We start from the raw sequence: 72,089 nt of genomic DNA, 5'->3' as shown, positions 1-72,089 counted from the left end.
ATGTGCTTTCATGGCCTGGTAAGCAAAAGGTAGCTAATGTTTACGTAACTCACTGAAAACCAATGATTAGATATTTCAAAATATCCTAGAAACTTCTTGCTTGGATTGAGATTTGAGTTTGAGTTGTGATAGTTCCAAAAAGTGAAACTTTTGTTTTGGGGAGTACAATTATTTTTCCATATGTGTGTTTATTTTCTGAACAACGACTATAAAAAATTCTGCTGCTATTCTTTCAAGTTTGCTTTTCATTTAGTGTTTTAATTTTTTTGTGTAGGTGATTTAATAAAATAATTTACTAATTATAATCTAAATCCCGTGTTTACAAAGACATATTGAAAAGTTATACTTTAGAGAGTAAATAAAAAAACAAAAATCTAAATATTCATGAAACAAGTAAAATGCAAATATAAAAAAGAATATTCTACATAGTTTGCACACATTTAACAGTGTGACTTAAAAAAGACTTCTCTTATACAGTGATGAGATGACTTTTAAAATACAGTAATGTTTACTTAACACCATTCCAAACTCTTAGACCCCTTAAAAAGCTTAATGAGTAAGTAAATTCAAGCAACAGATGCATACTTTATAGGTTTACTAGTTAGGTTTATCAATGCCATGAGAACATAACTTTAAATTTCTTAACTTGAATCTATAAATATTAAAATATCAATATTTATTTATATCAAAGTTGGATAAAATAATGCAATTATTTAACTACTTTCCAAACACCTAATACATGTGAATAGGTGGGAAATGTTGAATTTGTATGTCCACATAAATAAAAAAAAAACAAAATTTAGCACCAGTTAAAAGAAGTCATAGGACTGATGTTGTAGTGTACCATAGAGTTTTTAGATAACTCAGATTGTAAAAGAAATATATTACTGTATCTATCTCTATATCTCCCTTTCCTTTTAGCTGGTATTTAATTTTTGATATATTGTTTGATACTTTGTTTCTTTTGCATAGATTGGTTATTTAAATCTGAATCACAGAGTATATTTTACTGTAAGAACATTTGAAAGTCTATAGATTAGAAAATCCAATCATTAATACAATTTGATGAATAACCTTGATTAAAAGAAAATGCTGCTGTCAAAATTAATAAGTAATTAGAAGCGTTGTTGATCACTTTTTTTGGCCTTGTAGATGAATTCACAGTAGGAGTATATTTATGTTAAGAAAAAGACAAAAATGCTAGTGCATAGTTTATATTTACAAATAAATTATTATTTCCAGTGTTGTATAATATTTAATAAATAACTTAGTCATCATTTAGAGATTTCCTAGAGTACATATTTGGTAATATTTTTTATTGAAATAGCATAATAATTATAAAAATATTCATAAGCAGTGTTCTCGCTCTGGATTAGCACAGCAATTATTTTGAGATTTTGGTCTCCTGGAAAAACTTCTGTTTACAGATATATGCATATATATCTACACAAGAAAAAAATGTAGAATAAGTTTTTTTTTCCTTCTCTCCCATATTGTTCTTTCTACACAGGTCAACTGATGCACAAAATCAACATTTTCTACCCTCCCAGTCACTACCTGTTTATTTTCTATGGCCATCATTGTTCTGTTCAGTCAAAATTATCACTAACTATATTCTGGGCTCTATGAGGACTTTGAAGGTACAGAATAATCTGATTATGTGATTCTTAAACTAGTTAATTTGTATATTAATTGTGCATTCTAAAAACTGATAAACTGGTACATGTTTAGCAAAAAGTCCCAATCAAATTTATAACCAAATTTTGTAACTTTCTCAAGAATTTGTAAAGCAAATTAATAAAACCTTGATATTGCATTATTTTTTTTCTTGAGTGGAATCCAGTATAAAGTCTTAGAAATCATCCATGAATTATTAACTACTGAAATATCTAAATGGAGTCTCTGCAAACACATTTTTACTGGGGGTATTTTTTTGAGTATTCTTCAAGTAGTTTTATTGAGAGAAGGGTAAGATAATAACATAAATATGTTTTTTCATGAATAGTTTCATGTCTCTGCTTTAGAATTGTTTAATCTGTATATTTTAAAAAATACTTTCATAACAAGATACTGATTTGTGTGTGTGTGTGTTTAGATAATTTCCTTGGGTCATTTTCCAATTGGATGAATTCCCGAACTCTTCCATTTGGCATGCAAACAAACTGAAGTCTGGTGAATTAGATCAATATTGTTTTAATATTTATTCTGAATTATTCAGTCAGATTTGCATACAAGGTTTTCAATAAAATAAAATGTAGTAGATCAAGTCAGTGTCCATGCACATATTGGACTGCATTGGTTAATTTGTCCAAAGATATTTAACATTAAATATAATCACAACACCTGCCTACACAAAGCACCAGATAACAACTGTCAGTAATCAAGTAAAGAATGGGATGTTTAAACTTCATTCACATGAAATATTCTGAGCAGCTTCTGGTTCCAATTAATCGTTGCATAAATGTGCATAATTTTGTAGTCTGATTTGCTAAAAAGAATGTAATAGGAAAACAGCATCGTTTTCAAAAAAATCTTGTAAATTCAGTGATAGTAAGGCCAAAAGTAGGTAAACCATATTGACAAGGGAGTTATGGTATAAGGAGAGCTATGTTAATTTCATCCCTTTTTCTGTCTTGTCTATATCACAAAAAAATAACACAAATGCCTTTTTGAGAAGAACAATGAAACAATAAAAATCCAATGCTAACAGAATCTGTCAATTGTAAAACAATAAAATATTCAGAGCAATGAAAGCAGTTGCCGGCCATTGGTAAGGGATGAAGCAGGGAAATCAATATTTATTTCTCTGAGAGTATGAAACCGGGTTGTGGTACTGATGTTTTCAACAGGATGCAAAATCTTTTCACTGAAAGACTTTCACTTTTTAAATTTCACCTGTGCATTAGGTTGACTATTACATCATGACTATAGCATTTTTATAAAATTTCTTGTGTTTACTCTGGAATGTCTGGATTCTAAGTAGTACTATAATTGGCTATGTTGTGCTATAAAAGATTAATCAATTCCAAATATATACATTTACTCAATACGCAGCTGTACATAAATAGAACTTTTTTCTTCCGTGTGGAGAACAAAAAAGCTTCTAATCCTTAGCTCTCAGCCCAAGATGCTTGCTGATCACAGCACTTGGTAGCACCTTTAACAAATCTCTGTTTTCTGCTTTGGCCTGCCGCCCTTGGAGACACATCTATGGATTAGAGAGACACTGCTGTGGGTGACTTTTGTCTGTTATTTAACTTTGGTTCAGCTGAGACCTCTTTAACTAATGCTAGCTCGCTGACCTTTGGCTCCAAGAGGAAGGTATTCATTTGAAAATGAAATGCTTCTTGGAACATTCCCTAGTGTTAGAACCTTGTTCTAAAAATGAATCGTTTTTTGTTCTCCACTGACCCCTGTTTTCAGTGTACTCATTTAAACAACTATTATTTCCTCTTAAAACAAACTTGTGTTAAAATGAGCAGATGCAGAATACTTGTTTCTTTATTAATTTTATTTGAAATGATTCTGTAATTGACATCAATATAAATGTTCACTTTCTCTAAAATCTTTCAGAGATTTCAGATTTCTTTGAAATCTTTCTAATAACTAACTAGAACCAGCTTCTTATAAGAAGCTGGATACACATTAATTTTCGAATTTTTATTTTACTTTCATTAAATAATAAGTAGATTAGCAGGATAAAGAGATGGTTCGTTAAGGCAAGAAAATAAAATACTTATGTAATATCATAGAAAGAACACAATTATTAATAGATATAGGGAAATGACAGGAAAGTGACCAGATGAATGAAATCTATAGGGTAATATTTCAGCACTTAAGATAAATACAATAACCAAACTTTTACTAATAAATCGCCTATGACTTTAGGTATGTATTGATATATTTTAGTACATATGATGCAATGAATAAAGGCATTCCATGATAAACCTGCCACTTTTGAGAGGATAAATTACTTACCTAACACCACCAATTTGTACAGACATACGTTGCAGTGGTATTGTATCAGTCATTCTCATTCCTGTCTTTTTTTTTTTTTATTATTCCATTAGTTAACAAGCCTCTCCCATAAATATGTTTAAGAGCATTATTCTTTACTGCCTATCAGACCATTGGATCCTTTGGCCACTCTGATTGGCCACAGGCCCCAATAGGGGTAATCCTGAGTCTTCTACTCTTTTAACCATGATTTTAGCCCTATGATGACATAAGCCAGCATCTGATAGACCTGATTCTTCAAGTAATCTCTTTTATTCTCCCTAGAATCCAGGTGAATTAAAATCCCCCATGGCAAGGACTATGCTAAACTTTTAAGCTGTAACATGCTGCTTCTGAATATCTTTGGACATGCTTAAAACACCATCCTGAGCCAGGTGTCAGTTTTAAGATTCAGCCTGGCAAGAAACATTCAGAGACAGAATCATCAACTGGATATAATAATATTTTTAAAAATTATAAGTGCAAACTGGGATGAGAATGTGTTGTTGTTTTTTTGATTTGTTTTTTTTTCTGTTACCGAGGATGCAAGTCTAGACTACTGTTAAATAGAGGACCTAGAAAAAAAATGCATTGATCTGAAGGCCTGGTCTTTTACTAAATATCAATAGCTGTCACAGTAGTATAGGAACAACCCCTCCACTCAAGCAGATGAAGTTTCTAAATTCTGTTGTGGAGTTATGAATGGGACAGAAAAATCCATGTTTATGTTTGGTGTGCCTCGTATACTCAGTGTTTCAGAATATCATTGTATTAAACAAAATGATTTTTATTTGTCATAAAAAGTCATTTTTCAGTTAACAGTTTTCATTTTATATCAGTTTATACTTGGAATAAAATGTATACTAAGGAGTTTGCTGCATTTTCACTCTAAATGAAGTGTTCACTCTGTGTACTAAACCAAAAATAATAGATAGAAAATAATTCTGAGTAATTAAGAAAAATGTATTTGAATTACTAAGTTGCTAATTTAAAAATATATTCATGTGGTATCTATGGATACATAAATCAGTGATACAAGACATTTTATTTTGCAATTAATTTACAATCTGAATATAAGCATGCATTTACATTGAAAAATCTTTAAGATCTGCCTACATTGATGTAATCTGTAAGCAATGTGACATATTATATTTTCAGAAGCTATTGTTTTTAAATATGCAAGTTCTTTTTGTTACAGAAAGTAGTATATGATAAAAATATTTACAGAACTCTGAACCCACAATCCAAACACATCTTATCAATTTCCCTGGATATCTGTAGGACTATAATCCTTCACTGTGCAGTTGGATAGGAAGGATTATAGCATTACCTCTTAACTGTTTTCCTCTTTTGACCCTTACCCCCTTAAATCTATTTTCAGCATAGCACACATAGGATGATACTATTGAAATGTCCATCAGACCATATCAACTCTCTGCACAAAACCCTCCAATGCATTCCTGTCCTGTTAAGAGAAAAGTCAGAGTCAAAAATCTGGTGTAGAAGCCCTGAAGAGCCTGGCTCCATCTTACCTCTCTGCCCCATCTCCTACATCTTCTTCCCTCACTTGGTTTACTACAATCAAGTTACCCTTCTTGTTTCTTACAAAATCATTCCTACTTCAAGGCATGTGCTCTTGATATTCTCTTTAGAATACTCTTTCTCCAGATAACCACATGGCTTACTTACCTAATTCAAGCCTTTATTTAAATATGAACATTTTAGTGAGACTTTTACTGACCTCCTTAATTAAAATTGTATGAATACCATTCTGATGTTGCCTGTCCCATTTTTCAGTTCTAATTTTTTCTATAGCACTTATTACCATCTAATAAACTATTATGTATTTAATGTCTGTCTTATCCTGTCTATCTCAATGAGGGCAGGGATTTTATTAACAGCTGTATTCACAGTCCCTAGAACAATATCTAACACACAGTAAGTACTTAATAAATATTTATTAATAAATTAATGGATGACAGAATAAATGCCATTTTACTTGGATTCTATAATAACTTAGCAACTTTGTCTCACAGGTGTCCCAATACTAATGCTCAAAGTGATGAATATTATCTTTGGTTGATACAATCCAAACTCGGACCTTCAATCTTAGTCATCAAGTTTAGTAAATATTATGCTTCTAAAATATGTGTCAAATGTAGTACAGTATCACAGTGTAATGGTGTAAGAGAAAGGGCAAGAATCAGAAGTGAAAAGATCTTGGTATTAGTTCAGATTAATACCACACAACCGTTTGATCAACTGTTATCAGACTCATATCTTTATCTTTGAAATGAGGACCCCGGATTAGATCAAACTTCAGAGTCTTGGGAATTAGGAGTCATTGGTGAAGTGTAGACGAATTTGTGAAATTATTCTGAGAAGTTAATGCATTTAAGTGTGCACCAAGTATACTTAGTGGATTGAATAATTTTTAGGTCAGTTAGATGTGTGTATTCCTATTTTTTAAGCAAATGTAGATATCATCGTGATGATACCCAACTACAAACATTTTTAAAAAATATAAAACTATATCAAGATAAAAATTTAATGACATCCTAGAATATGTTGGGCACTATGCTAAGTGCTATAAGCAGTTAACAAAAGATATGTGCAAATAATAGTAATTTAGTATTCATCTTTAAATCATAAAATTGGTTTCTGAAACATCAGAAAACAAGAGGACACTTAGAGAAGTAAAATTTATCTCCTAATGAACATTATTTCTTCAATTCACCAGAGTGAGTAAAACATTCTATTTTCAGCTATTCTTATGTTTGTCCTATTTTAGACCTTTATATTTAATTCCATGTGATTTTCCCAAGCCTTTTAGGTATAATCTGAGTCTCACTTTTATATTAAAAAAATCTGATACTAGATTATTTTGGTTTATTAAATCCCATGATCTCAATGTGCTTCTAAATTATGTGCTAGAATTCATTTAATAATGTAAATGTAGGCAAATCATTGGTTAAATTATTAGATATTTCATCATTTTCTTAGTTCGGTAACCTTTCAATCATACATTTGACTGGTTTTCCAAAATACAATCAGCACATACTTGACCTTTCATCTAGGGTGTATCTAGAATTATTGTAGCATATAATTCACAGAAGTCAAGTATGCTTGAATTTCATTTGAGTTAATTGCTGGGCTTGAATGAAAACTAGCTATAATTATAAAAATGTAATGTGTTTATAGCTAATGTTGGATATATTCCCTCGATTTTCATGTGTAGAGACTGCTTCGTAAGGTGTTAATTAAGATCTATATTTTGGAAAGGATATCTTCTTCTAGAAGTTGCTTCATTTTTATTTATAATGTTATTTCATTCTCTTAGGGAGGTGTTACAGTATTTATAGTTCCTTATAATTGAGTGTTTTTTTAATATAGTGTTTATAAAATAAGTAAATTTCAATAACATTCATATCTACAGAATAAACACTGAATTTTGAATGAACTAAAGTGCTCTCAAGTGCTGGTCTTTTTGTTCCTTAGTCTCATCTCCTTAAAGTTTCCAAACACTAAACATTCTAAAGTATTTATTGTCAGAATCACTAACACCTCCATGCCTTTAAACCTACAATTTCTGCTGCTTCAAATGCTCTTCTGATTGATTTTTCCCTTCCTGTCTTTTCTTTCCATGATTCCACTATATATTAGGTACAATCATCTATTACTGAACTCAGCTAGATTAGTTTCTTAAATCAAATAAAAACATATTTTCTTTTACACACTTGTTATAGGCATAGACAAAGACTCTGAATAAATTCAAATAGAAATAGAAATGTAAGGATTCCTATCATATCAGTCACCTATTTACTAGACTCTTCTTATTAAGATGATGCTTATATCTTAAAGAAAGTTCCAGGCTAGTGAGAAGTTTCTGAAACCTTAGAGATGAATAAAATTTGATTGCAGAATAAGGTGAAAATATGTTTAAGAAGTGCAGATTTGTGAAAGCGACAGTGGACAAAGACAGAAAAGTAGCCGAGGCCAGGCTGTGAATAACCTTACATGAAATTCAGCACTGCTGGTATTTTATCCTCTGGGTAAATGATACAACATCACTGAAGATTATCCATGTTGTTGAAGAAACTATTTACATTTAACATGGGGTATAGTGTAAATTGATATATTTAATATTTTACATGGAATGAAATCTACTGAAAATTAATTGATAATACTTATCAGTATGCTTAGTAAATATCTGATGCATTTTTGTCTGCCCAGCATCAATTCCACTTATGCAAACAGAATTCTATTTTTTAAATTGAGTTGACTATTTTCTCACTCATTTCATATGGTTTTCATAGGGCTTACCCAACTCTTAGCTCTATGCATAAGGCCAGACCAGACCTAAAAAATAAGAGCAGCTTGTTACACTGTCTAGAGAGACTAGGTATTCGATGGTCCAATGAGAGGAAGTCTTGCAATTTTCCCTAGAACCATCAAGAAAGTGAGGCTCTGCTTTTCCAGAGTCTTGATAACCTGGGGTATTCAAAAATTTTTCTGTCACTTAATGGGATAGTTTGCCTGAGAATGAAGTTAAAATAAAGGAAACAAAAAAATGAGAGGAGGGATAGCTGAGGCCCATGGTGATGCAATTAAACCTCTGGATAAGTTTTAGCTTAAAGCCACATACCACTCAAAGTTTCATCACTAATAGACTATTTTCATCATGGCTATGCTGGATTTTTTTAAGTTTATAAATGAATAATATACTAAAACATTTGATCAGATTTGAGCTCTTAACATTTTTGAAAGTAACAACAAATTTACAAATAATTTCATAAGGACTAGCATAGTCTAAAAAATATCATCATTGGGTACTTAAGTATTGCAAACATTGCTAAACATTTTAATATGGAATTCCATTACTTGGGTCACTTACCAATCAGTTGATAGCATTACTATGACATGGCTCCAGAAGTCCTACTGAGGAATTCCTAGACATCAGTGGCTCATCTTTTACTCAAACTTACTTAAAATCAAATTATGGAAACTTCCACTTATGGCCAAGATTTAGCACACAACTAGATTTTCCTTCTGTCTTAAAAAACTAGAAAACTATGTATAACACATAAGACAATAACTATTAGTACTAGACAAAAGTAGTTCAAAACCATATTTCCTGAAAACAAGAAAACAAATGAGATGAGCCCTAAAATCGCAATAGCTTATTGACTAGAAGGTCTTTTCTAAGGTACAGTGCAGGGAGGGGAACCCAAACAGAGTTTGAAGGACTTTATGGGTTAAGAAGTCTTAGTCAAACAGTAAGAAAAGTCAAAAGAGCTATTTGTCAGACAGGGTACCAAAGAGAAGGAAGCTGCCTAGAGAGAGGTCTCCAGAAATATGCAGTAAGTCTCATCACTACTGATTTGTACATGTGTGAAAGGAACATAACCCAGTTTAGAGAAAGACTCTCAAAAGGAACGAGAAGAACAATTCTAGGACCTCAAGTAGGGCTGGAGAATGTTCATGTATCCAGCAAGAGTGGAAATACCTTCTAATACATATGTCACTGGGTAGAATCCTAAGATTTCAAGGATGGAAATGTCTTCTTATTCTTATACTTATTCAAGGTAACCTAACTGCAAGAAAGAAATATAATTCAGTACTGTGCAAGGAATACAAAATACAGCACCCAAAAAAGTAAAATTCACAATATATGTAATCCAAAGCAAAATTACCTGGCATGCAACAGAGCAGGAAGTATGGCCCACAGCCAGGAGAAAAATTAGTCAATAGAAACATACCTAGGAATGACAGAAATGATGGAATACCATACAAGGATGTTAAAATAGCTATTATAAATATGTTCCACATGCTCAATAAAGTAGAGGAGAACATAAGTAGGCTAAAGGAAGAAAAGGAAGGTATAGAAGGACACAAATGACATATTCAGAGATAAATATCCAATATAAAAAAAAAGCAGATTAGACAGTGCAGAAAACAAGATTGGCATATTTGAAGATAGAGAAAAAGAAACTTATCAAAATAAAGCACAGAGGGAAAACAAGTTTAAAAATAACAGAGTATCAATGGCCTTTGGGAAAATATCACGTAACTTTAAATATATGTAAATGGTGTTCCAGAAATAGGTAAGGAAGAGGAAAAACAGTATTTGAAGAAATAATAGTCCAAACTATCCATATTTGCTGAAAACTAGAGCCACAACTTTTTGAAACTAAATGAACCACAAGCAGAAGAAAAATGGTAAAAAATAAAAAAGCCCAAGGTTCATCGCAATCAAATTGCTGTAAACCAGTCAGTTGAAAAGAAATTCTTAAAAGCAGTAAAGGAAAACTAATATTATGTTCAGAGGAAAAAGAATACTATTAATAAATTATGCAAGCCAAACTTTCTCTGACAAAACAGAAAAAAAAAATAACCCATCCAAAATGGTAAATTGCACTTCATAAAACAATATTCTTCTAAAAACACTATTGTTGAAATAAACTGTCAAGCCACTTGCTGTGAGGAAAATATTTGCAAAACATATATCAGATAATGGGTTTTATTCAGAATACATAAAGAACTCGTACAAACAAAAAGAACTCACAATTCAATAAAAAGAAAACAACTTGACTCCTCCTTCCAAAAAATATGGACAAAGAATTTGAATAAACACTTCACTGAAGAAGATGAATGGTAGGCTACTAAGTATATAAAATGAGGCAAATTAAAACCACAGAAGTATGGCTATGCAACACCTAGAAAAGCTAAAATTTAAAAGGCTGACAATAAATAATATTGGTAAGGACTGGAAGCAACTGGTATATATATATAATATATATATATATATATATACACACACACATATAAATGTGTATATATATATATATATATATGTATATTTCTGGTGGGAATGTAAAATCCCCTTTGGAAAAGAGGTTTGCAGTTTATAATAAGGTTAAATAATCATTTAACATATGTCCTAGCAAACCCATTCTTCGGTATCTATTAAGGGAAATGAAAATTTATGTTCATAAAAAAATTATAGGCTGATGTTTATAGACTTTTTATGTTAAACCTAAAGATCAGAAACACATGCATGTTCATCATTTGGTGAATAGGTTAACATTATTTTGGTATAGCCATATAATGGATATAATGGACCATTATGAAGCAATAAAGAGAAATGGACTGATAACATGCAACATAGATGAATCTCAAAAGCATGTGCTAAGTCAAAGACACCAAACACAAAACAGTATGTAATCTTTGATTTCATTTACATGTTATTTTAATAAAGTCAAAACTAAAGGGACATAAAACAGATCAGTGGTGTTCAGAGGCTGGTAGTCAAGGAAGGGTCGGGGAAATATTTTGATTGCAAAGAGTTGGAAGGAATATTTTATGGTAAAAAGCACTCTATATAATGATAATGGTGGTGGTTACATGACTGTATACAGTTTTCAAAACTTATCAAGTTGCACATTTAAAATTAGTTACTTATAATGTATAAAATTCTACCTCAATAAAGCTGATTAAAATCAACAAAATTATCTTAAAATATGAAATGAACGTGATTGTCATTTACATGACAGCATAAATATAGCAACATCAGAGATGTTCAAAAAATTAAGTAAATGCATTTACCAGTAGGGCATCAGGCGCTGAGATTGACGGTTATGCTAAAAAGTCTCAACTTTAAGTTTCTTTTTTCATACCCCACTTCAGTTTTACATATTCTAAACTCTACAAAAAATATTAAGATAAATATTTGATTTCAACTGTTTATAGGAACCCCTACAAAAAATATATGAAGCCTAGGAATCTAAATCATGGATTATTATATTTTAAAAATGCTTTTGAAAATATTATTCTAACAAAACAGTCAGTATATAGGGTTTTACATTAGTGGCTGTACCACTTACAAGGCATGCATTTTTGCAAAAAAGAGGATGTGTAATATTTCTTTGGGACTAAAGCTTCTCATTTGAAAACAAAAATAATTATACTTCTCATATATGCTCAAGATTATGTTGTGATGTTCAAGCAATTTATTGCAAGTGATTTGCAAACCAAAAAGCTCTATATAAATAAATATTATTTAAAACAAGGTGGTATTGAAGTTCGAAGTTAGAATGCTGGACTCATTGAGATATGAGTTCAACACATTTTTTAATCTTTTAAGATTTAATTTCCTTACCAATATGATAAAATAGGGCCTACAACCTACAGTTATTTTGTTATATAAACTTGAAAATAGAGAGCACCAGAAAACAGTAAGCAGTCAAAAAGTCACTTTTCTGTTATTATTTTTATTAGTAGGAGTAGTACTACTACTATATTTATAGTTTAGTTAGTTCTAAGATCTTTTCTCCATCTTTTTCCATTTTGTTCTCTACAGAAGGAAGGAAAGCCCTCCCTTTGTAAGGAACATTTGCATGATTTGTGAATTTTAAGTAACATATACTGAATTTTAAGTAACATATATTTCAGCAATTTAAAATACTGTGCTACAGGGAGATTAGCTCGGTGCTTTGTGATCACCTAGAGGGGTAGGATAGGGAGGGTGGGAGGGAGACACAAGAGGGAAGGGATATGGGGATATATGTATATGTATAGCTGATTCACATTGTTATACAGCAGAAACTAACACACCATTGTAAAGCAATTATACTCCAATAAAGATGTTTAAAAAATTAAAATAAAAAAATAAAATAAAATACTGTGCTATTCAAATATTAAAATATTTACACTGCTAAATACACTGTAGGAGAAAGGTTTTTGGCATTTTAGGAAAAAAGGCTTAAACTATTAATAGAACCTAAGTTAATTTGAATAGGTCATATTTTAATAAGGAATGTAAAATATACATTTTATATGACATTGCTCATGGGAATTAAGGTTATTTGTATTCATTATTTAGAAGTATTTTTTTGTTTTTGCTGTATGCGGGCCTCTCACTGCTGTGGCCTCTCCCGTTACAGAGCACAGGCTCCGGACGCGCAGGCTCAGCGGCTATGGCTCACGGGCCCAGCCGCTCCGCGGCATATGGGATCCTCCCGGACCCGGGGCACGAACCCGCGTCCCTTGCATCGGCAGGCGGACTCCCAACCACTGCGCCACCAGAGAAGCCCCCTGTTTTTTTTTTAATTGAATAAATTTGACATGTTACATTGTATAAGTTTAAGTTGTACAGTGAGTTACTTTGATACATTTATACATCATAATATGATTGTGATATAGCAATATTTATCACATTACATAAAATCACATTACATACATGTTATAATATACTACATACTGCAATTATACTACAATACTATTATTTATATTCATTATAAAATGCATTAGATGTCTCCGTACTCTTATTACCATCCTGCCCTCCCATCTCAGAGTATTGGGTTTCCTATACTGTCCCCCTTAAGCACATTTCTTTACTTAAACTTCAGGTTTATAGGATATCTATCTCTTTCCTTCATTTTAACTCCTGTAGAATGTTGTTAGGCCATTTGTCCTTGACTTTCCACAAGCATTTCGTATTATTCAGTTTATTATGATTTTTATTATCAATTTTCTGCTATCTAGGACTAAGATACCACTTAAACCCCAAGGTCAAGTGTCAGAATGTTTGTAGTGCTCTCTGAAGTACTGGAGTCAGTTCATATTTAAAGCTCTTTGAACCCACACCCATCTTTCAGGTTCTTTAAGGATTCCTGAGGATCTATATATGTCCAAATCATCTCAGATTAAGATTTCTTGCCTCTATAGAGTTTTTAATCCTGGATATTTTATATTGTGCCCCTCTTCCCAACCCTTTTAAATATGATTTCACAATGTTGAACATCTCCTTGAGGACTGCACTCTTCCAAAATGTGTGCTAGTTATTTTGAGAATACAGAGAGGTATTACAGTGTAAAACAACAGAACAAATAGCGTATGGCTAAATTGTAGACTTTACCACGGTGGTTCTAACCTCTGACTATTCTTGCCATAGGAGACTCCTCACTCATGGTCTTCAATGGCATTGATCTCTTCCATACCAATTACTTTGCATAAAAATCTTGTTGCATTTTTAGGTAAAGCCTTTCAATCCAAAGTGGTCACTGAGGTATTACATCTAAATAAAATCCAAGTCCCATTCTGGAGAGATTTCCTCCTATCCAAATTATCCATACCAATCCCTGTTGTTTTGCTTTTCAAATTCCTCAACCAGGACTGGGGCAATGACTTTTTAATTAGTCTCTACTCCATCAATTTCTCCTTGTTCCAGTCCATGCAAATGTTGGCAGAGAAATTGGAGAACAGCAATGTAGGAAAAATTAGTACCTGAGATAATAGTTGTAATTTAAAAAAATTAAACTTAAATCTTTTATTTCCTTAGCTCTGTGCCCCAATTTTTAATAATTTGCCAGTGCTCATAGGATAAAAATGAATGTTGTTTGCCTAGTATTTCAAGACCTTCTACAGTTCAACTTTATGTGCCCTTTGTGCTGGTCTGGGCAGTTTGCTCACTGCCATCTAGAATGTACCATGGACATTCCTGTCCATTGTGTTTGCTTCTACATCTGCCTGTCTTATGCTTTCCTTTTTTAAAAAAATCATCTACATGTTATTCATTTTCTGACTCAATGTTCTTTTACTTCTATTATTATTTCCTTCTCAGATAGGGCTGGCAAAACTGAAATTCATAAATTTTCCCTAACTAAAAGAGGAAAAGAGATTTAGACAAGTTATCAGTTGTAGATTCAGGTTTTTATAACTCTAGATGATTGGCCCACCATCAGACTCTTAGACAATGAATCCCCACCACCAACCACCACTGTAAATTTTAGGAATAAAGAATAAACAGTATACTTACTCAAGTTTTATTCTCAATCCCAAATAACCATTTAAAGCAATAAAACCCTTGAAAATATTTTAATGTATTTGATTACCAGAAAATTCTAAAAGTTAAAATTCATATTCACATAGGAATAAAATAAATTTCAGAAGAGACATACAACTCTGTTAAAGAATTGAAGTATCTTACAATAGTAGAAATAATATTTTTATGAAATAAAATAAATCTAGTATAAAAATAAATTGTGGGTACATATACAGCAATTTATTAATTATACATCCATTCCTTTAGGTTCTTAACTTATTGTGGACTTAATTCAGAGTCTTGATTATTTTTCTTTATATCTGTCTCCAAACTTCCACATTTCAGGTGTTCTTTAAAATTATGTATTTAACATCTCTTAGTGGATTTATTTCCTTTGTAAATAATTTTCAATGGCCCATTAATTCTACCACTTCCACATATTTTATTTTCTATCATCATAAAAATGAACATTGACTTAAGCAATATTCTATCTTTATTGATAGTGACAGCTTCTAACTCTTGGCATATAATCTAGCTTAGAATTTTTTGAAACATGAGTTAGATGCACTTTGAAAATGTAAGTAGGGTAAGAAAAGGGTTGTAATAGAAGGACAACTGAGAATTATTTTATGAATAAGAGTGGAAATGTTATCAAACAAGGATTATTATATAGCAATTAAATATTTTGACAACATACTATTTAGTTAGCTATATTGTTATACTGATATTAAACTATGTCTATATTTCTAAATATTACATATTTCTGGTTCTTACCAAAGAATATCCACTATAAATCTTCCTAATCTACCCCCATTCCACATCACTGTGGGGTTTTTTTTTCTTTCCTATTCTCTGCTGTTAAAATTCAGCAAGTAGCTTTTATCACTCATTGTGAGAATTGCTATATTTAAAATTTCTCTAGTTATATCTAATCTGTCATGGGATTAGCCCAGAGTACTTGTTTTTGGTCCAGAATCAAAACAACCCTTGCTTATTTATGGTCTCTCAATATAGTATCTTCTGGTTATGGAAATGATATTCTGTGAAAAAGAATTTTAGAAAGCAGCAAGGCAAATAAACTTTTACAGACAACTGGTTAGCACACTTATTCAGTCTTTGCCTAGGAGCTGGAGACCAGCCAGTACCAAAAAATTCTGCAATGAAGTCTATGGAAAGTTAACGTCACTTAGCATACTTCTTGGGATTTACATATTAAGAGTCATTTACCTTACCGTGAAACGACCAAAAGAAGTACACAGTAAGTCTGATTATCAGTGGAACTAAAAATATGCTGTGATAAGATATTACACTATCTTTCTTTGTTGGGGCATATTTTTAGTCCTCAGTGGTCATCTGTAATGAAGTAAAGTCTTTATCTGTCTTCTATTACTCATTTCTCACATTAACACAGCTTTGCTCAGTCAGAAGTCTACACTTTCTTTGTATCAGAGCCTTTTGATCCTACTTCATGTCTTAGTCTACTTGGGCTGCCATAACGAAATGTCATAAAATGGCTTAAATGAAAAAAAAAATTTCTCACAGTTTCTGGAACTGCAAGCCTGAGATCAAGGTACCAGCATGATTTGGTTTGTGGTGGGAGCTCTCTTTCTGGCTTGTAAATGACTGCCTTCTTACTGTGTTCATTTGACCTTTCTCTGGTGCCTGTGCATGGAGAGAGGGAGCAATCTCTCTCTTCCTCTTCTTATAAACTCATAAATCCTATCAGATTAGGATCCTGCCCTAATCTTCCTAAAAAACCTGTCTCCAAATATAGTCACATTGGGGGTTAAAACCTCAACATATAAATTTGTGGAAGGAACAATTCAGTCCATAGCACTCTACCTCCAAAACCTGCTGTCTTTTTATTTTTTAATTGTTTTATTGGAGTATAGTTTCTTTACAATGTTGGGTTAGTTTCTGCTGTACAGCAAAGTGAATCAGTTATACATATACATATATCCACTCTTTTTTAGATTTCCTTCCCATTTAGGTCACCATAGAGCACTGAGTAGAGTTCCCTGTGCTGTACAGTAGGTTCTCATCAGTTATCTATTTTATATATAGTAGTGTATATATGTCAATCCCAATCTCCCAATTCATCCCACCCCTCCCTTTGCCCCTGTTGTAACCATGAGTTTGTTTTCTACATTTGTGACTGTATTTCTGCTTTGCAAATAAGTTCATCCGTACCATTTTTGTCTTTTTAGTTAGCCCCTCATTGTGCACGCTTCAAGGTGATTTGCTGTATCCTTACTGATAAAAAGAGTCCCATCTTGTAACTGGGAGGGGAAGCACATTGTTTTTTGCCCACATAGACCCAATAGCTAATTCTAAATTCATTCGTTTCTTGTAGTTTTTGTTCTATTTTCTAATAATCCTGATGTTCCCTCACCATCCTGAAGCATCTGGCTTGATACAACAGTGGAAGCCTGGCTAATACAACTGGTCTTAATTTATGAGTTAGATAAACTTATTGTAAGTGCAGATAACAGAAACGTATTCTGGGTAGTTAAATTAATGAAGCCAATTATTGGTAGGCTCTGAGGTATCAGGCATATTATAAGAAATAGCTGAATTATCATAGCTAAGGATGTGATGAAACCAGTTCCCTCCAAAGGAACTCAGTAGTAGAAATTCATGGACCTTCTCTCCAAAATCTGCAGAAATGAAGTTCAGATCCAGTGACATTTCATTTCTGTTTTTGCTACTGGTAAATATTAAATATGTATTTTTAAAATTTTACATATGGCCCATTTGCTAAGATAACCACCGACCTCTGAGTTAATCACCAATAGTCAGTCAACAGGATTACATGGCATATGGCCTCTGTATTTGGGGCTAATCTAAAACAGGCAGCAATCAGTTATGAGCTAGAAAGCAAGTACAAGAATTATCTATATTGATTGCAAAGAATTTACAAACATAAAAGAAAGAAATATGACAAATATGCTGAATAATAAAAAACAGTATGTTTAGAGACATATAGCTTTTGCAAACTATAAAGGAGAAAGCTCAAAGCAAAAATATCTAAAGCATTGCATTCCTTTCTATATCACTACTTAACATCTCAGTCATATTTACCATAAAGTATTTTCAACATTAGACAGGAATTATGCAACTAGGCACAATATAACTTTCTTTCATGACTGGAACAGATAAACATTCAATTTACCCACTCTTTGCCCAATCTTCTGACAAATCCCACTAGGTTTTACCATAATTAACATAATTTCCTAATGTTTTGCTCTGCCTAATGGATTTTGAGTACATTCTACCTTTAGAGGCATCCATATCAGTGTGTTTAGTGTAATGCAACAAAATTCTCTCTGAAGGCTCAACTCCCAAAACCTGCCAAGTAAGGTTCTTGGATTAACTCACTCCTTACAATGGGGTAACAGCATCTGGTACTAATTTTAGAATCTATTTGTACAACTTGGTAGGTAGTCACACAAGACAATATATGACCATACTATCCTATGATTTTTCTTTTCAGAACTTGTTTTCTCCACATTTTCCATGTAAGTTCAATTTTGTGACTTTTATTTTATATTATTAAATCTGAGGAAAATTCTGTATTTAGTTGAGACTTGACTATTTTCACTCCAGTCTGTAATCTATGTGAGTATATCTATCTATCTATTATCTATCTGTCATCTATCATCTATCTATGTAATCTCCTTTAAATGGAAAGTCTAGAGCAGTATTATTTAATACAGTAGCCGTAGTCAAATGTGGCTATTAAGCATTTGAAATGTGGCTAGTCTGATGAAATGCTATAAATGTAAAACAAACACTATATTTTGAAGACAGTATGAAAAAAATCTCAATAATCTTTGATTTAATGATGAAATAATATTTTAGAAATATTGGTTTAGATAAAATGTATTATTGGGCTTCCCTGATGGTGCAGTGGTTGAGAGCCCGCCTGCCGATGCAGGGGACACGAGTTCGTGCCCCGGTCCGGGAAGATCCCACATGCCGCGGAGCAGTTGGGCCCGTGAGCCATGGCCGCTGAGCCTGCGTGTCTGGAGCCTGTGCTCCACAACGGTAGAGGCCACAACAGTGAGAGGCCCCCATACCACAAAAAAAAAAAAAAAAAAAGTATTATTAAAATTTCACCTTCTTCATTGCCTTTTTAAAATATGATATTTAGAAAATTTTAAATTATATATGAGGTTTCATTACTTTTCTAATGGACAGTACTGGTCTAAAGTTGAAGCATTTGTTATGTAAATGTTTAAAGCAAATGCCTTTCTAATGATTAGACAAAAATCTGAATTACCGTTAATAAAATACTAATTATATAACAGGTTTATAATTTTTTCTGCTCAAAACAAAACTGGCATTATCTCTTTCACAATTATGGTTTAATCCTGTTATAAGGTGTGTACTCATGGGATTTGCTGATGAGATTATTTTATTTAAATAAAATGTTATCAATACCAGTAAGAGTATACTCCTATTCTATACTAAGGAAAATATGTTTTTAATACTGGGAAATTATTTTTATAATGAATAGCAAATGTCTAATATGTTGTTTTATGAAGTCAGTTTTCAGCTTAAAAATACATATTTTTATATTGGAGCCAACCAAATGTCATTTCTTCTTTTGAGAAAAATCGCACTTATCCTTGCACTTGCCTCTCCCTGACCTCTCCATTGCAGATCAACTATAGTACAAAGTTCTGTCTATGAACTAGTGGGTTATTTCAATGACTCTTATTAGCAAGTGGACAAAGAACAGATTAGGTAAATGACTCTTTTTTCAATATTCTATTTGCTTAAATGGGTGCATTTATACTGTTATGGACTGAATAATTGTGTTTAACCAAAATTCATATATTAAAGCCCTACGCCCCACTGACCCACAAGGTGATGGTACTTGGAGATGGAGCCTTTGGGAGGCAATTAAGGTTATATGAGATCATGACAGTGGAGTCCTTATGGTGGGACTAGTGTCCTTATAGGAGATACCAGAGAGCTTGCTCTCTCTCTCTCTCTCTCTCTGCCATGTGCAAGCCAAAAGCACTCTCACCAAAAACCTTCCATGCAGGCACCCTGATCTCAGATGTATACTTTCCAGAACTGAGAGAAACAAATTTCTGTTGTTTAAGCCATCTAATCTATGGTACTTTTTTTTTATGGCAGCCTGAGCGAAGGCATATATTAATATAATTCATAATAAATATCATTTACAATAAATCCCTTAGTGTTAAATACTCAGGAAACTGCTGAGAATTAGTTGCATTTCAGAAAGAGTTTCATTATCATTTTGATAAACTAAATTTAATTATTATCTACTTAGTTGGGATTACATATATTTTGCTGGGAAATTTATTAAAATATTTCTACCTGTCTATCAAAGTATGTGAAAGAGGTTAGTTTCTCATAACATTATATCATTTTGCTTAACTTCGTATAATTTGAGTAACCAAAAACATGAGTTATAAACACAATATTCTTATATTTTTACTATTTACTATTCATTCAATTTTTTGCTTCCAAGAAATCCCTTCACAAATTTGCATATTGGACTGAAATTTCTCTATACCTTTATGCTTTTCCAGGATTTGAATATGTTTTTGATCACCATTGTGTCCCTAATTTCTTGACTAGATTTCCTCCTTAAAAAAAAAAACAGCCAAACTGTTCAATATAGAAATAATGTAAACTCAATAATCTGGTTAGTCAGGTGAAAGTACTTAAGTTTTAACCAAAGAACACACATTTAAATTACCTACATTCCTCCCTTGCTCTGCATGTATAGACTCAGACTTCAGTCTAACTAGTTAATTAATTAATAGATTAGCTAAATAGTTTATAATGAATTGAATTTTGAAATATATCAAATATGCTGTTGAATAAACTGCCCACATCTTTGATGGAAATACTGTTACTAATTTCTCAGAAAAAAATTATTTCTTTTCCACAATCATTCCTCCATTCTTCTCCAGATGAAAACATAAATAACTTGAGCAAAGTTTGAAATTTCAAAAATTGTCTTGCCATCAAAGGTTAATTTTTTATGATTCCTAATCTTTACTTAATGTTTACTTGTTCCTTATGACAGTGTCAAACAGAAACATTATTTTTATGAGAAAAAGAAATTCTCAGTAGTGCTTTACAAATGGATTCTGCAAACTATAATTCATAAGAGGTGACATCTCCTGTAATTGCATCTGAGTATTCTCTTATGTGTGTTCTGCCAGGAATATATTAAATCACAGTTGCTGCCCCTAGCTAGTCTTTAGTGTTTTCATTTCTGGCCCAGATCCCAACTTAGAAAACCAATAAATTCTTCTTTATACATGAAACTGTCTTTATTATCTTTCTCGTTGCTGTGTTCATTGGTCTTTTAATGGTTGAGTGGATCCCCTTGGTGTCATTGTTATTATTACATCTCTCAAACAGGTGTAAGACAAAATTAAATACTCTTCCACAGTATGAGGTCAAAGATATGACTCCTTTACTTTGATTCTAAAACCAGACTAGGATATTAATTCTTTTTTGGCAAGGAAGTCTTGGTCTACAAAATCTTATTTGAGCCACATTCTGCAAAAAGTCAAGTCTTCAGTGGATTAAAAAACCAAACCAAACCAAAACAAAATACCAAAAACAGCCTCATGGTGAAATACCAAAGAAAAACTGATTTTTTTTCTTTTGTACTAGTGAACATTTTAATGTTCTTCCAATCTAGGAGCCAGATTCTTAGATGTCAAATTTCACCATAAAATAATTTAGTTTTCAATTATGCACAGAAAGCTTATATAATAAATACACTGAAAAGGAAATAAAGATCCCAAAGTTCTATTAAAAATTCTAAATCTAGACTTTGATATATTAACTCACTGATCTATGTATCTGCAGATAAACTTTACATAGGGCAAATCAAGTTCATTAATACTGAAAAGTTCACATATATGTTTATTATTTTCATATATATTCATGTGAAATCAGAATTTAAGAATGATTTCAAAAGTATGGGTTGTATTTTCTTACTGTCTGCAATGACAATCAATTTCAAAGATTGTCTTTATTTCAACTTTGAATTGAGTAATAATATTTTGCCTATAATTCTGTAAATTTCCTTTCCCTACAATAAAAGTCTTTTATCTCTTTCTCAATTTTTTTCTACATAGGAAACTGCATATCTGGCAACCTATAGTTAGTCACGACTTAAGTAAATTATAAAAAATTACTTTACAGCCCTGAAATTTCATGTTTAAAAATGGAAAAAAAACTTTTAAATAGAATCCAATGTAAATTTCTATTTCAGTATCTTTTCTTCTTTCTGTTTTGAGTGTATATGCAAATTCTTGACAGTGTCTCAAAGAATTGTAAATCTTCTTATTCATGTAGGCTCGTGGCATGAAGATACCGTCATTTTTGTCAGCTATAGAAGACAAACAAATATCTTCAATTAAGGCTCTAATAATTTGAGTAGCTATGTGACTGGCCAAAGGTGGGTACAACCAGGAGAAGAATAGCATATAAGGTTCTACAACAGTTTCTGTAGTTTTCACTTTTTTTTTTTTTGAGGTACACGGGCCTCTCACTGTTGTGGCCTCTCCCATTGCAGAGCACAGGCTCCGGACGCGCAGGCACAGTGGCCATGGCTCATCGGCCTAGGCGCTCTGTGGCATGTGGGATCTTCCTGGACCGGGGCACGAACCCGTGTCCCCTGCATCGGCAGGCAGACTCTCAACCACTGCGCAACCAGGGAAGCCCTCACTTTTTTAAAATTTGTCAGTTAAAAGTGAACAGTGAGAATTAAATACTTATATTTACATATACACAAGGTAAGCTGTGAAAGCATATATTTTTTTTGATAACAGATCAATTTTAATTCTAGCACCTGAAGCTATACAAGGGTACACTTTATAAACTCCATGGGACTCCTGTACAAATTCAATAAAGTGACAAGTGTGTGACACCATTTATTATCTCAAAATCAGGAACATACTTTTGAATTGTTTAAACACAAACTACAGGATTAAAAACAAAATCAGAAGTCATCCACAGTTAAACTGGTTGTCAGTTAAAAGTTTTACCACTTAACTACTTGATATAACAGGCAATATCTAGTAGGAGATATTGGAAGTGATTTCAGATTCTCATTCTGTTGTACTCTATTGGGAAGGTTTCTCCAATAGAGTAGTGGGTATTTCATATCCTTATGAAAGTGGGTAGAGAGGGAACATATCTCAACATAATAAAGCTATTTATGGCAAACCCACAGCAAACACAATACTAAACAGTAAAGAGCTGAAAACTTTTCCACTAAAATCTGGAACAAGACAAAGATGCCCACTCTCACCACTTCTCTTCAGCATAGTTTTGGAAGTCTTAGCCACAGCAATCAGACAAGGAAAAGAAATAAAATGTATTCAAATTGGTAGGGAAGAGGTAAAATTGTCATTATACACAGATAACATGATACTATATATAGAAAACCCTAAAGACTTCACACAAAACTATTAGAACTGATAAACAAATTCAGCAAGGTAGAAGGATACAAGATTAACATACAGAAATTGGTTGCATTTCTTGACACTAACAATGAAATATTAGAATGGGAATGTAAACAACCAATCCCTTTTAAAATCTCATTAAAAATACTTAGGAATAAACCTCACCAAGTAGGTGAAAGACTTATATGCTGAGAACTACAAAACATTAATAAAGGGAATTGCAGATGATTCAAAGAAATGGAAAGATATCTCATGTTCTTGGATTGGAAAAATTAATATTGTTAAAATGGCTATACTAAACAAAGCAACCTACAGATTTAATGCAATACCTATCAAAATACCCATGACATTTTCCACAGAACTAAAACAAATCATCCTAAATTTTATATGGAACCATAAAAGACCCAGAATATCCAAAGCAATCTGAGGGGAAAAAAAAGCAGGAGGCATAATCCTCCCAGACTTAGGACAATACTATAAAGCTACATCTATCAAAACAGCACGGTACTGGCATAAAAACAGACACATGGATCAATGGAATGGAATAGAGAGTCCAAAAATAAACCCACACACCCGTGGACAATTAATCTTCAACAAAGGAGGCAAGAATATATAATGGGGCAAAGACAGTCTCTTCAGGAAGTGGTGTTGGGAAAGTTGGACAGCCACATGTAAATCAATGAAGCTAGAACACACCCTCAAACCATACGCAAAAATAAACTCAAAATGGCTTAAAGACTTAAATAAAGACAAGACACCATAAAATTCCTAGAAGAGAACATAGGCAAAACATTCTCTGACATAAATCATACCAATGTTTTCTTAGGTCAGTCTCCCAAGGCGATAGAAATAAAAGCAAAAAATAAACAAATGGGACTTAATCAAACATAAGCTTTTGCACAGCAAAGGAAACCATAAACAAAATGCAAAGACAACCTATGGACTGGGAGAAAATATTTGCAAATGATGTGACCAAAAAGGGATTAATTTCCAAAATATACAAACAGCTCATACAGGTCAATATCAAAAAAACAAATAACCCAATCAAAAAATGAGCAGAAGACCTAAACAGACATTTTTCCAAAGAAGACATATTGATGGCCCATAGGCACATTAAAAGATGCTCATCCTTGCTAATTATTAGAGAAGTGCAAATCAAAACAACCAACTAGGTACCCCTCACACTAGTCAGAATGTCCATTATTAAAAAGTCTACAAATAATAAATACTGGAGAGGGTGTGGAGAAAAGGTAACCCTCTTACGCTGTTGGTGGGAATGTAAATAGGTTCAGCCAATATGGAAAAGAGTATAGAGCAGCGTTCCCCAACATTTTTGGCACCAGGGACCGGTTTCATGGAAGACAATTTTTCCACGGATGTGGGGGGGTATGGTTCAGGTGGTAATGTGAATGATGGGGAATAATGGGGAGCGATAGATGAAGTTTCCGTCACTCGCTCGTGGCTTACCTCCTGCTGTGCGGCTCAGTTCCTAATAGGCCATGGACAGATACCGGTCCGTGGCCCAGGGGTTGGGGACCCCTGGTATAGAGGCTCCTTAAAAAACTAAAACTAGAACTACCATATGATCCAGCAATCCCATTCCTGGGCATATACCCAGACAACACTATAGTTTGAAAATATACATGCACCCTTATGTTCATAGCAGCACTACTGACAATAGCCAAGACATGAAAACAACCTAAGTGTCCATCGACAGAAAAATGGATAAAGAAGATATAATATATATACATATATATGTATAAATGTGTGTGTGTATATATACACACACACACAATGAATATTACTCAGCCATTAAAAATAATGAAAAATTTTAGCAACATGGATGCAACTAGACATTATCATACTAAATGAAATAAGTCAGAAAGAGAAAGACAAATACCATATGATATCACTTATATGTGGAATCTAAAATATGACACAAATGAATATATCTAAGAAACAAAAACAGACTCACAGATATAGAGAACAGATGTGTGGTTGCCAAGGGGGGCGGGGAGTGGAGGAGGGAAGGACTGGGACTGTGGGATTAGCAGATATAAACTATTATATATAGGATTGATAAACAATGTCCTACTGTATAGCACAGGGAACTATATTCAATACCTGTGATAAACCATAATGGAAAAGAATATGATTATAAAGAGACAAAAGTAACAACAAAAAATCTAATTGGAAATATTGCCTTTTCTTCAATGTTACACAATCTCTGCAGGGTTTATATAATTAAAAGTTTACATTATTAAATATAGTGCCCAGACAGTTCTGGTCTGCAATGTAAGCTGAATTGGTTGGCATTTCTGAGACCATTAATTTGGGCAGAACTAAGCCATTTTAAGTTACACTTAAGCATTGTGTGTGTGTGTGCATGTGTGCGTTTGTGCATGTGAATTTAATTTTCAGCCTTCTAAAAGTGTTTTTCTAATTACAATGCTCCTTGAATCCTCAGTTGCAGACTCTAGACATGTTTTATTTTTTTCCCCCAGTTAAAATTTCAGACTTCAAATATGAGACTACTTTATCAATCACAAAATGGAGAAGAGTTTAAAACCAAGATAATTCACTATGTTTAAAATATATTAAAATTATTTGCAATGAAATATGTAATGCTCAACTGATTTCACTATAAAGTAATAGTTTTAATGTGTATTTTAGTAGGTCAGGAAATCTAAGCATAAAAAGGAAAAAAAAAACTATACCTATCCCATTTATTTAGCATCCCATAGCTCTTCCAGGACAGTGTCGTCAAACTAATTTTATTGACTGCCTACTATTTGCCAGTTCTTATGCTAAGTACTGAAAAGAAAAAGACTAATAATAAAAACAACTATATTAAAAGGGCTTTCAGTCTGGTAGATAAAACGGGAAGAGCCTGCCATGTGCCAGGAAATATAAATCTTTTAATATGTATTATCTTGGTTGGCAGTATAACATAGTGTTTAAACATCTGAACTAAAGCTAAACTGCCTACTTACTAATGAATGGTCAAAGGCTATCTATAAAATTGGATAATAACCTTGTCACTGAGATCTGGGAAGTCAAACACTGAGTTGATAGCATCAAAATGGAGGAAGCCTCAACCCTGAGTCACAGAGAAGAATCTCAGCAGACCCACATCTAACTTTATCTGAGTGAGAAATAATCTTCTGTGGTGCTAAATCACTGCAATTTGGGGGTCTGTATGGTATATCTGTAACCATAGTGCAGCCTACCCAGACCAATATCTTGTAGTATTGTGCTGCCATAATAAAATCCTAGACAGTGAAAAGTTGGGCTGCGACTTGCAACAAACTGAACTATCCTATTCAATTTGTCCATTTTTTTTCTTTTGTTTTTTTGCAGCACGTGGGCTCTCTTGTTGAGACCTGCGGGCTTAGTTCCCCACCAGAGATCAAACCCGTGTCCGCTGCACTGGGAAGCGGATTCTTTACCACTGGACCACCAGACAAGTCCCTCAATTTGTCCATTTTTAAAACAAGGTTGAGTCCTTTACTTTTGATTCAAAATATCCCTAATTCAAACACATATTTAATAAAAACCAGAGAGTGGCATGGACATATATACACTACCAAATGTAAAATAGCTAGTGGGAAGCAGCCACATAGCACAGCTCGGTGCTTTGTGACCACCTAGAGGTGTGGGATAGGGAGGGTGGGAGGGAGACGCAAGAGGGAGGAGATATGGGGATATATGTTTATGTATAGCTGATTCACTTTGTTATAAAGCAGAAACTAACACACCATTGTAAAGCAATTATACTCCAATAAAGATGTTAAAAAAACCCCATAAAAATGCAAAGATTTGGGTATCTTTTTTTTTTTTTTGGCCGCGCGGCGTATGGGATCTTACTTCCCTGACCAGGGATCAAACCCGTGCTCCTTTCATTGGAAGTGCAGAGTCTTAACCACTGGACTGCCAGGGAAGTCCTGTAGGATTTGGGTATCTTAAAAATAAACAAGACAGTTAACTTGCTTCAAGGAACACTCAAGATAATAAAAAAAGGTAAATATGCAGGAAAATAATTGATATTTAGAATAATATATCCCTATTAAGTAATATACTAAGTACTAAGAGAGCCTAGAGAATGTGCAATAAATTGAGCTTGAAGATGTCAAGGAGGGCTTTGCAGAATGGAAAGTATTTAAGTAATGTTTTAAAGGAAAACATGAATTTGGCAGATGAAAATGACAATTAGCTGGTCCAAAGAGAGTGAACAGTAATGTGCAAAAGTAAGAAAAATGGCAAAGGTAAGATCACAAGGGGCCTATCATGCAGGAATGGGAAATGGCACAGTGATGAGTCTGTACAGTTTTGCAAGAGCCACATGATAAAGGTTTTTGTTAAAAAACAAAGATAATTTTTTAAATTCTTATAAGTAACATGGAGTGAAGTTACATTTTGGGATCAATTGAATGTGAGGAGAGGAAAGGAAAAGAAGAATAAAATTTCTGAATTGGAGAGATGTATGTAAAATGTAAATAGATACACTACTGGGTAATTGCATATATATCAGAAGATTAAATTTGGGGAATGTCCCACTGTATGTGTTTTGGTAGCTGTTTTGAGGGGCCTATGGGAATTATGGCCATTTGGTAGGAGATTTGGATAATCTCATTACATTGCAGGCTTGAAGTTCATGATTTTGTCAAATACACATGAAATCTGGAAGAAAAATGTATCTCTAGAGGCCCAGAAAGTGCTCTTGTGCAGATCTCACAACTCCTCCTTTGTTCAATTTTCTTAGCTTGGAATGAACAGTATAATCACTTCTTTAAAAAAAGATTTTATAGTATATTCAGATGTATACATATATAAATATATGTGTATATAATATATGTATATATATAAAACTAAAATGATATATTAAATGTAATTGCTATTCTATGATGTCTTTATTTCCTAATTTGATATTGCCAGATCCTCTAATTTATTTGTGGTTCATTATAACATTGATTATATAAATTAGCGTGTGTTTGCCCTTAGTTTTGCAAACTGTTATAGAGCAGGTGTCATGTCTTTAAAAGTGTTGCTGAGTAACACCAGGCATGAAAGCATTCACCTGAGGGAGCTTAATATGTAACCATCTAGAGGCTCACCATTTGTAAATTACTCCCTTGGTGTAAATTAACCACTTTGGCAATGTGTCAAAGTGTGAATAAGTATTGTTCTGATCCTTAATTTTTAATGTCATTAAGGTATTATAGAGTAATAACTTCAGTAAGCTTGATCATGATCATGATCACGACCAAATAATGAATACACATTTCTTTTGAAGTACATACTAGGTAACTTGAGAAGTTCATTAACACATTTGGAAATTGAGAGTTAATTAATAATGATAAAGATTAAATGTTTTGTGCAAGTAGCATATCTGCTTTTATTTCTTGGTTAACTTTTAATATATTATATAAATACTGCATTATTTTTCTGAGAAAAATTTAAGGGATATTCATTCTAAGATTCCTCTTTTTAACAAGTCCACATCAGATCATCCAATTTTCAAAATCTAATATATAACTTCATTTTGCAGAACATGTTGTAAGTAGTCTATAGAACATTTTTTGCACTATAAATATAAAACATCTATTTTAATGTATTTTATCATAACTAAATGTAGCTATTAGTACTACATAGGCCCATGCAAAGTGTGACTTTCCCTCAATAAAAATGTGATTTTCACAAAGAATTATAGTTTTATTTCTTTTATACTTGCCACGGTTCACAGAATATTATTTATCAAGCATCTATAAGTCAAATAATGACATATAAGAATTAACAACATTGAATATGCAAGTGTATATAAAATTTTGTAACCATGCTCAATTGGCTCACATAATCATGGAAAATAAATGAAAATGATATTAACTTTATTAGAAAATCATTATAAAGACTTAAAATAATTAAAGTTTAGTTTATTATTTGAAACCATTCTTACACTTACCACCACCACCAAATGTGAAAAAGGTGAGCAGTCTTCATAGTTTGTTTTAAATCTTAGTTTATGTATGTAATTGTTTTTATACATATGAGATTCATCACAATTGAATGAGTCAAAGTTTCATCATCAAGTAAAACCAAATGTATTTAAGAGTCCTGGAATGTAATATTTTCAGGATCCATATGACATCCTGCTCCAGTGCCATGAAAGAGCTGTAATAAAGCTAGACTTCATATCATTCCCTTACCCATAGTTACAGTAATTACTAGGAATTTTACAGCTAAAACACTTCAACTGGCTGATGTCCCTTAAGGATCATAAATTAACAGATTATGCCCCTGTACTTCCATGTTGACCCTGATGTCCTCCTTATAGGCTTATAGCAATCAGACAGCTGTATTACTTTGTTTTGTTTTGTTTTAAACAAACCAATAACTAATCTTGAAATTCAAGTAAAATATAAACATTAATTAACACTTTTCAAATTGTAGAAAGCTCAACATGAATAAACGTACAATTTTACAAAAGAAAAAGTCATGGTTTAGACATTCTCCAAGACTAGCTTGAAAATAGGGATGTGAACATATGTACCATTTAATGATTTGTGATTATTAACATGTAAATTTGTTGTATTTGCCATGACTTATATCCTTAAAACTTAGAAGTTAAATTCAGATACCGTGAAATGCAATACACTGATACTAATATTACAAGAGACTCAATATATCAATTTGAAGGGAAGCAATTTTTTATTGATTAGCGTGAAAAACGAGTCAATACCTGTTTCACTCTTATGACTTCCCAAAACAAAAATATTTACAATAACAACAAATGAACAGCATTGAAGCACATTTGACCCTCATTATTCATGGTTTTACTATTTACAGATTATCTAAAATAAACTCAAGCTATGATTTTCTCTTTGATTAATTCAGTTCCAAATTTTGTGGAGAGGTATTTTCCTAAGTTACAAAAACATTATTTATAACCTATGCTTTCAATTAATGACATCCAAGGTCAGAAAGAATAATTGGGGAAAGGTCCATTACGTCGTGTGTTTACAAAAATGGAAGGTATGGTCTGTAATTATATACAAAGAGTAAGCTCTACATAAGGATGAGAGATGAAATCACCAGTTGGAAGCTTGAGTAACAACAAAATGTCCATAAAATGTTGTCTAAGTGCAAGAAATATCTCATTTATATTGGTCAATAGCATGTAGAGGCCAGCCTTGGTAAAAGAGACATGAATGGGGTGTAAGCATTGCCTTTTCAAACACAGCTTGTACCTTCCTTTATTGAAGGTTTAAGAAGCCAAATTAAAAGCAAGAACTGGTTAGACAGCTGAATACATCTCTATAATATAAACGTTGCATTCAAGTACATGGTTACTTTAGTTGGGCTCATGTCTTTTTCAAGAAACACAACTCTAGTGATATAAAGATTCTTAAAATAGATGTTCCCTTAAACCCTGTAAGACTCAAAACATAACCCTATTCACATTAGACATGTAATGTTTTCTATATGTATGTAAATAGCCATGTGTAGAAAATTTTTTATAAAATAGAGTAAATTTCTTCATTTTAAAAAAGGTCTGTATCATTAATATCACTATAAAATGTATGCTTCTGCCTTTGTTAGAGCACACACTGTATTTTATTTGATTTGACAATTTCAGACAGATGTTAGGATCTAAGTTTGCTGTTTTCAGTGGGGAAAAAGGAACTCAAAGAGTTAGTTAGGAACCATCTCAGAAGACTTAAAGGCAACCCTTCTTTACAGTATTTATGGATTTCTTTAATGTGATCCGGATACAGGATTAATGCCCATATTTTTTGTTTACAATTAACTCTTTTAATTCTTGGTAATATTCGAAAATATACTTCAGAGATACGTTTCTCTACTCCACTGGGACATTACTTTTAATTTGTCGTCTAGTCCATATGTTCTAGATTCAATATATTTTCAGTAAAGTATACAACTATATTGCAAAAATTGTGTTTAAAATTCTAATTTGAAAAACATTTGGATTTATGGTACTCATGTCTGAAACCAGAGGAGATAATACAAATAGATGGTAACATTTTTTAATTGAAGAGGTATAGATAGATAGATAGACAGACAGATAGATAATGATTTTGTAATTCTGGAAATACTGTATCTATAATTTTCTATATAGGAACGTATATGTACATCAGTTCTGATACAAATCTTTTAGATACTACCATGGAAGTCAAACCAAATTATTTCCCAAAATGGAACAATAAATGAACATTTAACACAGAACACATTTTTAAAAAGTGGTTGAAATGTGTTTCAACATTCATTTTATTTTAAGAAAAATGTTTTGTTAAATGTCTAACTTTAGGTGTATCACACTCAATTGAAAATGAATAGCAATATCTTCATTCTAATTTAACTTATATTATTTACCATAACCATCTGTTTCAAGAAGATAATTAAAAAATGGTATATGGGAATATATCCCATAGGATTCCAAATTATCCATAAATAACTCAAATTGATTATAAATATAAATTAAGTATATTATCAATAGAACTTACCTTATAAAATTATTTTAAACTAATAGAATAATTTAAATATCATAAGAATCCAGGTATTCATCTTTTTTCCTAAGCAATTTTGCAAATCCCTTTAATAAATAAAATGATGACATTTGGTATAATTAGGTTCAAAACCTCTCATAAAATACCATCCATTTAATAGTTTGTATTTAACAGACTACCACAGCTTTAGAAAAAATTCCATAATGAACAGTTAAAGCAAATGTCATCCTACTCAACCACTTTTATTTATTTAGTGGAGAAAACATGAATAGGAATTCAGATACATTAGGACAGTATAATAATTCCATCACATTAATAATGCAGATGGCACAAGAAGGTTAATTACATCTAAAGTGAACAGGTTTTGTTTGTAATGTTCTTTCTTTAGATACTGCTCACTCTACCTCCATAACCAAATGCAATTACTTTCTTCCCCTTTTCTTCTAACAAAAATTTGCACATGTGGGCATATAGTCCTTTATAAAGATGATTAAATCATTCATTCCAAACTTATCACCACCTTCAAGAAACTAGTTTGGCATCTAAAGTTATACTTCTGTCAGAACATTTTAGAACTGTTTTACCCTAAGAATCGCTATATGAAAATACAGAAGAATTAATCCAATCCCAAATGTATTATGTGTGGCATACATTATATACAATATTATCTTCTTCATTTATTGAATGATTATCTTGTTTATTCATTCAGCCAACACATACTGCGCTATATACTAAATATACAATCATAGGTACAGATGAATATAGTCCATGCCTCATGGTGCTTGTGGTCCATTGGGAAAGATTGATAATAGTAAAATAATCACACAAAACCAAAAAAGACAGTTTTCTTTAGGACAGCCATCCATAAATAATGGATTTGCTGTATTTGTATTTAGTCATATTAAATAAAATTAATTAAATACATAGTCATATTATTCATGTTAAACATAAAAATCCATGATAATTGTCACCTTCAGGCAGGACAGGATTTTTATGATAAATCATGGGCCCTGGAGACAGACTGCCTAGGTTAGATCCTGGTTCACATATTAGCTGTGTGACCTTGGATAATTTACTAAGCTCCTCTGTATCTCAATTTCTTCATCTTTAAAATGGGGATAATTATGATACCTCACAGGGTTGCTGTGAAGATGAAGTGAACTAACATTTGTAGAGCATTTGAACAGTACTGGGCACATTATAGTATAATATCAGTATTTACCTATTAAATAAAAATGAATAAATAAGTAAATTGACAATGAAAATTAGTGTACAACTTACTGTGCATATATTACTTAAAGAATTCAACTTTTGGTTATTTTCAAAACATTTTCCAATGAAAGAATCACTTCAGATACATGTGAATCAGTACACACCTATTTGTAGTCAAACACTGGTATATATGGTAAGAAACCATTTAAAAAGATGCACTACATAGAGATAGGCCAGGTGCATCCTTTTTTTAATGAATTTCAAATTACAAAAAGATATTTTTGGAGAAAAATGAGTTAAAAACCTTAAGTATTTATTGTATGTGCTTGTGTTTGTGTGTGTATCTCTGTGTATGTGCCATTTATAGCTTATTTTGGTAAGTTTTTATTAGCTTTCTTTAGTAGGTAATTATGGGAATTATTAGTTATGAAAATATGCATCACTTTCTTGAACTAATGTACTTCTTTAGCCTTCTGTATCATCTCAATGATTAAAGGATTTAGAAGTTTCTTGGCTTTCCTGTACAGTGTGATCCTTAAAAAATTTATTGCCATTATATTTTCTTATATTTATGACAGCAGCAACAAATTAGCTAATGCATAATTACCTTAAAAATATTTGTAAATCAATGCCCAGTCTCTGTTCTATCGTTGGCCAATAGGTCAGTGGCGTCCCAAATTACATTTATTTATTTCCTCAAGATTATCCTTATATACTGGACATTTATTGCACAGAATCTGCCCATTCATAGAGGCTCTTATGTTTCCATTACGGTTGATTCATACCAAAATGATATCTTTGCTCTGAAAAAATATAGGTTTTTTGCATATGAATGTACTCCTCTGAACACTCCTTCTTTAAAAACTTGTGTAAGAATACAACAATAATATGTTGTTTGGAAAATCCCTTGTCAACATGTGCACATCTAGTAAAATGTCTGGAAAATAAAAGTCTTTGTTTAAGATTTTTAAGCTAGTTCTATATCTTAGAAAAATAAATTACTTCAGGCTTAAATTAATCTGGGTTCCTTGAAGAGAAAATGTTATCTTTCAGATACTTTAAATTATGTTTTTTATGTCTTAATTTCTTAAAGTTCAAAAATGGGAAACTGTGCTCTATTAAAAATTATTTTATTTAGCACTTTTGTTTTTTGCTCCCCTTGCCTATTAGATGCTGGAAAGTGATTACATGGAAAGGCCATGATTTTTCAAAACTGACAAGTTGTATAAACTAGAAAAATAATGTAAATATTAAAGAAGCAGATCTCAATTCTATGGAATTTCATTTTATATATTATTAATGAATTCAATAAATGTCAATAACATTGAAAACTAATATTTTTAACTAATTTATATAAAAAGAAGAATTCTCATGTTACAAATATTTTCACATGTTTTATATGGGATTATTAAGTGTTTTTCTGTAAATAAGAATATATGAATATTTGTGATACCCATAGTTCAAGTAATTTGTCTGTTTGTACAGACATTCCAAAGAGACTTTATTATATTTGGAAAAAATCATTATGCTGGCCCACGAATATGTCATTTAATTTTAAAATACCCTCTTTTCTTGCTAAGAATGTGTCCTACAGACATAAGAAGCATTCAAATGGATATTTCTGAATTCACAGTAGTAAAACTAAAGCTGCCATGATTTAAATGTGCACAGATCTTAGAATGATAGATAGCTAACACATCTGCATACAATAAGTATGAGATCATAGAGAAATGTGCAGACCATTTTAAAACCTGGCTTTCCCAACACTTTTCTCTTGCTTCTTAGAAATATCAAGTTGGAAATACAACAGATAAAGGCCAGGTATTTCCGATCAAGATATTACCTTTGCTAAATGTATTTGATTCTCCTATATTAATTTACATAATGTCCAGTCCATTTTTTTGCAAAGTGATGGTACTATTATAATAATATTTCACAAAACACATAATAAAATATTCATTTAGAGAGAGAGAGATTAATTGATTTATTTTTCCTGAAGGGCTGCTATATTTTCTTTTCTCAGATAGCTATCTATTATTTATTTTTATAATTTATTTCCCAAGAAACTGGGAATTATTGTCATGTCTTAAATTCACTAATTACATATGCTATTAATTAAGATGTTTGAATATTTTTTAAAATAAAATTATTTTCCTGTTTGGATGGGGAGGGATCTTCCATTGCTTCTGGATGGAGATGATCTTCACTGACACGACAGAAGGATCTGGAGTGGAGGATTAAGGGCATGGAAATGTGGAGGTGATTGGAAGGCCCTCCTTACAATTTTTGAGAATGGAAGTCTAGGCTCTCCTGTTGGCATTTACTGGCATGGGTGGAGGCCATTTGTGTGTGTGTGTGTGTGTGGTATTTTTTCTGGGGTAGAGTAGAAATGTCTAAAAGTTTTCTGCATTGCTAGGCCACTTCTTTTCTTGTACTTTGGCTAGAGAGAGCAGAGTTTGTCATGGTATTTTTTTCTACACCTGTTGGTGTTTCAGGTTGCTTTTTTAACTCCAAGTTTGGCAAATATGAAGCAAAAGAAAACTGAGGGCATTAACCTCCTTGTCATCCCCACATGCCACCTTTCATAGTTTTCTTAGGTTTGTTTTATATACAATTTCCAGGGTTTTCATTTATACTTAGTGGAAGGAATAGGGAAAAATATATTTATTTTATCTTCTCAGAGTCCTAGTGGTAAGTCATATAACTTCCACTACTATCTAGGGAAAAAAGGTCACTCCCCTCTGTGAAGTGAAAATCATGTGGGGAGCAGTAATAAGTCACTTTTACCCTTCACAACCAAATACATTTTACTGAAGGCCTACTGGGCAGTTTCAGTTCTCAAACTCTCACCCCAACACAGCAGTAACAAGTAGCCCACCTTCCAACCTTAGGTGTCAACTAAGGCCAAGTGGGAAATCTAGATTTTTAATCCCATCTGGCAGTAAGAAGGTGATGACTGCACATCCCCTGCTGCAGCCATGTGAGAGAAAGCCAGCAAAAACAGAAGATTTAAGTAAAATCCAGAGTCTTATAATATTCAAAATATCAAGGTTTCACTCAAGTTACTCACCATACCAAGACCCAGGTAGAACTCAAACTGAATGAAAAAGATAATCATCAGACACCAACACTGAGATAAAGGATATTTAGAATATTTGGCAAAGTTTTGAAACCATCCATTATGGAAATTCTTCAGTGATGGAAGTTCTTCAATGAGAAATAATAAACATGCTTAAAAAAATGAAAAAAAAAAAGAAATAGAAGAAATAAAAAAGAACCAACTGCAAATTTTAAACGTGAAGAATATAATTACTGTGGAAAAATAAATGGATAGGCTCCAGAGCAGAATCGAGGAAACAGAAGAAAGAACCAGTGAATTGGAAGATAGACAATGACATTTGCTTCACTGGAGACTTGGAAGAATAGAAAAAAGTAGGCATCTATATAGATAGATAGATACATAATACATACATACCTAGTAATAATTAGAACAACTACAAAAATCTATACATAGAGATACACTCAACAATACTACAGGCAGATAAAAATGGAACTTTAAAAAATCTCAAATAACCCACAGAAAGGCAGAAAAGAAAAAGAAAAAACAGGAAATAAAAATAGCAGATTTAGCCCTAATTAAGTTAAATGTAAATAATCTGAATATAGCAATTAAAAGACAGATGGGCAGAGTGGATTAAAAATACAACCCAACTCTACATTATCTACAAGAAACTCACTTCAAATATAATGATATAGATCAGTAGTAAGTAAAGAGATGGAAAAAGCTATACCATGCAAACAAAGAGAGCAGGTGTGACATATTAATGTATGATAAAGTAGACTTCAGAGCAAAGAAAATTATCAGAAAAGGGGAGACTACATAATAATGAATCAATACTCCAAGAAGGCAATGCACAAAGCAACAGAACTGCAAACTATGTGAGGTAATTACTAACAGAAAAGAATTAGGCAAATCTACAATTAACTTGGAGACATCAATGCCCCTCTCTCAACACCTGGTAAAACAATTAGACATAAATTCAACAAATATATAGAAGAACTGAAAAACACATTCAATCAACATTTAAATAACCCTCCACCTTAAAACAGCAGAATATGCATTCTTTTCAAGTGCACAGAACATATACCAAGATAGACCACATCCTGAGCTAAAACAAATGTCAACTAATTTAAATAATTGAAATAATAAAAGTGTAGACTCAAACTAGAACTCTATAATAGAAAGATAACAGGAAAATTTCCTAACACTTTTCAATAACACATTCTAAATAACAATGAGTCATTGAGGAAGTTTCAAGGCAAATCAGAAAGAACATGGAACTGAATAAAAATGAAAATATAACATGCAGAAATTTGTGGGACACAGTAAACAGTGCTGAGAGGGAAATTTATAGCACTAAAATAGAAAATGACTCAAGTGAATTATCAAAGTTTCTACCCGAAGAGTATAGGAAAAAAAAAAAAAAAAGACACCAAAAAGCAGAAAAAAAATAATCAAAATAGCAGTATAAATCAATAAAATTAAAAACAGAAAACTAATGGAGAAAAATTAATGAAATAAGAGCTGTTTTCTTTTAATCAATAAAATTGACAAACCTCTGCAAGATTGAAAGAAAAAAGGAGACAAACACAAACTACTGATACCATAGATCTTGCAGATATCAAAAGGATGTTAAAGAAGCCCTACAAACAACATAAATTTCACAACTTATTTTGAGGAATTGGTTGAAATGGACCAATTCCTCAAAAACACAACATACCCAAACCCACCCAACATAAAGTAGTTTGAATAACCCTACAACGATTAAGCAAATTTAATTTGTATTTTTAAATTCCCCAAATAAAAAGATAAATAGTTTGACTAGAGAATTTTTCCAGAGGTTTAAAAAAGAATTAATGCTAATTCTATAAAATCTCTTCTAGAATATAGGGATTTTTTTTGCATTTTAGGTCATAAAAGTAGTTTTACCCTGATATGAAAACTAGACCACAAAAATATTCAAAAAAGATAAATACAGATTAATACTTCTCATAAACATAGAGGCAAAAAATTCTTAAAATATTAGAAAATAGAATTCAGCAATACATACAAAGATTTATAAAGCATAACCAGTGGAGTTTGTTCCAGGTATGTAAGTCTAGTTCAATATTTGAAAACCAAACAATGTAACCTAACATGTTAATGGGAAAAATAAGAAAAATCACATGATGATGACAATCAATGTCAAAAAAGCATTTAACAAAATCCAACATCTATTGATGATAAAATCTCTCAGTAAAATAGGAATAGAGGAGAACTGCCTCAAGTTGATAAAGGCATCTACAAAAAACCCACAGCTCACCATAATACTTAGAGGTGAAAGACTGAAGGCCTTCTTCCCAAGATCATGAACAAGTCAAGTATGTCTGCTCTTGCCACTCTTGTTCAACACAGTGCTAGAAATTCTAGTGCGCAATCGGCAAAAATGAAAATAAAAACCATAGAGATTGTAAAGCAAGAAATAAAAATATCCCTACTTGCAGATGCTATAATTGTCCAGGTAGGAACAAGGAGTCTACAAAAAACCCAAAGTTCCTAGACCTAATAAGTGAGTTCAGGAAGGTCAGAGTAGACAAGATAAACATACAAAAATCAATTGTATTTCTATAATAGCAATGGACACAGACAGCAAAATTAGAAATACAATACTATTTATAATTGCTCAAAATAAATGAAACATTTAGGTTCCAATCTAATAAAACACGTCAGGGCTTGTATGCTAAAACTACAAAATGCTGATGAAATCAAATAATTTCTAAATAAATGAAGAAATAAACTGTCTCATGGATTAGAAGACTCAGCACTGTATAGATGTCAAGTCTCCCCAGATTGATACATAGATTTTTAACACAATTTCTATCTGTATCCTAGCAAGAAGTTTTATGCATACAGACAAAATTATTCTAAAATTTGTATGGAAAGATAAAGGAATTAGAATAGGTGAAACAACTTTGAAAAAGCCATTTCATGACTTGTATAGCTAGAGTAATCTGGACAGTGTGGTACTGGCAGAGGGATAGACATAAATCAATGGAACAGAAATAGAAAATACAAAGGAGACAAAAGATGCAGAATTATTTTTTGACACAGGTGCACAAGAAGTTAAATGGAGGAAAAATAGCCTTTTCAACAAATGGTGTTATAGCAATTTGACATACATATGACATCCATTTCATAGGCAAGATGTAAACCGTGACCTAATTCTCACACCTTATACAAAAACCTAAAATGGATCACAGACTAACATGTAAATAAAACTATGAAATTTATAGAAAAAGTAATGAGTCACTGGTATCTAGGATTAAGCAAAACTTTTTTAGACTTGACACCAAAAGCACAATACATAAAAGGAAAAATTAATAAATTGATTTCATCAACTTCAAAACTTTTGCTCTATGAAAGATTTAAGAGGATATAAAGGCAATCTATAGAGTGGGCAAAAATATTTGCAAACCAGATATCTGATAAAGGACTATTATTTAGAATATGTAAAAAACTCTCATAACAGAAAAATATCCTATTAGAAAATGGCCAAATAATATGAAGAGACGTTTCACTAAAGAGAATACGTAGATGGCAAATAAACACATGAACAGATGTTCCACATCATCAGCCATTAGAAACTGCAAATTAAAACCACAATGAAAGATCACTACACAACTATCAGAAAAGCTAAAAGAAAAAAGAGGGAAAGCACTAAATGTTGGTGATGTGGAAAAACTGGATCACTCATACATTGTTGTGGGAATATAAAGTATTATAGCTTCTCTAGGAAACATTGTGGAAGTTTGTTAAAAACAAAAGCACACAACTAGTATACAACTCAGCAACTGTACTCACTTATTTAAACCAGACATGAAAACATATACACACATAAATGTATATACAAATGTTTCCAAATAGAACAAAACTGGAACCAGCCCTGATGTCCTTGGGTGAATGGTTAAACAAATTGTGGTACATCTGTATCATAAAATTCTACTCAGCTGCAGATAGGAGTGGATTATTGGTAAATGCAGGAACCTGGATGAATCTTCAGAGAAAGATACTGAGTGGGAAAAAAAAAGCCAATTTCCAAGGTTACATATTGTGATTTATTTACATAGCACTTTTAAATCAAAGGTGAGAAAAACCCACAGATTTTTAAATGGTTTCCTCACTTTTTATTTATTTATTGAAGCTTATTGAAATTTTAATAAAAGTTAATATTTTCTTGTAAAGCGATGTTAATAGTTTGCATATATGTGATTCTGCCTGAAAAGAATATTTTCTTAAATTATCAAAAATATTTTTTCTCCAACACATCATTTTTATGGATATTATTTTATGATGCTTTACAATTATTTTTCTACAAAACTGTAAGTCATGATTCAAAAGTGAACAATGCAGATGAAGTTCCTCTGTCTCACAACAAATAACTGTCAATAAGAAATATATGAACCATGCTGAACTTAAAATGCAGGCCAAAGCTCTTGGCTAAAACATAAAAGAGAAATGGCTTGTCATTTCTCTTTACTATATTTAAACATTTGCTCACTGGAGAGTGGAAAATTAAACACCTATAATTCACATAAGGTCTTTTTTTTTAACATCTTTTTTGGAGTATAATTGCTTTACAATGTTGTGTTAGTTTCTGCTGCACAACAAAGTTAATCAGCTATATATATATATATACATATATTCCCATATCCCCTCCCTCTTGCGCCTCCCTCCCACCCTGCCTATCCCACCCCTCTATGTCATCCTAAAGCACAGAGCTGATCGATCGCCCTGTGCTATGTAGCTGCTTCCCACTAGCTCTCTATTTTACATTTGGTAGTGTATATATGTCAGTGCAACTCTCTCACTTCGTCCCAGCGTACCCTCCCCCCTCCCACAATGTCCTCAAGTCCATTCTCTATGTCTGTGTCTTTATTCCTGTCCTGCCCCTATGTTCTTCAGAATTATTTTTTTAGATCCCATGTATATGTGTTAGCACACGGTATTTGCTTTTCTCTTTCTGACTTACTTCACTCTGTATGACTGACTCTAGGCCCATCCACCTCACTACAAATAACTCAATTTCATTTCTTTCTATGGCTGAGTAATATTCTATTGTATATATGTACCACATCTTCTTTATCCATCCGTCAATGGACACTTAGGTTGCTTCCATGTCCTGCCTATTGTAAATAGAGCTGCAATGAACATTGTGGTACGTGACCCTTTTTGAATTATGGTTTTCTCAGGGTATATGCCCAGGAGTAGTATTGCTGGGTCATCTTATAGTTCTATTTTTAGTTTTTTAAGGAACCTCCATACTCTTCTCCATAGTGGCTGTATCAATTTATATTCCCACCAATAGTGCAAGAGGGTTTCCTTTTCTCCACACCCTCTTCAGCATTTATTGTTTGTAGATTTTTTGATGATGGACATTAGAAGTGTCTATTTAGGTCTTCTGCCCATTTTTGGATTGGGTCGTTTGCTTTTTTGATATTGAGCTGCATGAGCTGCTTGTAAATGTTGGAGATTAATCCTTTGTCAGTTACTTCATTTGAAAATATTTTCTCCCATCCTGAGGGTTGTCTTTTCATCTTGTTTATGGTTTCCTTTGCTGTGCAAAAACTTTTAAGTTTCATTAGGTCCCATTTGTTTATTTTTCTTTTTATTTCCATTTCTCTAGGAGGTGGGTCAAAAAGGATCTTGCTGTGATGTATGTCATAGAGTGTTCTGCTTATGTTTTCCTCTAAGAGTTTTATAGTATCTGGCCTTACAGTTAGGTCTGTAATCCATTTTGAGTTTATTTTTGTGTATGGTGTTAGGGAGTGTTCTAATTTCATGCTGTTACATGTAGCTGTCCAGTTTTCCCAGCACCACTTATTGAAGAGGCTGTCTTTTCTCCACTGTATATTCTTGCCTCCTTTATCAAAAATAAGGTGACCATATGTGCATGGGTTTATCTTCTCATACTTTTGATTACAGCTTTGCATTTACTTTTTAAAAGTAAATGTCTATCTTTAATGAGTTAATTCCTAAAGAATAGAAAGATTTATCTCTTTCTGGTAGGTAGAATAATACTTTCCCAAAGATATCCACACCCTAGTTTCTGGAAACTGTGAATATGTTAACTTATGGCAAAAGGTACAGATGTAATTGAGATTATGGACCTTAAAATATCCTGGATTATCCAGATGACAGAACACATTAAAAATGGAAGAGGCAAGCAGAAGCCTTGGTCAGAGAAAAGAGAAGAAAGAAGGAGAAAGTGAAAGAATAAAAAGGACTCAAACTGCCCTTGCTGGCCTTTTGGAAGGATGAAGGGAAACAGGAGCCAAGGAATGAGGGTGGCCTCTAGAAGCTAAGAATAGCCTTCAGCTGGTAGCCAGCAAGGATGTAGCCATTTCTATCATAGGACCATAAAGAAGCAAATTCTGCAAATGAATCCTCCAGAAAGGAATGCAGCTGACCAACACTCTATTTTTCGCCTGTTGAGCCCGGTGTAGGAGTTCTGCCCTACAGAAATGTAAAATAGTAAGTCTGTGTTGTTTTAAGTCATTGAGTTTGTGATAATTATTTATGAAGCAATGGAAAGCTAATACACTATCTTAATGCACTTTCAGTTTATATTGTTTTACTATTATAGTATTATATTATTATTCCTACCATTTCCCTCATCTTTTGTCTTGAAAAAAGATAACAGATAAACAGTAAAGCAGAGAGAGAAGGCAAAGAGAAAATTTCCTGTAGTATTTCGAAGAGCTTGCCACTTATGCCTGTGTTCCAGAGGCCCAGATCCTTCCTTGCCTGTCCTTTGATTCTCTAAGTTCCCATTGTGCCTTGTTATACATACGTATTTTACCTTAAATCATCAAATATGTGACTATTTTATGTTTGTGACCAAGAGTTCCAATTAATATGACAGGAAAATATTAATATCTTACAAAGATGTGTTACTATTTTTGTTACTTAATGAGAGGTATAGAGGCCATTATGTTTCTCTCTCTTTTTTATTCTGTTTTGGCTGTAAAGGACATCAGAGAGAAGTAGTTTACTTATGTATCAATTTTATGCTTTCCCTTCATTTTGTCAGCTTGTTCTCTGTTTTATTCCTGAATGTTCAGCCACCTCAAATACTTTACTGGAGTAGAAAGAACATAAATAAATATAATATGTCCGTTTCTATTTTATTGTTCTTCTAATTTATAAAATAATCCAAATGATATAATATGATCACTACTATTCCATTTTTATATTGTGTAATTAATGATGAAACATAATTATGAAATAAAAGATTAATGTTCATATTCTGTTTCTTAGAATCCTGGGTCTCTGAGGAAGTGCCTTAAGAGTTTCAGAACATAAATGCTTTTTGCCAAATAATAAATTAAATTACCTAATGAAGCACTTCATAATTCTCTTATAAATTGGTTTTCCCTGTATATGAAAAATAAATTTACCTTACTAAAAATATTTGACATTCAGTAATAAAACAAGAAAACTTCATACTATTGTATTGTGGGCAACAATCTATCACTGGTGACGTCCTAAGATTAGGAAAGAGACATTATTCAAGATCAAGAAGAATTTTCAACATTATTGTTTATCCATTAAATCCAAATTTTTGTGACATATGTTTAAGTCAAAATTAATTCTGTATGTTATTTATTATTTATTTTTCAAGGGCATGTGAATTATGTACCAGAGGCCAGGAAATATTTCTTAAGGTCCCTGTATAATAAAGGTACTAAGTTTTAGGCCTAGCAAACCCTTTTCTCTGTGCAGCAAGAAAAATACAAAACTATTTATGTTATTAGTAGATTTCTAAGCAGGCACACACCTCACTAACTGTTCTGGACTCACTATAAGCCAGTATATGTATTGCCTTATCTGACTTTAAAGCACCAAATATAATTTGTTGTGCTACAATGCAACTTTAGTTCATTTGTGATTTATAAATGGGGAAATGAAATCAATATGTTACTTGATTTTTGCTAGTTTATACATAGCACTCTTAACATTTAGCGTTGTGGACCACCAAGCATTAGCCGCTAAATGCAAAGTAGCAGAATGGGAGTCAGCAAGGTACTAACTAGAATGCTCCGGATAACACCACACTTTGCCTGTTCTTCCTATAGGCTAGCCAGTGCTGAGAATCTTGCTTTTATTTCCACTACTTAATAGCCTCAGTCCTCCCTTACACTCTCTCCTATCAAGCTACCTTCACCTTTTTTATAATTTAAAGATGAAGTCCTATGTTTACTGTAGATTTTTTAAATAATTTAAAACGTTTTAACTTTTTTTTTTTTCTATATGTGGGCCTCCCACTGCTGTGGCCTCTCCCGCTGCGGAGCACAGGCTCCGGACGCGCAGGCTCAGCGGCCATGGCTCACGTGCCCAGCCTCTCCGCGGCATGTGGGATCCTCCCGGACCGAGGCACGAACCTGTGTCCCCTGCATCGGCAGGCGGACTCTCAACCGCTGCGCCACCAGGGAAGCCCCTTAACTGTGTTTTTGATAGAGCTTTAGGTACAAAACTGCCTTTTCTTTGAATGGATTGCCCATATCTGTATTTTCTCATAATCCTATTCTAGTTAGTATAAGAGTTTACAGAATGCATACATAGGTATAGAGGAACACCTTTAATTTTTTAATGCTTAATACTGAATTATAGACATTCCTTGTATACTTGTGATCTAGAAAATACATCTATCACTGCTATTATTGCTATTACTATTATTTCTACTATACTAATATGACTATTACCACCAACTCCCGTACATAGATAGAGTCACTACTCCGTTCTAGATATGCACAAAATGCTTAAAGATATTATTTTGTATATCGCTTACATTAATTTTATAAGCTATTATTTTACAGATGAGGAATTAAGCCTTTGTAAGGAAAACAACTCATTTTTTGTTTTTTATTTTCTACATAGAACATTTTCATAACTTGATGTGTAGGGTTTTTTTTCTCATATTGTTCAATTCTGTTACATCAGCTGGCTGTCCTATAATTCAGTTCAGTCTGACACTACCTACTTGGAGTTAGCCTCAGATCCCACAGGTTAAGGGCTTGGTCCTACAAGACTGCCCCCACTTCAGATGCCAATAGCAAGTTTCAGGATGTCACCTATACTTCTGACCAACTGCTATAAATTGAGTTCCCATAATCCCCTCCTCAAGTTCAATAACTTGCTGGAATGGCTCACAGAATTCAGGGAAGCACTTACTTACATTTACAAGTTCATTACATAATAAAGGATATGATAAAAGACACAGACAAATAGCCAAATAAAGAGATACATAGGGTAAGGTCTGGAAGGGTTCCAAACACAGGAATTCTGTCTCCATGGAGTTAGGGTACACCACTCTCCCAGCATGTGGGTGTGTTCACCAACCTGGAAGCTCTCTGAACTTCATAGATTAGGGATTTTTATGGAGGTTTCAATGTATAGGCATGACTGATTATTAACTCAATCTTCAGCCCCTCTCCCCTCCCCAGGGAGGACGAGTAGTGGGGCTAAAATTTCCAAACTTCTAATCATGGATTTCTTGGTCCTTCTGGCAGCCAGTTCCCATCCTGATGCTACCCAGGAGCCCACCAAGAGTCACCTCGTCAGAACAATATGTTCCTGTCAGGAAATTCCAAGGTATTAAGGAGCTCTGTGTCAAGAACTCATGTCAAAGACCAAATATTAGAATAAAGATGCTCCTAGCACCTTTATTGCTTAGAAAATTGCAAAGGTTTTAGGAATTCTGGCCAGGAGCCAGAGATAAAGGCTAAAATATGTATTTCTTATTACATCACAGTATTACAGATTTAGAAATGAAAATAATTTGCCAAAGGATACACTGTAGTAGATGAAAAAGCCAAGCATTAAGTTTTGATTTATCTCAAGTCAATTTTGGTTTATCTCAAGCCAAGCACTGAATTTTGGTTTATATCAAGCATTGAATTTTGGTTTACCTCATTTTTCCCACACCTCCAAATCCTCCTCAATATCATGATATATTGCTCTGTTAATTTATTAGTCCCAATAAATGTAAACATATCAGATTCATTTTATAAATGGTAATTTAAAAGGGTTTTATTATTAGTGTAGCAGAAACTCCGTTTGAGCCTTAGTTTTCACTCACTTCTCTGCAAAGTTCAACAAAGTGGTTCAAAAAAATGATTTCATTGGCCTTAGAAGTCTATATTTGTATAGTCTATTTGTACTGGGAATGAACCCAATCTGTACATAGGAATGAAGTTTTGACATAATTCTCCCCTGACATGCCCAGTAAACATGAAGAAGGAACTAAAAGAGGTTGAGTTGTGTTTGTGCTGGAAGAAAAGATACTGATATTTTCTTGAGTGAGAACCCATCCTGCTGGAAAGGGATCTAGAAGTATTAGGCTTGATTAGTGAGGAATATTATACTTATCTAAGGGGGGAGCAATCCAAGAAGAATATGTGTTATTATTTGAATTTGTACCAGGTTTAACAGCATTAGCACCTAACATATGGGCAAAGTAGTGGTGAATGTAGCAGGCTAGGACAACTAAGCCAGACGGAGCCACATAGAGTAATTGTGGCACATGGAGGTGTAGCAGGGATACTGTGGAAATGGATTTGTTCCTGAGGACTAATGAGACATCTTCAGAAATTTGGAGACATTCTTATTAGGGTTTGTGAGCTGTGGGTATTTTGCTAGAAATATTGTATGAACAGTTCCCCTTGCTAGAACCAAGGGGAAATTTGTAATGTCTTATTGTGAGCTTTTTAATATATCTTCATCTAAATAAAATACTTTTGTTTGTGAGTATATGACATACTTATATCTCAAAAATATGAAAATAATATTAAGTGTCATTTACATAAAAATAAAAATAGTACTCAATTCCATTGTTCATTCCATAGAACAAGTGATTTCATGTCTGATTTATCCACAACAGGATCATGCATTTGGGTTTTCTAATAATGTTAGGACATAATGATAAAACTATAAGTGAATGTGATAGAGAATGGGAAGGTAGTATAAATTATGAAATTATTCACGTCTGCTTCTTATCATAAAGATAAAGGAAGAATAAAGAAGACAATTGTCAAAATAATTTGTTAATTCTTTGTAAATTTGTTAATTCTTTGTAATTTCAAATAGAAGCATATTTGAAACAATTATATTTAGGAACTACTCTATCACTGCACAGATTTTGTCAATGCTAGATTCACTTCTAAATAAACTCTCATATAAATATTATGGACTTCCATTAATGAGGAAACATATCTGATATGAAGTCACTGGACAACAGAACAGGACCCTAATAGCTGAACAAAAGGCAACAAATGAGCTCAGTACCCCTTTCACTCTGGCAATCTGCCTGGGAGCATTTTTCACACCATGGCTTAGGAAGGTCAAACTCAAGTAGTCAGATGTGGTCTTGCTGAGCTGAAGAGGCAGAGATAATGTGCAATATTGCTGAAGTAGTTAGAATATGTGTGACAGACCATGTAAGAAAAGAGAGAACATCATTGGGAGGCATGTCCAGAAGTTTTCCTATGAGTTCTCCTTGAGTCCTTGGCAGTGTCTATCTGTGCATGCCAAGAGCAAGGCCCCAAAGGCCTAGCAGAGAATACTTAATATAGGGGTTAGAGAGATTATCAAAAGTATCAAGATTTTGCTGTACTGGGATATGGCAGTTTCTCCTAACCCAGAGTAGAAATGCTGCTCAGCCCTTTAGGGTTTCTCATTGAGAATCCAGAAAGCTCAAATATTAAAGACCAAACTCTAGAGTACGAACCATTCCCTAGCACTCAGGAGATAGAAATAAAGCATCCCTGACAAAGCACTAAACCAAGTCTGGGAAAATCAAGATGATCTTGTTATTTTAAATGCCTGCCATTACAAAATTTAATATCCTTTAAAGTAAGGAAACATAATCTAGACTCCCTCAAATGTATCACTCAGGATGTCAAACAGAAAATAGATTACAAGGTATACAAAGAATCAGGAAAATGTGATCCATGTGCAATAGTTAATGTAAGTAATATGTCACCAAGTCACTGTTCTTTGTTCACATTTTGTATCTATAATGCTCATTTAAAGAATATTGACAAGTGGCCTCAAAAAGTTACCCACATCAAAATATGTATCATGAAAAAATTAAGGAGTAATATAAGCAAATCTCAGCTTCTCCATGTTTAAAATTAAGGAACTCATCTAGGTTATCTCTAAGATTTTTTTACTCTTATGATTTTTGAGTCTGTGGAAAAATCGACCATTCTGGCAGTCTTGCCCAGCCTTGTGGACTCAGTTCCATTAATGATTCTGGACCTGCAGATAAGAGTAAATGTATATAAAATATAGGGGGAGAGTTGGAGGAGTGTGTATGTGAGGTTGGTTGGGGTTGAGAGAAGTGAATGTATTTATCTGTGGGAATTAGTAATATTTACAAAAACTTTTCAACATAACAAAGTCAACTTATTTCCAAATAGCAATGCCCATAGGCTTATGACCTCCTAAATAGAAGACTTATTTCAAACACATATACTTTAAGGTCAGAAAACTTTAATAACACCTGGACAGACTCAATTCTAACAATTTAAGGGGAAGTTTACACATGATATTTTCTAAAGTTTTGAAATATTCCAAAAGATTTTATCCTTAAAATTCAGTTTAAACAAGCAAACAAACAAAAACTTCATTCTATTTAACCCTCAGCGACTGGATTGCTGACTCATTTTCCCCACACCTCCAAATTCTTCCAACTGATTTAGAAACTAAAAAGCAGAAACACATGGGATTCTGACTGCCATGCTTATCTTTCCATGTGTAGACCCCCTATCCCCTTTGGTCTCATGATGTTCCATCTCTGTAACAGAAGTGACTCACTCATTGCCTGAGCTCTACTTTGATCTCTGGTTCACAAAGTTATCTGCACAGAGAACAGAAGATGCTGAAATCATACTTCAACTCTAAGTCTTACCATTGTCTTCAGTTCTAGCTTCCTGCAATAAGTTAATCTGTCCCTTAGCTTTCAGTCTCCTGTGGTTGGAAAGATGCTACCTTCAATGTGTTCTCAGCATATATCAAGGAATTTCATTAGTATGAAAGAGATGGGTTTTGTTTGTTTTTACAGTCCCAGAAATCCCTGAGGCTCTGTTCATTTTTTTTGAAAAAGATGTTTTTAATAAATTTTAATTTAATGACTGTTTAAGACAAAAACTACAATTAAAACCAAAAGGAGATTTTTAAAAAGATGCCCTTTCACAGAAATGAATATGTGCTCCTCTCATAAACACACTCTACAGAAAATATGTAGCAAACAAATAAATAAAATACCAAAATACATTTAATAGATTTTATTTTCTTCCCCAACATATACTTAAAATATATGCTTTATCACAAGTATTCTAAAATAAGCTCAGAACATTATCATCTATAATAAATTTATATGACATCATACTTCATGAATATTTATCAACTCAAACTTGTCACAAAATATTTATCAAGTACTTATTGGCAACTCAGAATGTTAATTATTCTTGTAAATAAGAAAAAGCATTTTTTTGTGAGTTTAAGTTCCTTTCATGAAGCTATGTACCTAAGACATAATACATGAGCACTTCCAAGGCATCAAGTAGTCAAGCTCTGGTTGGTGGTACCAGCTGTGTGAGAGATATTTCTGGTGAAGTAGAGAGAGCAGAAGCATATTCTTGACCTTTCACTGGCAGCCATGATTTTGTTCTTGAAATTAATACTCAGCAATAACTTCAATTCCTGTAGTTCTGATGATTTGTAAGAAACAAATTCTTCTCATTATGTATTTTTCTACTAATATTTTCTGTTTCTTGCAATGTGCTCTAATACAATTAGGGATTATGATAATTTTAGCATATGAAAAATAAAAGGTTGCAACATATTTAACTTTATTGAGTGGTATAGAGGTATGGAAGATCTACTGGTGAACATGTGGGAAAATTGACAGCTTATTTCTAGACTCTTTCCTTGTCATTTTAATCAGTATCAACTCATTTTATCAGGAAATTGATAACCAGGGAAATAGTTTTACGCTGGTTTATCAAGTACTACTCTATGTACACACATGAGGAAATTCTTATCAATTCTTGTGAGACAACTAGGATACCTATTAAATGTCAAGATTGCTTTTTTGCCCTTGGAAAGGTAAGCACAGCAAAAACATTTGGCTGCAATAGTAATATTCTGGGATCACTCATTGAGACCATTAAATGGCAACAGAGAAAAATGAATATTTTGGGGTATTGCAGAGCAACTGTTTAGATTTTTTAAAATGGTACGTTATAACCAAACCCTTTCTTGAAATGTCACCAATGATCACCCATCACTTTAAATTTGTTTTCTCATTGTTGTGAACTTGTTATCCTCACCCAGCTGTACTGACAGATGGTTGGTGACTTCCTTATTATTATACCTTGAGTTACTGCCAAGTATAACTCCAAGGGATTTGGTGTATTCATAAATACCACTGTGATGTACTAGCATTAATGTAGCATTAGTGAGGTTTTTGAGTCTTTAGTGCATAGTATATTGAGCTTAATATCCTTATCGATGTACTTGTAAAATATAGTTTAGATTATGTAGCCATTATGTCAGCAGGCAACTGACTAAATTGTAATCAGAAAGCAATAAACAGGGGTCAGTCTGGAGGCAGGGGATATAACAACTGGTGTCCTATAGGATTAATCTTAAATTCAGGGTTTTATGTTTTCATCACTGTCTAGAATGATGGACTGGAAAGTACAATATTTCTGTCTTTAGATCTTGCCACATTAAGGAGGCTAGGTTTCACCTTGAATAAGGTAATTAGAATTCAGCGTCCATTATAAATAGAAGAAAAAAGGTATGGCTAACAAAGTGAAGGCCAATATAATAACACTTGTGGGGAAGAAACAATTTACCAAATTCAAGAAGGACAATTGTTGGTTCTGTGATATTATAAAAGAAAAGAAACACATCATGAGTACAGTGAAAAGTCTATTATGGTTATTAAAGACACAAAAATTCTGAATAAAGCTGATAATACACTTGAAAATAAAATTAGGCTTATTATTGAGTCTATTCTTTACAGAGGTCTTCTTTTGACCAGAAAACATATTAAAATAAGGTTATTTTAAAGGATTAAAATGCAGATTTAAACAAAGAACAAATGAAATAGAGAAGGCACACTGAACACATATGGCTATCTCCCCCTTCCATTTTAAAGCTCTAAAAATTTAGGAGTGATATATATTTTAAATATATATTAGATTATTACCTTATATATTATATAAATATAATATATAATACATCCCTACTTGAATGAAAAACTATGGTTATTCCATGAAAGATGGCAATTGGAGGAAATCATGCTTAAGAAGAAATTGGAACCTAAAATGTTCATGGACATGGACTGAAGATTTTTTTAAAAAGTCATAATTCCAGAGGCACACAGGTAGGTGATAGACACTGATGGCCAAAGAGAACATTTACAGGAACTTGTTGAGATAACATATTTACTTATCACTTTACTTATTTTTACTTATCATATCTGTCTACCTGAGTGACGCATAGAAAACAGCTCGTTCTTTTCTCCAGGTAGGACTATGAATGTGGTAGCTGAATCATAGAAAAAATAACCAAATGGCTGTATCTGAGGAGGGAGGAATGAAGAGCAACACGAAACTAGGCAAGTGCCGAACACCAGTTCAAATGCCACCTCATAAGAGATACCATCCTTGAACACCCAATCTAATATAAACTACCACCTATAATTGTCTACTATATTACATAATTTTAATTTCATCTTAGCACTTATCAGTAGCTGAAATCATCCAATTTATTTACACCAGAAACGCACACACTCACACACACATACACACTTGTTTTTTTTTTGTTTGTTTTTTTGCACGGTACGCGGGCCTCTCACTGTTGTGGCCTCTCCCGTTGTGGAGCACAGACTCCGGACGCGCAGGCTCAGCGGCCATGGCTCACGGGCCTAGCCGCTCCGCGGCATGTGGGATCTTCCCGGGCCGGGGCATGAACCCGTGTCCCCTGCATCGGCAGGCGGCCTCTCAACCACTGGGCCACCAGGGAAGCCCCATGTATATATTTCTAAAGGATATTTTAAGTGAACTGGGTAATTCACTATTCAGAAAAAGCATACTGAAAGGGCTTTTACTACTTGAATAATCTATTTGTAAAATGAAAATACATTCCATAAATAAACACATATTGTGCTTAAACTTTTACATATAAATATATTTAAATGTGTTTATGCACATAATAGCATTTTAAAACAATTAAAAAAATTTTTTTTCTTTTTGTTTGCAGAAAGCAAACTGTGTACTACCACCAATACCCTGACTTTAGAAAATAACAAAGTTGGGCTTACCTGGTGGCGCAGTGGTTGAGAGTCCGCCTGCCGATGCAGGGGACACGGGTTCGTGCCCCGGTCCGGGAAGATCCCACATGCCGCGGAGCGGCTGGGCCCATGAGCCATGGCCGCTGAGCCTGCGCGTCCGAAGCCTGTGCTCCGCAACGGGAGAGGCCACAACAGTGAGAAGCCTGCGTACTGCCAATAAAAGAAAATAACAAAGTTGTTGTTGTAGTTAATAACTGAAAGTGTCAGTCTTCTTCTTAAGCTCTTGGAATCTCTAAAGTCTATGTCTTGATCACTATCTATCTCTCTGTATATATATATGAATATATCCCTTCTCAAAGGCAGACTGCTTTCAAATGTATTAAAAGTTAGATACCTTTCTCTGAAAGAGACATAATACTTACTAGGACTAATAGAGAATTGAATTGAAAGGAATAAATTGTCAGGAACTTTGAGGGGGTTTCTTCAGTTCAGCTGTCCATTCTTCTATTACTCTAAAATGTCTTGCTGAAAAGATGTGCACTTATATAACTATTTGTGAAAGTTATTGGGGGCTTTGGATTATAGGAAAGTTCTGGGTGAGACTGTAGCTGACCTGTTTAGTTTATTCCTACTCCAGGAAAAATCTACATAGATTTGTCTTTCTAAATATTAGAGAAGAACACAAAACTTCTAAATGCCTTCACAGGTGAAAGAGGGACTACCAAACACCCCTACCATTATGTCTAGCCAATATAGAATTGTCTTGAAATTCAGGACAATAATATTACATGATTTAAAAGGTAGTGATTCTAGGAAGAATGGCTTTTTTGCTTTCTTCCTATTTTAAAACATAGAGTAACCAATCTTCCCTCTCTATTATCTCTGAATCCAAATGTATAATCTGAATGCATTATATTTATCATCATTCAATTAACCATCTCTTGAAATGCACATGAAAAGCTCCATAGAAGCACAGAGGACAAAACCATCACTTTGACCTATGTTCTGAGATAATTAGTTTAAAAAATTGAGGAATATATGGTTACATCTTTTATCCTACCCCTGTACTCTGTTTAGATCTTTACCCAGCTTTACCTGGGTAAAGAGTAAATTTTAATTTAATTAAAATTCTTTCCTTATATATATATTTCGCCTGCTAGACCATGAGCTCCTTCATTTTGAAAACAGTGTCTTACTCATCTTTGAAAGTATGCCATATGTATCAGGCATTGTGTGAGCCCTGGAGATAGAATGATGAGAGGAGCCTCACTTCAAGAAAATAACCCTGGAGAGAGAATGTTTTACCAAAAAAGTCCTGATCATTACTATATTCTGATTTCAAGCGTAATTTAAAAATAAACTTTGGATTGATTTTCCTTTTTTAATGCATATGAAGAATTGATACTCAGTACTGGGGGAAAACAATACAATAAATACAGAGTCTACGTAAATTTCATCTTTACTGTAGCAATCAATTCTGAATTACTTATGTGAATGTTCAACATGTGTGTGCCATTTAAAATTTTTATTTATAAATTTGATTCCAGAGATATGACCTATTTTATTTCAGACATATATGAATTCAACATCAGAGCTTACTCTAAATCTGATTCTTCAAATCTTTAAACTATTTTCAGATAGTCCCATATAAAGTCTTTTTAACTGTGGATATAACAAGTAGTGTGGGAAATATTGCCATGATTTCATGTCACCTCAGAAACGCCTTCTATCAGCTCTCAAGTCTGAGTGACACTAAACATTAGTCTTTTGGTAGTAAGAGTTATAGGCATGTCACTCACAAAAAGGGAAAACAGTTTTATGCAGAAGGTCTAAGATTTATAAACAAACTTTTCCGCTTTATACTTGGGTATCTTCATTCACGAAAGTAATTAGGATTAATTAACTTGTATTACAAACAAAAACATAAACTTACCTATTTTCTCAAATGCAAAGACTGAGTTTTATTCTTAAAAATTAAAAATACAACAGAAACTAACACAGTATTGTGAAGCAATTATACTTCAATAAAGATCTATTTAAAGAAAAGCAAAAACAAAAGCAAACAAAAAACAACAGAACAAAAAAATATGTGGGAGTAAGCTATTGCATAAATACTTAAATTTGAGAAGATTTCATCCACATTTTTAACTAAAAAATAGCATTTTCTTCAATAAATTCTGTAAATAAAATGTAGAGTTCCCTGTGCTATACAGTAGGTTCTTATTAGTTATATATTTTATATATAAGTCCCTTAGTCCACCCCACGTCTAAGACATATTTACCTTCTTTCTCACTGTGTTTGGATTTTTCTGTTTTCCTTTATGAACAGAATTCAATATGGTGCTGCTTACAAGGCCATTATGCACAAAATTCAATATAGTGCTGTTTACAAGGCCATTATGCCAATTCCTAATAACCTGATATTACAATAAATTTATAGTTCTTACTCTTGTCTTACTCTCAAATTTGCTTTTAGAACAACTTGTTCAAATAACAGAAGATTGAGAATATTAACTCAATGTATCTGGGTATTCTATAGACATAAACCTCTTTTAATGTCTCCACGTTTCCATACAACGAAACTGTTCTTATATTTAACAGTAGATACTATGGAATAAATACATGCTGTATAATTTCAACATTCAAACACTCCAAGCACTCCAATATCTGGAATCTCTTCAAATAATTGCTCACAGGTCGTGCAGTATATCCTACTGACTTACTCAAATGTCTTTTTTTCTACAAATTAATATATTTTGAGGGCCAGAAGGAATGATGTGTAATCTGCAGTCTATAATTTTATAACAGAGACCACTTGTCAGGTACAACACACACAGAATAAACTGACGTGTGTAAATGTTTTAAAATTAATTTAAAATATATGCAGTGCTAACTTTTCATGATTTTAAAACAAATGATGCGAGTTGATTTATTTTTTAAATTAATTTTTATTGGAGTATAGTTGATTTACAATGTTGCGTTAGTTTCTGCTCTACAGCAAAATGAATCCATTATACATATACATATATTCACTGTTTTTTAGACTCTATTCCCATATAGGTCATTACGGAGTATTGAGTATACAGTAGGCTTTTATTAGTTATCTATTTTATATATAGTAGTATGTATATGTCAATCCCAATCCCCCAATTTATCCCTCCCCCTGCCTTGGTAACCATAAGTTTGCTTTCTACATCTGTGACTCTATATCTGTTTTGTAAATAGGTTCATTTGTACCACTTTTGAGATTCCATAAGCAGTATCATATGATATTTGTCTTTCTCTTTCTGAGTTACTTCACTCAGTATGACAATCTCTAGGTCCATCCATGCAGGCAAATGGCATTATTTCATTCTTTTTTATGGCTGAGTAATATTCCATTGTGTGTATATATATATATATATATATATATATATATACCACTTTTCTTTATCCATTCCTCCATCAGTATACATTTAGGTTTCTTCCATGTCCTGACTATTGTAAATAGTGCTGCAATGAACATTGTGGTACATGACTCTTTTTGAATTATGGTTTTCTCAGGGTATATGCCCAGTAGTGGGATTGCTGGGTCATATGGTAGCTCTATTTTTAGTTTTTTAAGGAACCTCCATACTGTTCTCCAGAGTGGCTATACCAATTTACATTCCCACCAACAGTGTAAGAGGGTTCTATTTTCTCCACACCCTCTCCAGCATTTATTGTTTGTAGATTTTTTTTTTTTTTTTTTTGCCGTACGCGGGCCTCTCCCTGTTGTGGCCTCTCCCGTTGCGGAGCACAGGCTCCGGACGCGCAGGCTCAGCGGCCATGGCTCACGGGCCCATCCACTCCATGGCATGTGGGATCTTCCCGGACTGGGGCATGAACCCGTGTCCCCTGCATCGGCAGGTGGACTCTCAACCACTGCGCCACCAGGGAAGCTGTTTGTCGATTTTTTGATGGTGGCCATTCTGACTGGTGTGAGGTGATACCTCATTGTAGTTTTGATTTGCATTTCTCTAATGATTAGTGAAGTTGAGCATCTTCTCATCTGTCTCCTGGCCATCTGTATGTCTTTGGAGCAATGCCCATTTAGATCTTCCATCCATTTTTTGATTGGGTTGTTTGTTTTTTTGATATTGAGCTGCATGAGCTGTTTGTATATTTTGGAGATTAATCCCTTGTCGGTCACTTCATTTGCAAATATTTTCTACCATTCTGTGGGTTGTCTTTTTGTTTTGTTCACAGTTTCCTTTGCTATGCAAAAGATTTTAAGTTTCATTAGGTCCCATTTGTTTATTTTTGTTTTTATTTCCATTTAGGAAGTGAAACAAAAAAGAGCTTGCTGCGATTTGTCAGAGAGTGTTCTATGTTTTCCTCTAAGAGTTTAATAGTGTCCGGTCTTACGCTTAGGTCTTTAATCCATTTTGAGTTTATTTTTATGTATCATGTTAGAGGATGTTCTAATTTCATTCTTTTACATGTAGCTGTCCAGTTTTCCCAGTACCACTTATTGAAGAGACTGTCTTTTCTCCATTGTATATTCTTGCCTACTTTGTCATAGATTAGGTGACCATAGGTGTGTGGGTTTATCTCTGGACATTCTATCCTGATCCATTGATCAATATTTCTGTTTTTGTGCCAGTAACATACTGTTTTGATTACTGTAGGTTTTTAGTATATTCTGAAGTCTAGTTGATTTAGAGCATACATGTAATAGTTGGTATCTTTATAGTCTTTCTTTAATAGGAAAGCCTTCTGGAAACATTGTAGAATGTCATTAATCCTTACTTATTAAAAAGGTTTGAGATTTAGATTTATTTATAATTAGCTAATGTAAACCTTAAATATAAATAAATCGAGATTAAAGTTGTTTTATCAAGTGATTCCAAACAGTGAATTATAAATGTAACACAAAATATTTTTTAGTTTAGTTTCACAAAATTGGCTTTAAACCATTTTTAAAAATCAACCTAACATGTTTACATGGGCTTTTTCCTGGGTCTGATAACAAGTTCCAACTTCCAGTGATGTTGTTTTGTGTCATTACTTGCTTAAGACTCGGCTCATTCTCCTTTCTAACCTCAGGCTCCCGGGTGATTCAATTGTTTGCATTATTATCTTTCATTATTATGCAGAGCAAATTAATTCCATTTCTATTCCACATCCTGGGTTCTATATGTGCATTATGAAATCCTAATTTGATTGTTACAGCTATTCAAAAAAATATATGCACATAATATACAGTCATAACAAACTTCCATACTATAAAAGAAGAAATTAGCAGTGACTGACAATGACTTTAAAATTTCAGTTATTTTTTTCCATTCTAGTATCAGCAGAGGGAGCATTATGGAGATTTAGTTTTACACTTAAATATATATGCCACCCTTCAGAAAAGCAGAACTAGCTATAGTCCAACTGGCTTTAATTTATTTTGACACACACACACACACACACACACACACACACAGAATCAAACTGAAGAAACACAGTGTGTACTGGATTGAACGAAACATTTGAATGGAGTGAAAGATAAAATAATTCAATGTAATCTAGTGAAAATATAGCTCTCAATCTACAGACGGTTTGAAATTACCATTTACTTTTCTGAATTTCAGGTTCCTCATCTCACAAATGTAAGTAACACCTGCCTTGTATAATAAGTACTTAGCAGAGTTCCTGGAGTACAGCAACAGTCACTACAATGTAGCTATTGTATTACAGAATTTAGAATTAAAAGAGACCTTAAACCTCATCAGATATAAACCCATCTTTATATATATAAGGACATAGACCAAGATGTATTCATTTGATCAAAAACACTTATGAGAAGAATGAAGGGGAAGAGTATTCCAGACATTAAGAACTGAAAGCGGAAAAACCCTGGGTGAAGACAAAGCATAACACACTGAGAAAATGCATGCAGTTGAGATGGCTGTATTGTGATTGTGACACCACTGCACATAATCACTTCTGAGGCAAATGCACAACTAGAATGAATAAACCCAAAAACCACTCCGATTATCTGAACTCATTTAAACAATTCATTTATTTTCTCCTTTGAAACTAAACTAATCTCTAGTGAGGGAATTGAGAATTTGATGGTTTAAAAGGAAAGGGTAGTGACAGCTTAATAGGGAGACATTTCAGGAAAAGGTAGCCTTCAGTGGGATTCTGAAGAGCTGATGGAATAAGTAGAAGAGGAACAGTCAGATACAGCCAAAGACAAAATATTTTGTTTTCTTAAAGTCTTACCTAAGTTTAATACTCAGGATTTGATTTTGACTCAAAAATATAATTTATAGTTCAGTAAATTGATTGTTTTTCTGTTCACCAAAATCTTTGTTGATTGAAAGTGGTCTTTCATTCAACTTGTTTTGTTATTCTGGAATCAGAGAATTTTTAAGAGAATTTTTAAGCACCTGTTGCAAATCTGACACTTGCAAGCATTAATAATTTAACAGTAGACACTCAAGAAATAACTTAAGGGCTTCCCTCATGGCACAGTGGTTGAGAATCTGCCTGCTAATGCAGGGGACACGGGTTCGAGCCCTGGTCTGGGAGGATCCCACATGCCGCGGAGCAACTAGGCCCGTGAGCCACAGCTACTGAGTCTACGCGTCTGGAGCCTATGCTCCGCAACAAGAGAGGCCGCAATAGTGAGAGACCCGCTCACCGTGATGAAGAGTGGCCCCCGCTTGCCACAACTAGAGAAAGCCCTAGCACACAAACGAAGACGCAACACAGCAAAAATAAATAAATTAATTAATAAACTCCTACCCCCAACATCTACTTAAAAAGAACTTAAAATCAAGATAAGAAACTAAGCTATAATACAAGGTAACAGGAAGTCAGGTGGTAGATTGATTGGTATTGTTTCAAGATCTATAAGCATTCAGAAAAGGTAGATCACAGGGACTGATAATTTCAGGAACTACTCATAGGGAGGAAGAAATTAAGGTCCCAATAAAAAGTGTAGAATTTAGATTGATGTATGGAAGAGGGCAGGGCTTTTCAGGAAGAGAAGTACTATAAGGTCAACACAGAGAAAGAAACACGAGTATAATATATGTCTTTTGTATAGAAATTGTTTTTAAATTTGTTTGCTTTGTTCAATTCCTTTCCACGATCTTCACTTCTAAGCCAAATTAATATTTTCCTTAGTTATTTGCTCTCTCTCTTTCTCTGTTTTTGGGTTAAGGACAGGTTATGATTTCAATTATCTGTAAAATATCTCATTGTTTTGTAGGAAGAATAAGTAGATTATAAGTAAACAAATAAATGTGCAAGTCATGTAAAAATAAAAAGTATATGGATACTCCTACATAAAAACTATATGAAAAATCTAGAATGAAAAATTGCAAGATAATTAAAGAAGGTAAAACAATTAGTTCCTTTATTCATTTTCATGATGGTGTTTTGTTAGTACAAAAAGATGATAAATGGACCTTGACACGGATATTACAGAGAAGGAAGGGGGGAAGATGTACAGATATAAAGATAAGGAGGATTAATTTAGGTAGACATCCTGTCTGTTTGGGTATTTTCCATACTTTAAAGTAATATTTATTTTCCTTATTTGAAAATAATACAAGTTTATTTTAAAATTTTGTTTAATTTTAATTAAACAATTTTGTCTCACTCCTTCTATTCAAGAACAACCATTATAAACATGACATTGTAACTTTTTCCAGCTTTGTGTATTTATGTTTTGTTTTACTCTTTTCCATTAATTGGAATCTTACTGCATATGTGGTTATCTTCTCCTTTTCATAAACTGTCATATCATAAGAACACTTCACTTTTATATAAAATCAATAAAAATATGAAATATTCCATTAGGTAGATGTGTCAACATTGTTATCATCACCACCATTTTGATTATCCTAATGGTATGTACTACTTGCCTAGTCATAGACCAAAGATTTTTACTTCAAAAGAAAACTTGCTTAATTCTCACAATAATAATGATTGTTATGAAACCACAGAGGAAATAGAGGTAAAGAGGTTAAGTAACTTCCTTAAATCATGAAATAATTGAAATAGGATTAAAAGAAAGGTGTGTTGGACCAACTTTGATTTACCTAATAGTATATGCCAGGCCCTTCACCAGGATTTTGTGTTAATTGTCTTCCCTATTTCTAATTTTATCTGTTTCTTAGTGAATTATATCACTTATATTTTCAACAAATGATATGAGTAAAATACATTCTATCAAACCTTCTAAAGCTTTGTAAAGCGTAAAATCTTTTGCAAGAACTCCAGCTTAAATCAACAGAAATTACTGAATGCAAAACTTTCCTCTCTGAATCTCTCTAGATATTTATTAATACCTTTTATTGAATATTTCAGAGAAGACTGTAATTTCCATTTGAGTGTTTTATACTTTGAATAATTTTAGGGATTTAAAAAGTTTACCCATATAATTCAAATGCTTGAAAGTCTGTGAATGGGAGTCTTTTAATTGCCTTATGCCTGGAATAGAATTAAACATTTTGTTTTACATATTGTTTGTTGGTACCATATATCTCATGATCCTTTGTATTTCTGCAGTGTCAGATGTTACTTCTCCTTTTTCACGTCTAATTCTGTTGATTTGAGTCTTTTCCCTTTTTTTCTTGATGAGTCTGGCTAATGTTTTATCAATTTGTTTATCTTTTCAAAGAACCAGCTTTTAGTTTTATTGATCTTTGCTGTCATTTACTTCATTTCTTTTTCATTTATTTCTGATCTGATCTTTACGAATTCTTTCCTTCTACTAACTTTGGGGTTTTTATTTTCTTTCTCTAATTGCTTTAGGTGTAAGGTTAGGTTGTTTATTTGAGATTTTTCTTGTTTCTTGAGGTAGGATTGTATTGCTATAAACTTCCCTCTTAGAACTGCTTTTGCTGCATCCCATTGGTGTTTGGTCATTGCGTTTTCATTGTCATTTTTTTCTAGGTATTTTCTGATTTCCTCTTTGATTTCTTCAGTGATCTCTTAGTTATTTAGTAGCGTATTGTTAAGCCTCCATGTGTTTGTATTTTGTAAATTTTTCCCCTGTAATTGATATCTAGTCTCATAGTGTTGTGGCTGGAAAAGATACATGATACAATTTCAATTTTCTTAAATTTACCAAGGCTTGATTTGTGACCCAAGATATGATCTATCCTAGAGAATGTTCCATGAGCACCTAAGAAGAAAGTGTATTCTGTTGTTTTGGGATGAAACTTCCTATAAATATCAATTAAGTCCATCTTGTTTAATGTGTCATTTAAAGCTTGTGTTTCTTTATTTATTTTCATCATGGTTCATCTGTCCACTGGTGAATGTGGGGTGTTAACGTCCCCTACTATGATTGTGTTACTATTGATTTCCCCTTTTATTGCCTTATGTATTGCAGTGCTCCTATGTTGGATGCATAAATATTTACAATTGTTATATCTTCTTCTTGGGTTGGTCCCTTGATCATTATGTAGTGGCCTTCTTTGCCTCTTGCAATAGTCTTTATTTGAAAGTCTATTTTGTCTGATATGAGAATTGCTACTCCAGCTATCTTTTGATTTCCATTTGCATGGAATATCTTTTTCCACACCCTTACTTTCAGTCTGTATGTGTCCCTAGGTTTGAAGTGAGTCTCTTGTAGACAGCATATACACAGGTCTTGGTTTTGTATCCATTCAGCCAGTCTATGTCTTCTGGTTGGGGCATTTAATCCACTTAAATTTAAGGTAATTAGGTACCTTAAATTAAGACTTTGTAATAGGCAATATTCCTATTATCATTTTCTTAATTGTTTTAGGTTTGTTATTGTAGGTCTTTTCCTTCTCTTGTGTTTCCTGCCTAGAGAAGTTCCTTTACAATTTGCTGTGAAGCTGGTTCAGTGGTGCTGAATTTTCTTAGCTTTTGCTTGTCTGTAAAGGTTTAATTTCTCCATTGAATCTGAATGAGATCCTTGCTGGGTAGTGTAATCTTGGTTGTAGGTTTTTCCTTTTCATTACTTTAAATATGTCCTTCCACTCCCATCTGGCTTGCAGAGTTTCTGCTGAAAGATCAGCTTTAAACAAGGATTCCCTTGTTTATTATTTGTTGGTTTTCCCTTGCTGCTTTTAATATTTTTTGTTTTTAATTTTTGATCATTTGATTAACATGTATCTTGGTGTGTTTCTCCTTGTATTTATACTGTATGGGACTCTCTGCTTTTTCTGGTTTTTATTGACTGTTTCCTTCCCCATATTAGGTAAATTTTCAACTATAATCCTTCAAATACTTTCTCAGACACTTTTTTTTCTCTTCTTCTTCTGGGACCCCTATAATTTGAATGTTGTTGCATCTAATGTTGTCCCAGAGGTCTCTGAAACTGTTCTCAATTCTTTTCATTCTTTTTTCTTTATTCTGCTCTGTGGTAGTTATTTCCACTATTTTATCTTGCAAGCCACTTAACCATTCTTCTTCCTCAGTTATTCTGCTATTGATTCCTTCTAGAGAATTCTTAATTTCATTTATTGTGTTGTTCACCATTGTTTGTTTGCTCTTTAGTTCTTCTAGGTCTTTTTAAACGTTTCTTGTATTTCCCCCATTCTATTTCCAAGATTTTGGATTATTTTTACTATCAATTATTCTGAATTCTTTTTCAGGTAGACTGCCTATTTCCTCATAATTTGTTTGGACTTGCTCTTTCATCTGCTGCATATTTCTCTGTCTTCTCATTTTGCTTAACTTACTGTGTTTGGGTTCTCCTTTTTGCAGGCTGCAGGTTCGTAGTTCCTGTTTTTTTTTGTGTCTGCCCCCAGTGGGTAAGGTTGGTTCAGTGGGTTGTGTAGGCTTCCTGGTGGAAGGGACTGGTGCTTGTGTTCTGATGGATGAGGCTGGCTCTTTTCTTTCTGGTGGGCAGGACCATGTCCAGTGGTGTGTTTTGGGTGTCTGTGAACTTAGTATGATTTTAGGCAGCCTCTCTGCTAATGGGTAGGGTTGTGTTCCTGTCTTCTAGTTGTTTGGCATGGGGTGTCCAGCACTGGAGTTTGCTGGTCGTTGAGTGGAGCTAGGTCTTAGCATTGAGATGGAGATCTCTGGGAGATCTCTCTCCGATTGATATTACGTGGGTCCGGGAGGTTTCTGGTGGTCCAACGTCCTGAACTTGGCTCTCCCATCTCAAAGACTCAGGCCTGACACCCAGCCAGAGCAACAAGACCCTGTTAGGCACATGACTTACATGTAAATGGGTTAAATTCTCCAGTCCAAAGACACAGGATGGCCAGCCTTCTGTGCTGCACTCAGTCCTCCAGCCAGGCACTGTCCTCCTGGCCTCATCAATATGGAGAGCCTGCTTTAGATCCAGGTCCAGTTGCATTCCCTAGAGTCTAGAAAAAGTAGCCAATGCCCCCATTCTCCCTTATTCCCCCTGCAACTCGTCATGATCCTGGAGCCCACAATTTGTTTTAAGGACAGAACATTTTCATTACATTTTAGTAAAGAATCAGATGCAGAAATACAGTCAAGAAGGGTTTTTTTGCTTAACTTACTTGGAACCCAAACATCAAAGCGACTCACATAACCAAGCTGGTGCAAATGATTTTCAAAGCTTGATTTGGATATTTCGAGTATGTTGGCTATCCTCCGCGTGGTATAACATTGATTGTTCTCAATTACTGATTCGATTTGATCGCTATCAACTTCAACTGGTCTACCCAACCATGGAGCATCGTCCAGTGAGAAATCTCCAGCACAAAACTTTGCAAACCACTTTTGACATGTTCAATCAGTCACAGCACCTTCTCCATACACTGCACAAATCTTTTTTTGCGTCTCAGTTGCATTTTTACCTTTCTTGAAATAATAAAGCGTAATATGCCAAAATGTTGCTTTTTTCCTTCCATCTTCAATATTAAAATGGCTACATAAAGATTCACCAATTTTGATAAGTCTTTCTTTAAATGCATGCTATATGACAGCTGTCACATACAATCTAACAAAATTGTTTCGAATGAAGTTAAAGACAATTAAGTGCCATTCAAGCCATCTTATGGAAAAAAAACAAGGGAAACTTTTGGCCCACCCAATAATTCCTTCTCCTAAAAAAGTAAAAAATGAATTTAATTTAAAAAATTTTAATTAAAAATGAAGAAAGTTATTTTTTCATAATGTAATTATCCCTCTTATTATAATAACGGTGTTCTACAATTACAGATTCAAATAAGATGGAAAACATTGGTACATGTTACATCAATGCTTCAAATTCTTATACATTATAATTTTATAGACTTGAACAAAGTTTATTTTACAAACAGCAAAATGACATAAACACATTTTCCCTGTTAACTCTCCATTTTTATCCACCAATTTTTACTTCATTGTTTGTTCTACTCTGTTCTCTGATCTGTCAAAACAAGCATAGAAGTACATGGTACATAAAATGATACTAAAGATTTGAAACAATTGGTTAGCAATACACTAATGTGCTCTTAAATAATAATGTAATTCTGAAAATATCTCAGAAGATATACTATGATTTTCTTATGCATTTTCCAAGAAGCTAATTTACCCGTTTTTCATTTCTAATGTACTTATCACAAAATCAGCATAAAATACAATTGATATTGGCTAAATTTATGCAGAGTAATTTTTCATAAATAAAAGAACAAAATGTAAAAATATTTCTCCTAATATTAAAAAGTGAAATAAATTGAACTGAAGAAAATTACACTTTCTAGAAATAATGCAGAATAAAACCAAATAATGAATGAATGAATACAATAAAAAGCAACATTGTATGAACTTTACAAAAAGAGAAATATTTTAGATGAATTTAAAGCTAAAAGTTTTAGCATGCAGAATTTTTTTTTGTTTTACATATATTTATTTCATTCAATCCTAAGAACTACCCCAGGAGATAGGTACAATTATTATCCTCATTTTACAAATGAGAAAACAGAGGCACAGAATGTTTACGAATTAGCCCATTACTTATACATAATAAAAGTTTACAGTGAGTCAAGGAAATTAATTTAAAATTGCTATAACTTTTATAGGTTTTACTAATGATATATGGATTTGATATGCCATGGTCCACCATACTTGTTTTTTTTTAACATCTTTATTGGAGTATAATTGCCTTACAATGGTGTGTTAGTTTCTGCTTTATAACAAAGTGAATCTGTTATACATAGACATACGTTCCCATATCTCTTCCCTCTTGCGTCTCCCTCCCTTCCACCCTCTCTCTACTACCCCTCTAGGTGGTCACAAAGCACCAAGCTGGTCTCCCTGTGCTATGTGGCTGCTTCCCACTACCTATCTATTTTACGTATGGTAGTGTATATATATCCATGCCACTCTCTCACTTTGTCACAGCTTACCCTTCCCCCTGCCCATATCCTCAAGTCCATTCTCTAGTAGGTCTGTGTCTTTATTCCCATCTTGCCCCTAGGTTCTTCATGACCATTTTTATCATTTTTTCTTAGATTCCATATATATGTGTTAGCATACGGTATTTGTTTTCTCTTTCTGACTTACTTCACTCTGTAGCATGCAGAATTTTGACATGGTAGAAATGATAGTAACAAATACTAAATTGGCAGTTGCAGAAAATAGAGTCAATAACATTTTCTATGGCCAAATGATAAAAGATGAGTAAAATCACTGAACATTTTATTCCAAATAATTTGATCTAGATGAACACACACTGTCAATATGTCATGACAATTTTAATAAACAGAAAGTATTTAACTGCATGTTGTAATACTTATCAAAAGTAAATTGGCTTAATGGAATTTCACTGAAAAATACTTTATGAAAATTCAACAATAAAAATCATATAAGTGTTTGCATTTATGTGCAAAAGGTAAAGATTTAGATAAGGTGCCAGTATTACAGATAGCTCATTCTACTCATTCTTGCTAAGACTATTAAGGCATGTAACAGATTCCTCCAGAATATTTATTAGCCGGTTTTAATGCATTCTTTTAGGAAATATATTTTATGTTAGAAGTCATAGAAGTCAGGTAAAATTAATTATAGAATCATAATTACAATTTAGATATTTCTTTTTAAAGAAAAGAAAAAAAGAAAACTGTTGCAAGTAAAGACTTTGGCTAGAAGGTAAATTAATGCACAGAATCCTCAAGAACATTGGAATTTTCCATAGATATCAGCTTGTCAGAAGAATGGAAAGAAGATCAGATCCTCTGAATTCCAGGCAGAATTATGAGAGATGATATTTAAAAAATAATGTTATTTAAATATCATAACTCTATGAGAATTTTACACACTGTATGATTTTTAAAAAATAAATTTATTTATTTTATTTATTTATTTTTGGCTGTGTTGGGTCTTCATTTCTGTGCACAGGCTTTCTCTAGTTCCGGTGAGCCGGGGCTACTCTTTGTTGTAGTGCGTGGGCTTCTCATTGCAGTGGCTTCTCTTGTGGAGCATGGGCTCCAGGCACGCGGGCTTCAGTAGTTGCAGCACACGAGCTCAGTAGTTGTGGCTCACGGGCTCCAGAGCACAGGCTCAGTAGCTGTGGCAAAGCATGTGGTATCTTCCTGGACCAGGGATTGAACCCATGTCCCCTGCATTGGCAGGTGGATTCTCAACCCCTGCGCCACCAGAGAGGCCTGACACTGTATGATTAAAATACTACATTATAACCTTTACATAATAGTTTAATAAAATCATCTTCTTAGGAAATTTGTAACTTAATTTCCCAAAAGCACGGTTTTGTGTAATTTGAATATAAATAAAAGAAAATAAAATATGCAAGAATAATAGAAAATATAAATAGGAGTTAGAAGCATAATAAATTAATCAAATATGATTAGTCTTAAAATAGAGCATGACAATGATATTGTCTGTCTTTCTAGGTAGGTTTAAGCCCAAAAATATAATTTTTTTTTTTTTGCGGTACACGTGCCTCTCACTGTTTTGGCCTCTCCTGTTGCGGAGCACAGGCTCCAGACGCGCAGGCTCAGCGACCATGGCTCACGGCCCACCCACTCCATGGCATGTGGGATCTTCCCGGACCAGGGCACGAACCCGTGTCCCCTGCATCGGCAGGTGGACTCTCAACCACTGCGCCACCAGGGAAGCCCCCCAAAATATAATATTTGATATATTTTCATTTTTTAAATTAGGTAAAAGGACTTGATTTACTTTTGTGAGTTTAAAATCTGAGTAGTAACATCAAAGTTAAATGATATAAATCTTTAGTTTTAATCATAGAATAGATAAATGAAGAAAATATTAAATATTTCAAAGTATTTCTACAAAATAATGTGAAGACTATTATATTAAAAATATTAACATTTGTTTGATGCTCTGGATAGCATTGGAAATTCCATAATTGGCATTCTAGTAATTACCTATTGTAACGTTCTACATCAAATTCTGGAGATTGAGCTTTTACATTGTTTACAGCCAGAAAGAAAGACATTTTAATATTTTCTCCTCATATTTTCCATTTTTACTTTCCATTTTATTTTACATTTTTTTATTAACACAAATGGACAAAATACTATAATACATGGTTATACTGTTATTTATTCATAGCCAAATCTGTTGAGAGACCGATTTTTCTCTTTGCAATTATGTCAACATGTAAATTTCCCAAGAAATCTATAGTTCACTGTGCATACTAACATGGCTTAAACATTTTTAATAGAGAAAACATTTAGTTTTATTAATGTGACCTAGGAAATTTAATCCTTAAGTATTTGTACCTGCATCTACCTCAAGCTTCAGTCCCATTTGTCTGTTCCTATTTCCAGCCAACTCTCAAACTTGCCAAACTTCAAAACTTGAACTTTAGTTCACTGTTGTTCATTTCCTTTGGCACCAGAAACAGTTAAGGTCTTGCCTGCCCCTACTCTGTTAAAATAAATGTTGAAAAGGTCAACAGTGATCTCCACATTGCTAAATTCAATACCCAATTCCTGTCATTCATCGTACTTGACTTATTAACATTTGACAAAGGAGCTGCTTCAGATTCTTTCACTTGGCTTCTCTTCCTCCTCACTCTCCTTTTCTGGTTCCTCCGTTCTTTAAATTCCAAATTTTGGAATACCCAACATCTCAGGATTTCTACATTTTCTTCACAATTACACTCATGCCACAGGTGGTTTTATTCACTGACAACTTTAGAAATCAACTGTTCCCTAATGATTCACAAATACTTATATTTGGCCTAACTTCACCTCTGAACTCCAGACTCTTATGACCAACTTTGCCAACTGACAACTCTCCTTAGATGTATAATAAGCATCTCAAATTTGTATGCACAAAATCATACTCCTAATTTTTCACGAACTCCTCATTTATTTTCCCCATGTAGATTTATTTCCTAAGACTGCCATAACAAGTTATCACAAACTTGGTGGCTAAAAATAACAGAAATTTATTCTCTCACAGTTCTGGAAGCTAGAAGTCTGAAATCAAGGTGTTGGCAGGATTAGTTCTTTTCAGAGGCTCCAAGGGTAAACCCACTCCATGTCTCTCCCCTAAGTTTCGTTGGTTGCCAGTGATCTTTTATGTCCTTTGGCTTGTAGATGCATCACTCTAATCTCTGCCTCCATCTTTACATTTCCTGCTTCTCTGTGTGTCTCTGTACTTTGTCTCTTATAAGGACATTGTCATTGGATTTAGGACTCACCATCATCTAGTATTATCTCATTTCAGTCCTTATCTTAAGAATCTGAAAAGACCTTTTTTCCAAATAAGTTCACAGTTTGAGCTTCTGGGTGGACATGAATTGGGGGGCAGGTCTGTTCAACAGACTATGCCCTCTTCTACCCATTTCATTAAATTATAATTTTATACCTTCAGTCGGAAAGGACAAAATCCTCAGAGTACTCATTCCTTCTTTTCTTTCTCTTGTATACACACGATTCATCAGATCACTTATAGCTTTTACCTTCAAATTACCTCCAGGATCTAACCACTATGTATTATTACTATCACTTAACACTCTGGTCCAAATTACCATCGTTTCAAACCTGAATTACTGCAACAGCCTCCTAAACTCCTTGTCTACCTTGCCCCTGTACTCTATGCTGAACACACTCAGATAAAAGTCAACGTCTTTAAAATGGCCTATAGGGCCATTACTTTTACCTCCCAAGCATTTCTTCTTTCTTTACTCACTTTAATGCAGGAATGGCAGTCTCCCCACAGGTCCTCCAACACAGCAAGCATCCTTCTCTCACGTATTTTGCACTTATTGTTTCATCGTTTGAAAAAATATTCTCCATATGTTCCACATTGCTCACTCTTCCACTTTTTTCATGTTTCTGTTCAAATAGCACTTTCTCAAATATAATATCTCTAATCACTTTAAATACTACTCTTTTCTCAACTATCTCTTTATTATTCTGTTCTTCACAGCTCTTATGCTATTTGACACTATATATTTATTTATTTGGGTGTTTACTGTCTTCTCACCCAGTAAAATGTTAAGCCTCTTAAGATTAAAGACTTTGTTTTTTCCTAGATCCAAATCTATCACATGGTAGGTACTCAAATAATATTTGTTGGATTAATAAATGAATTAATTAATCCATCTTAAGTTCTGTCTTTACATATATGACTTCATTTGCAAATCACTTAGGCCTGTCAGAAATCCAAGAAGATTATTTCTGGCAACAGCCTCTATACCATGTTCACTTCTCAAACAATGAATACATTCCTGAAATAAATATTGACTTAGAAATATTCTTAATATTAAGAGATTAAAAAGGATAATAATTTTCAACTAGTACAATAGGTAACATTTTTCAGAGAGTAAAAAATGAATTGTTTGTTGTTCATTAATTTAAAATAGAATGTTTAATATTCTGTTTGATATCATTTTGCATTGTAATACACAACTTAATATATTTAATATATATTCTATTACTTGTCCAGTCCATAACATTTAAATAAAATGGAAAGAATGCTGTGACTGCAATAAGTAGAAAAATAGTCAAGCTCCATTTACAGAGCAAAAGCCAAGGTGTTTGATATGATGTCAAAGGCTGTTTAAATATATAATTCATCCCATCTGTTCTTCCCCTCACATAGCCGGCCGTAGAGGTTTGCAAGTGAAAAAAAGGAAAAATTTGGCAATTCCTATCTCTGTTTTTTGTTTTTTGTTTTTTTTTTGCGGTACGCGGGCCTCTCACTGTTGGGGCCTCTCCTGTTGTGGAGCACAGGCTCCGGACGCGCAGGCTCAGCGGCCATGGCTCATGGGCCCAGCCGCTCCGCGGCATGTGGGATCTTCCCGGACCGGGGCACTAACCTGTGTCCCTTGCATTGGCAGGTGGATTCTCAACCACTATGCCACCAGGGAAGCCCCCTATCTGTTTTGATTAGTATAACTTCTGCTTTCTTGCCAGGAAATTCCTCCCTATACGTTAAAATAACCTGGAAGTTGCCATTACTTTCCTTCTCTTATGATGTTTTATGATTAAGAAATTTAATATTAATTAAATTATATAATATTTCTTAATTATATATATGTATAAGCAATATGCCATGTTTTATCTGAACAGCATGTTTTATGAAAAGTCCAGTGGTGCCTATTGCCACAGTTTATTAGAGGGCAGAACAACTTAAATATAAAGATGTCATTCATCCCAAATTTCAAGCTGTGCTGAAGTTAAATTCCAAGGGAGAACAGATACAGGAGATTTATGCCAGAACATTTCCCAATAGCAATATCAAAGAGAAATGAAGAATAATTTTCCTAATTGTAAATATGTGGGGAATATAAGGTAGGGAGGATTTAATTAATAGATTTGGAGTAAGGCCAGAACTGCAAGGTTAATACCTATGCTATTTCAAAGAGTGCCATGGGATCCTGAAATCCAAAGAGTGGTTAACAGGACTGGCAAGTTTTACTCTGGATTAATTCTAATGCAGTTTTAAGCATTTCTTTGGTGTAAGTATTTTACGTAAACTGTTTCATGTGTTTTGTAATTCTTTTTTTTTTTTCTACCAAGATTTTCTAAGCTCAGGTAATGAAATTTATTACTTAATATGATGTTTTATTTTTCAATGAATTTTTAATTGAAATTAATTTTTAATTTTGGAGTATAGTTGCTTTACAATGTTGTGTTAGTTTCTACTGTACAGCAAAGTGAATCAGCCTTACATATACATATATCCCCACTTTTTTGGATTTCCTTCCCATTTAGGTCACCACAGAGCACTGAGTAGAGTTCCCTGAGCTATACAGTAGGTTCTCATTAGTTATCTATTTTATACATGGTATCAATAGTGTATATATGTCAATCCCAATCTCCCAATTCATCCCACCCCTCCTTTCCCCCTTGGAATCCATATGTTTATTCTCTACGTCTGTGTCTCTGCTTTGCAAATATGTTCATCTATACCATTTTCCAGATTCCACATATATGTGTTAATATATCTGTTTTTCTCTTTTTCTCTTTCTGATTTACTTCACTCTGTATGACAGTCTCTAGCTCCATCCACGTCTCTACAAATGACCAAATTTCGTTCCTCTTTATGGCTGAGTAATATTCCATTGTGTATATGTACCACATCTTCTTTATCCATTCCTCTGTTGATGGACATTTAGGTTGCTTCCATGTCCTGGCTATTGTAAATAGTGCTGCAATGAACATTGGGGTGCATATGTCTTTCTGAATTATGGTTTTCTCTGGGTATTTACCCAGTAGTGGGATTTCTGGTTCATATGGTAGTTCTATTT

This window comes from Orcinus orca, chromosome 7 (assembly GCF_937001465.1).
Source record: "Orcinus orca chromosome 7, mOrcOrc1.1, whole genome shotgun sequence".
In the NCBI taxonomy this organism is placed as follows: Eukaryota; Metazoa; Chordata; class Mammalia; order Artiodactyla; family Delphinidae; genus Orcinus; species Orcinus orca.
The sequence above is the reverse complement of the archived record's forward strand: the minus strand, read 5'-3'. Positions refer to the sequence as shown.